Source organism: Myxine glutinosa, unplaced genomic scaffold (assembly GCF_964187855.1).
Source record: "Myxine glutinosa unplaced genomic scaffold, kmMyxGlut1.1 SCAFFOLD_555, whole genome shotgun sequence".
NCBI classification, from domain to species: Eukaryota; Metazoa; Chordata; class Myxini; order Myxiniformes; family Myxinidae; genus Myxine; species Myxine glutinosa.
The window spans coordinates 73831-145919 of NW_027616652.1; positions in this window are offsets into that span (position 1 = coordinate 73831).

A 72089-nucleotide genomic window follows, 5' to 3' on the forward strand; every position below is an offset into this window, starting at 1 on the left:
AATTACACAAGTGCGCAAAATGGTTTTGCATCACTATCACTTGTGTGGAAAGTGCTTTTGCAACACCAACACAAGTGCAGAAAGTGGTTTTTCAACACTAGTACATGTGTGGAAAGTGGTTTTGCAACACTAGTACGTGTGTGGAAAGTGGTTTTGCAACACTAGTACGTGTGTGGATAGTGGTTTTGCAACACTAGTACGTGTGTGGATAGTGGTTTTGCAACACTAGTACGTGTGTGGAAAGTGGTTTTGCAATGCCAACGCAAGTGTGAAAAGTGTTTTTCAACAAGAGCACGAGTGCAGAAAGTGGTTTTCAACACTCACAGGAGTGCAAAAGGTGGTTTTGCCACAATTACACAAGTGCGCAAAATGGTTTTGCATCACTAGTACGTGTGTGGAAAGTGGTTTTGCAATGCCAACGCAGGTGTGAAAAGTGTTTTTCAACAAGAGCACGAGTGCGGAAAGTGCTTTTCGACATTAACACGAGTGCAAAAACTGGTTTTGCAACACCAGCACATGTGCGGAAAGTGGTTTTGCAACACTAGTACGTGTGTGGAAAGTGGTTTTGCAACACTAGTACATGTGTGGAAAGTGGTTTTGCAACAAGGGTACGTGTGGGGAAAGTGGTTTCGCAACACTAGTACATGTGTGGAAAGTGGTTTTGCAACACTAGTACGTGTGTGGAAAGTGCTTTTGCAACACAAGTACGTGTGTGGAAAGTGGTTTTGCAAAACTAGTACATGTGTGGAAAGTAGTTTTGCAACACGAGTACGTCTGTGGAAAGTAGTTTTGCAACACTAGTGCATGTGTGGACAGTGGTTTTCAACGCCAGCACAAGTGCGGAAGGTGGGTTTTCAACACAAACACAAGTGTGGAACATGTTTTTTCAACATGAAGAGGTGTGTGATAAGTGGTTTTCAACGCCAGCACAAGTGCGGCAAGTGGTTTTTCAAGAGAAACACAAGTGCGGAACATGGTTTATCAACACTGGCACAAGTGAGACAAGTGCTTTTCAACACGAACACGAGTGCGAAAAGTTGTTTTTTCAACATTAACACAAGTGTGAAAAGTGTTTTTCAACGCTAGCACGAGTGCGAAAAGTGGTTTTTCAACAAGAAGAGGAGTGTGAAAAGGGGGTTTCAACAATAGCACAAGTGCGAAAAGTGATTGTTCAACACCAGTGCATGTGTGGAAAGTGGTTTTGCAACACTAGTGCATCTGTGGAAAGAGGTTTTCAATGCCAGCACAAGTGCGGAAAGTGGTTTTTCAACACAAACACAAGTGCGGCACATGGTTTTTCAACACTGGCACAAGTGAGACAAGTGCTTTTCGACACGAACACGAGTGCGAAAAGTTGTTTTTTCAACATTAACACAAGTGTGAAAAGTGTTTTTCAACGCTAGCACGAGTGCGAAAAGTGGTTTTTCAATGCTAGCACGAGTGCGAAAAGTGGTTTTTCAACACGAAGTGGGGTGTGACAAGTGGTTTTCAATGCCAGCACAAGTGCGAAAAGTGATATTCAACACTGTCCCGAGTGCGGAAAGTGATATTTCAAACAATGACAGGAGTGCGAAAAGTGCCTTTGCAACACTAGTGCACGTGTGGAAAGTGGTTTTGCAACACTAATGCATGTGTGGAAAGTGGTTTCAACGCCAGCGCAAGTGTGGAAAGTGCTTTTGCAACACCAATACAATTGGGAAAGTGGTTTTCAACACGAACACAAGTGTGAAAAGTGATTGTTCAACTTGAAGGGGATTGCGAAAAGTGATTGCAACACTAGAATGTGTGTGGAAAGTGGTTTTGCAACACTAGTACGTGTGTGGAAAGTGGTTTTGCAACACCAGTGCGTGTGTGGAAAGTGGTTTTGCAACCCCAGTACATGTGTGGAAAGTAGTTTTGCAACACTCGTACGTGTGTGGAAAGTGGTCTTGCAACAATAGTACGTGTGTGGAAAGTGGTTTTGCAACACCAGTACATGTGTGGAAAGTGGTTTTGCAACACAAACACAAGTGCGGAACATGGTTTTCAACACTGGCAAAAGTGAGACAAGAGTTTTTTGACACTAACGCGAGTGCGAAAAGTTGGTTTTTCAACACTAACACAAGTGTTGAAAGTGATTGTTCAACTTGAAGGGGATTGCGAAAAGTGATTATTCAACACTGCCCCGGGGGCAGAATGTGGTTTCAACACTGACACGAGAGCGAAAAGTGGTTTTGCAACACTAGTGCGTGTGGGGAAAGTGGTTTTGCAACACTAGTACGTGTGTGGAAAGTGGTGTTGCAACACTAGTATGTGTGAGGAAAGTGGTTTTGCAACACTAGTACGTGTGTGGAAAGTGGTTTTGCCACACCAGTTTGTGTGTGGAAAGTGGTTTTGCAACACCAGTACGTGTGAGGAAAGTAGTTTTGCAACACTCGTACGTGTGTGGAAAGTGGTCTTGCAACACTAGTAAGTGTGTGGAAAGTGGTTTTGCAAAACCAGTACATGTGTGGAAAGTGGTTTTTCAACACTCGTACGTGTGTGGAAAGTGGTCTTGCAACAATAGTACGTGTGAGGAAAGTAGTTTTGCAACACTCGTACGTGTGGAAAGTGGTGTTGCAACAATAGTACGTGTGTGGAAAGTGGTTTTGCAAAACCAGTACATGTGTGGAAAGTGGTTTTCAACGTGCAGGTGTGGAAAGTGCTTTTGCAACATCAGCACAAATGGGAAAGTGGTTTTCAACACGAACACAAGTGTGAAAAGTGATTATTCAACTTGAAGGGGAGTGCGAAAAGTGTTTTTCAACACTAGCACGAGTGCGGAAAGTAGTTTTCTACACTAACAGGAGCACAAAAGGTGGTTTTGCCACAATTACACAAGTCCGCAAAATGGTTTTGCATCACTTTCACAAGTTTGGAAAGTGATGTTGCAACACTAACACAAGTGGGGAAAGTTGTTTTACAATACCAACACATGTGCGAAAAGCGTTTTTCAATGCTGGCACAAGTGCGAAAAGTGGTTTTTCAACACTGACACAAGTGCGAAAAGTGGTTTTTCAACACTATCACAAGTGCGAAAAGTGTTTTTTCCACACTAATACAAGTGCAAAAGTGGTTTCCTGCACCAACACAAGTGCGAAAAGTGGTTTTTCAACACTAACACAAGTGCGAAAAGTGTTTTTTCCACACTAATACAAGTGCAAAAGAGGTTTCCTGCACCAACACAAGTGCGAAAAGTGGTTTTTCACATACTAACACAAGTGTGAAAAGTGGTTTTTCAACACTAACACAAGTGCGAAAAGTGTTTTTTCCACACTAATACAAGTGCAAAAGTGGTTTCCTGCACCAACACAAGTGCGAAAAGTGGTTTTTCAACACTAACACAAGTGCGAAAAGTGGTTTTTCAACACTATCACAAGTGTGAAAAGTGGTTTTTCAACACTAACACAAGTGCGAAAAGTGGTTTTTCCACACTAACACAAGTGCAAAAAGTGGTTTTTCAACATTAACACAAGTGCGAAAAGTGGTTTTTCAACACTAATACAAGTGCAAAAGTGGTTTCCTGCACCAACACAAGTGCGAAAAGTGGTTTTTCAACACTAACACAAGTGCGAAAAGTGGTTTTTCAACACTAACACAAGTGCGAAAAGTGGTTTTTCCACACTAATACAAGTGCAAAGGTGGTTTCCTGCACCAACACAAGTGCAAAAAGTGGTTTTTCAACACTAACATAAGTGCGAAAAGTGGTTTTTCAACACTATCACAAGTGCAAAAAGTGTTTTTTCCACACTAATACAAGTGCAAAAGTGGTTTCCTGCACCAACACAAGTGCAAAAAGTGGTTTTTCAACACTAACACAAGTGCAAAAAGTGGTTTTCAACACTAACACAAGTGCGAAAAGTGTTTTTTCCACACTAATACAAGTGCAAAAGTGGTTTCCTGCACCAACACAAGTGCGAAAAGTGGTTTTTCAACACTAACACAAGTGCGAAAAGTGGTTTTTCAACACTAACACAACTGCGAAAATTGGTTTTTCAACACCAACACAAGTGCGAAAAGTGGTTTTTCCACACTAATACAAGTGCAAAAGTGGTTTCCTGCACCAACACAAGTGCGAAAAGTGGTTTTTCAACACTAACACAAGTGCGAAAAGTGGTTTTTCAACACTATCACAAGTGCAAAAAGTGTTTTTTCCACACTAATACAAGTGCAAAAGTGGTTTCCTGCACCAACACAAGTGCGAAAAGTGGTTTTTCAACACTAACGCAAGTGCGAAAAGTGGTTTTTCAACACTAACACAAGTGCTAAAAGTGGTTTTTCCACACTAATACAAGTGCAAAAAGTGGTTTTCAAGCGGCAGCCGAGTGGGAAAAGTGGTTTATCAACACGAAGAGGAGTGTGAAAAGGGGTTTTTAACAATAGCACAAGTGCGAAAAGTGATTGTTCAACACTAACACAAGTGCGAAAAGTGGTTTTTTCCACACTAATACAAGTGCAAAAGTGGTTTCCTGCACCAACACAAGTGCGAAAAGTGGTTTTTCAACACTAACACAAGTGCGAAAAGTGGTTTTTTCCACACCAATACAAGTGCAAAAGTGGTTTCCTGCACCAACACAAGTGCGAAAAGTGGTTTTTCAACACTAACACAAGTGCGAAAAGTGTTTTTCAACACTAACACAAGTGCGAAAAGTGGTTTTTCCACACTAATACAAGTGCAAAAGTGGTTTCCTGCACCAACACAAGTGCGAAAAGTGGTTTTTCAACACTAACACCAGTTCGAAAAGTGGTTTTTCAACACTAACACAAGTGTGAAAAGTGGTTTTTCAACACTAACACAAGTGCGAAAAGTGGTTTTTCCACACTAATACAAGTGCAAAAGTGGTTTCCTGCACCAACACAAGTGCGAAAATTGGTTTTTCAACACTATCACAAGTGCGAAAAGTGGTTTTTCCACACTAATACAAGTGCAAAAGTGGTTTTTCAACACTAACACAAGTGCGAAAAGTGGTTTTTCAACACTAACACAAGTGCGAAAAGTGGTTTTTCCACACTAATACAAGTGCAAAAGTGGTTTCCTGCAACAACACAAATGCGAAATGTGGTTTTTCAACACTAACACAAGTGCGAAAAGTGGTTTTTCAACACTAACACAAGTGCGAAAAGTGGTTTTTCAACACTAACACAAGTGCGAAAAGTGGTTTTTCCACACTAATACAAGTGCAAAAGTGGTTTCCTGCACCAACACAAGTGCGAAAAGTGGTTTTTCAACACTAACACAAGTGCGAAAAGTGGTTTTTCAACACTAACACAAGTGCGAAAAGTGGTTTTTCCACACTAATACAAGTGCAAAAGTGGTTTCCTGCACCAATACAAGTGCGAAAAGTGGTTTTTCAACACTAACACAAGTGCGAAAAGTGGTTTTTCAACACTAACACAAGTGCGAAAAGTGGTTTTTCCACACTAATACAAGTGCAAAAGTGGTTTCCTGCACAAACACAAGTGCGAAAAGTGGTTTTTCAACACTAACACAAGTGCGAAAAGTGGTTTTTCAACACTATCACAAGTGCAAAAAGTGTTTTTTCCACACTAATAGAAGTGCAAAAGTGGTTTCCTGCACTAATACAAGTGCGAAAAGTGGTTTTTCAACACTAACACAAGTGCGAAAAGTGGTTTTTCAACACTAACACAAGTGCGAAAAGTGGTTTTTCAACACTAACACAAGTGCGATAAGTGGTTTTTCCACACTAATACAAGTGCAAAAGTGGTTTCCTGCACCAACACAAGTGTGAAAAGTGGTTTTCCAACACTAACACAAGTGCGAAAAGTGGTTTTTCCAGACTAACACAAGTGCGAAAAGTGGTTTTTCAACACTATCATAAGTGCAAAAAGTGTTTTTTCCACACTAATACAAGTGCAAAAGTGGTTTCCTGCAATAACACAAATGCGAAATGTGGTTTTTCAACACTAACACAAGTGCAAAAAGTGGTTTTTCAACACTATCACAAGTGCAAAAAGTGTTTTTTCCACATTAATACAAGTGCAAAAGTGGTTTCCTGCACCAACACAAGTGCGAAAAGTGGTTTTTCAACACTAACACAAGTGCGAAAAGTGGTTTTTCAACACTAACACATGTGCGAAAAGTGGTTTTTCCACACTAATACAAGTGCAAAGGTGGTTTCCTGCACCAACACAAGTGCGAAAAGTGGTTTTTCAACACTAACACAAGTGCGAAAAGTGGTTTTTCAACACTATCACAAGTGCAAAAAGTGTTTTTTCCACACTAATACAAGTGCAAAAGTGGTTTCCTGCACAAACACAAGTGCGAAAAGTGGTTTTTCAACACTAACACAAGTGCGAAAAGTGGTTTTTCAACACTAACACAAGTTCGAAAAGTGTTTTTTCCACACTAATACAAGTGCAAAAGTGGTTTCCTGCACCAACACAAGTGCGAAAAGTGGTTTTTCAAAACAGGCACAACTGCGGAAACCCCTTTGCAACCAAGTGCAGTTTTCAACGCTAGCACGAGTTGGAAAAGTGTTTTTTCAACACAAACACAAGTGCGGAACATGGTTTTTCAACACTGGCACAAGTGAGACAAGTGCTTTTCGACACTAACACGAGTGCGAAAAGTTGTTTTTACAACATTAACACAAGTGTGAAAAGTGATTGTTCAACTTGAAAGGGAGTGCGAAAAGTGATGATTCAACACTGGCCCGAGTGCGAAAAGTCGTTTTTCAACATCAATAGGAGTGCGAAAAGTGGTTTTTCAACATTACTTGGAGTGCGAAAAGTGGTTTTTCAAAAATGGCACAAGTGAGACAAGTGGTTTTGCAACACTGACCCAAGTGCGAAAGGTGTTTTTCAACACAAGCACAAGTGGGGAAAGTGGTTTTACAACACTAACGCAAGTGCGAAAAGTGATTGTTCAACTTGAAGGGGAGTGCGAAAAGTGATTGTTCAACACTGTGCCGAGTGCGGAAAGTAGTATTTCAACATTGCCACGAGTGCAAAAACTGGTCTTGCAACACCAGTACGTGTGTGGAATGTGGTTTTTCAATGCCAACGCAAGTGTGAAAAGTGTTTTTCAACACCAGCACGAGTGCGGAAAGTGGATTTCAACAATAACAGGAGCGCAAAATGTGGTTTTGCCACAATTACACAAGTGCGCAAAATGGTTTTGCATCACTATCACTTGTGTGGAAAGTGCTTTTGCAACACCAACACAAGTGCAGAAAGTGGTTTTTCAACACTAGTACATGTGTGGAAAGTGGTTTTGCAACACTAGTACGTGTGTGGAAAGTGGTTTTGCAACACTAGTACGTGTGTGGATAGTGGTTTTGCAACACTAGTACGTGTGTGGATAGTGGTTTTGCAACACTAGTACGTGTGTGGAAAGTGGTTTTGCAATGCCAACGCAAGTGTGAAAAGTGTTTTTCAACAAGAGCACGAGTGCGGAAAGTGGTTTTCAACACTCACAGGAGTGCAAAAGGTGGTTTTGCCACAATTACACAAGTGCGCAAAATGGTTTTGCATCACTAGTACGTGTGTGGAAAGTGGTTTTGCAATGCCAACGCAGGTGTGAAAAGTGTTTTTCAACAAGAGCACGAGTGCGGAAAGTGCTTTTCGACATTAACACGAGTGCAAAAACTGGTTTTGCAACACCAGCACATGTGCGGAAAGTGGTTTTGCAACACTAGTACGTGTGTGGAAAGTGGTTTTGCAACACTAGTACATGTGTGGAAAGTGGTTTTGCAACAAGGGTACGTGTGGGGAAAGTGGTTTCGCAACACTAGTACATGTGTGGAAAGTGGTTTTGCAACACTAGTACGTGTGTGGAAAGTGCTTTTGCAACACAAGTACGTGTGTGGAAAGTGGTTTTGCAAAACTAGTACATGTGTGGAAAGTAGTTTTGCAACACTAGTACGTCTGTGGAAAGTAGTTTTGCAACACTAGTGCATGTGTGGACAGTGGTTTTCAACGCCAGCACAAGTGCGGCAAGTGGTTTTTCAAGAGAAACACAAGTGCGGAACATGGTTTATCAACACTGGCACAAGTGAGACAAGTGCTTTTCGACACGAACACGAGTGCGAAAAGTTGTTTTTTCAACATTAACACAAGTGTGAAAAGTGTTTTTCAACGCTAGCACGAGTGCGAAAAGTGGTTTTTCAACAAGAAGAGGAGTGTGAAAAGGGGGTTTCAACAATAGCACAAGTGCGAAAAGTGATTGTTCAACACCAGTGCATGTGTGGAAAGTGGTTTTGCAACACTAGTGCATCTGTGGAAAGAGGTTTTCAATGCCAGCACAAGTGCAGAAAGTGGTTTTTCAACACAAACACAAGTGCGGCACATGGTTTTTCAACACTGGCACAAGTGAGACAAGTGCTTTTCGACACGAACACGAGTGCGAAAAGTTGTTTTTTCAACATTAACACAAGTGTGAAAAGTGTTTTTCAACGCTAGCACGAGTGCGAAAAGTGGTTTTTCAATGCTAGCACGAGTGCGAAAAGTGGTTTTTCAACACGAAGTGGGGTGTGACAAGTGGTTTTCAACGCCAGAACAAGTGCGAAAAGTGATATTCAACACTGTCCCGAGTGCGGAAAGTGATATTTCAAACAATGACAGGAGTGCAAAAAGTGCCTTTGCAACACTAGTGCACGTGTGGAAAGTGGTTTTGCAACACTAATGCATGTGTGGAAAGTGGTTTCAACGCCAGCGCAAGTGTGGAAAGTGCTTTTGCAACACCAATACAATTGGGAAAGTGGTTTTCAACACGAACACAAGTGTGAAAAGTGATTGTTCAACTTGAAGGGGATTGCGAAAAGTGATTGCAACACTAGAATGTGTGTGGAAAGTGGTTTTGCAACACTAGTACGTGTGTGGAAAGTGGTTTTGCAACACCAGTGCGTGTGTGGAAAGTGGTTTTGCAACCCCAGTACATGTGTGGAAAGTAGTTTTGCAACACTCGTACGTGTGTGGAAAGTGGTCTTGCAACAATAGTACGTGTGTGGAAAGTGGTTTTGCAACACCAGTACATGTGTGGAAAGTGGTTTTGCAACACAAACACAAGTGCGGAACATGGTTTTCAACACTGGCAAAAGTGAGACAAGAGTTTTTTGACACTAACGCGAGTGCGAAAAGTTGGTTTTTCAACACTAACACAAGTGTTGAAAGTGATTGTTCAACTTGAAGGGGATTGCGAAAAGTGATTATTCAACACTGCCCCGGGGGCAGAATGTGGTTTCAACACTGACACGAGAGCGAAAAGTGGTTTTGCAACACTAGTGCGTGTGGGGAAAGTGGTTTTGCAACACTAGTACGTGTGTGGAAAGTGGTGTTGCAACACTAGTATGTGTGAGGAAAGTGGTTTTGCAACACTAGTACGTGTGTGGAAAGTGGTTTTGCCACACCAGTTTGTGTGTGGAAAGTGGTTTTGCAACACCAGTACGTGTGAGGAAAGTAGTTTTGCAACACTCGTACGTGTGTGGAAAGTGGTCTTGCAACACTAGTAAGTGTGTGGAAAGTGGTTTTGCAAAACCAGTACATGTGTGGAAAGTGGTTTTTCAACACTCGTACGTGTGTGGAAAGTGGTCTTGCAACAATAGTACGTGTGAGGAAAGTAGTTTTGCAACACTCGTACGTGTGGAAAGTGGTGTTGCAACAATAGTACGTGTGTGGAAAGTGGTTTTGCAAAACCAGTACATGTGTGGAAAGTGGTTTTCAACGTGCAGGTGTGGAAAGTGCTTTTGCAACATCAGCACAAATGGGAAAGTGGTTTTCAACACGAACACAAGTGTGAAAAGTGATTATTCAACTTGAAGGGGAGTGCGAAAAGTGTTTTTCAACACTAGCACGAGTGCGGAAAGTAGTTTTCTACACTAACAGGAGCACAAAAGGTGGTTTTGCCACAATTACACAAGTCCGCAAAATGGTTTTGCATCACTTTCACAAGTTTGGAAAGTGATGTTGCAACACTAACACAAGTGGGGAAAGTTGTTTTACAATACCAACACATGTGCGAAAAGCGTTTTTCAATGCTGGCACAAGTGCGAAAAGTGGTTTTTCAACACTGACACAAGTGCGAAAAGTGGTTTTTCAACACTATCACAAGTGCGAAAAGTGTTTTTTCCACACTAATACAAGTGCAAAAGTGGTTGCCTGCACCAACACAAGTGCGAAAAGTGGTTTTTCAACACTAACACAAGTGCGAAAAGTGTTTTTTCCACACTAATACAAGTGCAAAAGAGGTTTCCTGCACCAACACAAGTGCGAAAAGTGGTTTTTCACATACTAACACAAGTGTGAAAAGTGGTTTTTCAACACTAACACAAGTGCGAAAAGTGTTTTTTCCACACTAATACAAGTGCAAAAGTGGTTTCCTGCACCAACACAAGTGCGAAAAGTGGTTTTTCAACACTAACACAAGTGCGAAAAGTGGTTTTTCAACACTATCACAAGTGTGAAAAGTGGTTTTTCAACACTAACACAAGTGCGAAAAGTGGTTTTTCCACACTAACACAAGTGCAAAAAGTGGTTTTTCAACACTAACACAAGTGCGAAAAGTGGTTTTTCAACACTAATACAAGTGCAAAAGTGGTTTCCTGCACCAACACAAGTGCGAAAAGTGGTTTTTCAACACTAACACAAGTGCGAAAAGTGGTTTTTCAACACTAACACAAGTGCGAAAAGTGGTTTTTCCACACTAATACAAGTGCAAAGGTGGTTTCCTGCACCAACACAAGTGCAAAAAGTGGTTTTTCAACACTAACATAAGTGCGAAAAGTGGTTTTTCAACACTATCACAAGTGCAAAAAGTGTTTTTTCCACACTAATACAAGTGCAAAAGTGGTTTCCTGCACCAACACAAGTGCAAAAAGTGGTTTTTCAACACTAACACAAGTGCGAAAAGTGGTTTTCAACACTAACACAAGTGCGAAAAGTGTTTTTTCCACACTAATACAAGTGCAAAAGTGGTTTCCTGCACCAACACAAGTGCGAAAAGTGGTTTTTCAACACTAACACAAGTGCGAAAAGTGGTTTTTCAACACTAACACAACTGCGAAAATTGGTTTTTCAACACCAACACAAGTGCGAAAAGTGGTTTTTCCACACTAATACAAGTGCAAAAGTGGTTTCCTGCACCAACACAAGTGCTAAAAGTGGTTTTTCAACACTAACACAAGTGCGAAAAGTGGTTTTTCAACACTATCACAAGTGCAAAAAGTGTTTTTTCCACACTAATACAAGTGCAAAAGTGGTTTCCTGCACCAACACAAGTGCGAAAAGTGGTTTTTCAACACTAACACAAGTGCGAAAAGTGGTTTTTCAACACTAACACAAGTGCGAAAAGTGGTTTTTCAACACCAACACAAGTGCGAAAAGTGTTTTTTCAACACTAACACAAGTGCGAAAAGTGGTTTTTCAACACTATCATAAGTGCAAAAAGTGTTTTTTCCACACTAATACAAGTGCAAAAGTGGTTTCCTGCAACAACACAAATGCAAAATGTGGTTTTTCAACACTAACACAAGTGCGAAAAGTGGTTTTTCAACACTATCACAAGTGCAAAAAGTGTTTTTTCCACATTAATACAAGTGCAAAAGTGGTTTCCTGCACCAACACAAGTGCGAAAAGTGGTTTTTCAACACTAACACAAGTGCGAAAAGTGGTTTTTCAACACTAACACATGTGCGAAAAGTGGTTTTTCCACACTAATACAAGTGCAAAGGTGGTTTCCTGCACCAACACAAGTGCGAAAAGTGGTTTTTCAACACTAACACAAGTGCGAAAAGTGGTTTTTCAACACTATCACAAGTGCAAAAAGTGTTTTTTCCACACTAATACAAGTGCAAAAGTGGTTTCCTGCACCAACACAAGTGCGAAAAGTGGTTTTTCAACACTAACACAAGTGCGAAAAGTGGTTTTTCAACACTAACACAAGTTCGAAAAGTGTTTTTTCCACACTAATACAAGTGCAAAAGTGGTTTCCTGCACCAACACAAGTGCGAAAAGTGGTTTTTCAAAACAGGCACAACTGCGGAAACCCCTTTGCAACCAAGTGCAGTTTTCAACGCTAGCACGAGTTGGAAAAGTGTTTTTTCAACACAAACACAAGTGCGGAACATGGTTTTTCAACACTGGCACAAGTGAGACAAGTGCTTTTCGACACTAACACGAGTGCGAAAAGTTGTTTTTACAACATTAACACAAGTGTGAAAAGTGATTGTTCAACTTGAAAGGGAGTGCGAAAAGTGATGATTCAACACTGGCCCGAGTGCGAAAAGTCGTTTTTCAACATCAATAGGAGTGCGAAAAGTGGTTTTTCAACATTACTTGGAGTGCGAAAAGTGGTTTTTCAAAAATGGCACAAGTGAGACAAGTGGTTTTGCAACACTGACCCAAGTGCGAAAGGTGTTTTTCAACACAAGCACAAGTGGGGAAAGTGGTTTTACAACACTAACGCAAGTGCGAAAAGTGATTGTTCAACTTGAAGGGGAGTGCGAAAAGTGATTGTTCAACACTGTGCCGAGTGCGGAAAGTAGTATTTCAACATTGCCACGAGTGCAAAAACTGGTCTTGCAACACCAGTACGTGTGTGGAAAGTGGTTTTTCAATGCCAACGCAAGTGTGAAAAGTGTTTTTCAACACCAGCACGAGTGCGGAAAGTGGATTTCAACAATAACAGGAGCGCAAAATGTGGTTTTGCCACAATTACACAAGTGCGCAAAATGGTTTTGCATCACTATCACTTGTGTGGAAAGTGCTTTTGCAACACCAACACAAGTGCAGAAAGTGGTTTTTCAACACTAGTACATGTGTGGAAAGTGGTTTTGCAACACTAGTACGTGTGTGGAAAGTGGTTTTGCAACACTAGTACGTGTGTGGATAGTGGTTTTGCAACACTAGTACGTGTGTGGATAGTGGTTTTGCAACACTAGTACGTGTGTGGAAAGTGGTTTTGCAATGCCAACGCAAGTGTGAAAAGTGTTTTTCAACAAGAGCACGAGTGCAGAAAGTGGTTTTCAACACTCACAGGAGTGCAAAAGGTGGTTTTGCCACAATTACACAAGTGCGCAAAATGGTTTTGCATCACTAGTACGTGTGTGGAAAGTGGTTTTGCAATGCCAACGCAGGTGTGAAAAGTGTTTTTCAACAAGAGCACGAGTGCGGAAAGTGCTTTTCGACATTAACACGAGTGCAAAAACTGGTTTTGCAACACCAGCACATGTGCGGAAAGTGGTTTTGCAACACTAGTACGTGTGTGGAAAGTGGTTTTGCAACACTAGTACATGTGTGGAAAGTGGTTTTGCAACAAGGGTACGTGTGGGGAAAGTGGTTTCGCAACACTAGTACATGTGTGGAAAGTGGTTTTGCAACACTAGTACGTGTGTGGAAAGTGCTTTTGCAACACAAGTACGTGTGTGGAAAGTGGTTTTGCAAAACTAGTACATGTGTGGAAAGTAGTTTTGCAACACGAGTACGTCTGTGGAAAGTAGTTTTGCAACACTAGTGCATGTGTGGACAGTGGTTTTCAACGCCAGCACAAGTGCGGAAGGTGGGTTTTCAACACAAACACAAGTGTGGAACATGTTTTTTCAACATGAAGAGGTGTGTGATAAGTGGTTTTCAACGCCAGCACAAGTGCGGCAAGTGGTTTTTCAAGAGAAACACAAGTGCGGAACATGGTTTATCAACACTGGCACAAGTGAGACAAGTGCTTTTCAACACGAACACGAGTGCGAAAAGTTGTTTTTTCAACATTAACACAAGTGTGAAAAGTGTTTTTCAACGCTAGCACGAGTGCGAAAAGTGGTTTTTCAACAAGAAGAGGAGTGTGAAAAGGGGGTTTCAACAATAGCACAAGTGCGAAAAGTGATTGTTCAACACCAGTGCATGTGTGGAAAGTGGTTTTGCAACACTAGTGCATCTGTGGAAAGAGGTTTTCAATGCCAGCACAAGTGCGGAAAGTGGTTTTTCAACACAAACACAAGTGCGGCACATGGTTTTTCAACACTGGCACAAGTGAGACAAGTGCTTTTCGACACGAACACGAGTGCGAAAAGTTGTTTTTTCAACATTAACACAAGTGTGAAAAGTGTTTTTCAACGCTAGCACGAGTGCGAAAAGTGGTTTTTCAATGCTAGCACGAGTGCGAAAAGTGGTTTTTCAACACGAAGTGGGGTGTGACAAGTGGTTTTCAACGCCAGCACAAGTGCGAAAAGTGATATTCAACACTGTCCCGAGTGCGGAAAGTGATATTTCAAACAATGACAGGAGTGCGAAAAGTGCCTTTGCAACACTAGTGCACGTGTGGAAAGTGGTTTTGCAACACTAATGCATGTGTGGAAAGTGGTTTCAACGCCAGCGCAAGTGTGGAAAGTGCTTTTGCAACACCAATACAATTGGGAAAGTGGTTTTCAACACGAACACAAGTGTGAAAAGTGATTGTTCAACTTGAAGGGGATTGCGAAAAGTGATTGCAACACTAGAATGTGTGTGGAAAGTGGTTTTGCAACACTAGTACGTGTGTGGAAAGTGGTTTTGCAACACCAGTGCGTGTGTGGAAAGTGGTTTTGCAACCCCAGTACATGTGTGGAAAGTAGTTTTGCAACACTCGTACGTGTGTGGAAAGTGGTCTTGCAACAATAGTACGTGTGTGGAAAGTGGTTTTGCAACACCAGTACATGTGTGGAAAGTGGTTTTGCAACACAAACACAAGTGCGGAACATGGTTTTCAACACTGGCAAAAGTGAGACAAGAGTTTTTTGACACTAACGCGAGTGCGAAAAGTTGGTTTTTCAACACTAACACAAGTGTTGAAAGTGATTGTTCAACTTGAAGGGGATTGCGAAAAGTGATTATTCAACACTGCCCCGGGGGCAGAATGTGGTTTCAACACTGACACGAGAGCGAAAAGTGGTTTTGCAACACTAGTGCGTGTGGGGAAAGTGGTTTTGCAACACTAGTACGTGTGTGGAAAGTGGTGTTGCAACACTAGTATGTGTGAGGAAAGTGGTTTTGCAACACTAGTACGTGTGTGGAAAGTGGTTTTGCCACACCAGTTTGTGTGTGGAAAGTGGTTTTGCAACACCAGTACGTGTGAGGAAAGTAGTTTTGCAACACTCGTACGTGTGTGGAAAGTGGTCTTGCAACACTAGTAAGTGTGTGGAAAGTGGTTTTGCAAAACCAGTACATGTGTGGAAAGTGGTTTTTCAACACTCGTACGTGTGTGGAAAGTGGTCTTGCAACAATAGTACGTGTGAGGAAAGTAGTTTTGCAACACTCGTACGTGTGGAAAGTGGTGTTGCAACAATAGTACGTGTGTGGAAAGTGGTTTTGCAAAACCAGTACATGTGTGGAAAGTGGTTTTCAACGTGCAGGTGTGGAAAGTGCTTTTGCAACATCAGCACAAATGGGAAAGTGGTTTTCAACACGAACACAAGTGTGAAAAGTGATTACTCAACTTGAAGGGGAGTGCGAAAAGTGTTTTTCAACACTAGCACGAGTGCGGAAAGTAGTTTTCTACACTAACAGGAGCACAAAAGGTGGTTTTGCCACAATTACACAAGTCTGCAAAATGGTTTTGCATCACTTTCACAAGTTTGGAAAGTGATGTTGCAACACTAACACAAGTGGGGAAAGTTGTTTTACAATACCAACACATGTGCGAAAAGCGTTTTTCAATGCTGGCACAAGTGCGAAAAGTGGTTTTTCAACACTGACACAAGTGCGAAAAGTGGTTTTTCAACACTATCACAAGTGCGAAAAGTGTTTTTTCCACACTAATACAAGTGCAAAAGTGGTTTCCTGCACCAACACAAGTGCGAAAAGTGGTTTTTCAACACTAACACAAGTGCGAAAAGTGTTTTTTCCACACTAATACAAGTGCAAAAGAGGTTTCCTGCACCAACACAAGTGCGAAAAGTGGTTTTTCACATACTAACACAAGTGTGAAAAGTGGTTTTTCAACACTAACACAAGTGCGAAAAGTGTTTTTTCCACACTAATACAAGTGCAAAAGTGGTTTCCTGCACCAACACAAGTGCGAAAAGTGGTTTTTCAACACTAACACAAGTGCGAAAAGTGGTTTTTCAACACTATCACAAGTGTGAAAAGTGGTTTTTCAACACTAACACAAGTGCGAAAAGTGGTTTTTCCACACTAACACAAGTGCAAAAAGTGGTTTTTCAACATTAACACAAGTGCGAAAAGTGGTTTTTCAACACTAATACAAGTGCAAAAGTGATTTCCTGCACCAACACAAGTGCGAAAAGTGGTTTTTCAACACTAACACAAGTGCGAAAAGTGGTTTTTCAACACTAACACAAGTGCGAAAAGTGGTTTTTCCACACTAATACAAGTGCAAAGGTGGTTTCCTGCACCAACACAAGTGCAAAAAGTGGTTTTTCAACACTAACATAAGTGCGAAAAGTGGTTTTTCAACACTATCACAAGTGCAAAAAGTGTTTTTTCCACACTAATACAAGTGCAAAAGTGGTTTCCTGCACCAACACAAGTGCAAAAAGTGGTTTTTCAACACTAACACAAGTGCGAAAAGTGGTTTTCAACACTAACACAAGTGCGAAAAGTGTTTTTTCCACACTAATACAAGTGCAAAAGTGGTTTCCTGCACCAACACAAGTGCGAAAAGTGGTTTTTCAACACTAACACAAGTGCGAAAAGTGGTTTTTCAACACTAACACAACTGCGAAAATTGGTTTTTCAACACCAACACAAGTGCGAAAAGTGGTTTTTCCACACTAATACAAGTGCAAAAGTGGTTTCCTGCACCAACACAAGTGCGAAAAGTGGTTTTTCAACACTAACACAAGTGCGAAAAGTGGTTTTTCAACACTATCACAAGTGCAAAAAGTGTTTTTTCCACACTAATACAAGTGCAAAAGTGGTTTCCTGCACCAACACAAGTGCGAAAAGTGGTTTTTCAACACTAACACAAGTGCGAAAAGTGGTTTTTCAACACTAACACAAGTGCTAAAAGTGGTTTTTCCACACTAATACAAGTGCAAAAAGTGGTTTTCAAGCGGCAGCCGAGTGGGAAAAGTGATTTATCAACACGAAGAGGAGTGTGAAAAGGGGTTTTTAACAATAGCACAAGTGCGAAAAGTGATTGTTCAACACTAACACAAGTGCGAAAAGTGGTTTTTTCCACACTAATACAAGTGCAAAAGTGGTTTCCTGCACCAACACAAGTGCGAAAAGTGGTTTTTCAACACTAACACAAGTGCGAAAAGTGGTTTTTTCCACACCAATACAAGTGCAAAAGTGGTTTCCTGCACCAACACAAGTGCGAAAAGTGGTTTTTCAACACTAACACAAGTGCGAAAAGTGTTTTTCAACACTAACACAAGTGCGAAAAGTGGTTTTTCCACACTAATACAAGTGCAAAAGTGGTTTCCTGCACCAACACAAGTGCGAAAAGTGGTTTTTCAACACTAACACCAGTTCGAAAAGTGGTTTTTCAACACTAACACAAGTGTGAAAAGTGGTTTTTCAACACTAACACAAGTGCGAAAAGTGGTTTTTCCACACTAATACAAGTGCAAAAGTGGTTTCCTGCACCAACACAAGTGCGAAAATTGGTTTTTCAACACTATCACAAGTGCGAAAAGTGGTTTTTCCACACTAATACAAGTGCAAAAGTGGTTTCCTGCAACAACACAAATGCGAAATGTGGTTTTTCAACACTAACACAAGTGCGAAAAGTGGTTTTTCAACACTAACACAAGTGCGAAAAGTGGTTTTTCAACACTAACACAAGTGCGAAAAGTGGTTTTTCCACACTAATACAAGTGCAAAAGTGGTTTCCTGCACCAACACAAGTGCGAAAAGTGGTTTTTCAACACTAACACAAGTGCGAAAAGTGGTTTTTCAACACTATCACAAATGCAAAAAGTGTTTTTTCCACACTAATACAAGTGCAAAAGTGGTTTCCTGCACCAACACAAATGCGAAATGTGGTTTTTCAACACTAACACAAGTGCGAAAAGTGGTTTTTCAACACTATCACAAGTGCAAAAAGTGTTTTTCCACACTAATACAAGTGCAAAAGTGGTTTCCTGCACCAACACAAGTGCGAAAAGTGGTTTTTCAACACTAACACAAGTGCGAAAAGTGGTTTTTCAACACTATCACAAGTGCAAAAAGTGTTTTTTACACACTAATACAAGTGCAAAAGTGGTTTCCTGCACCAACACAAGTGCGAAAAGTGGTTTTTCAACACTAACACAAGTGCGAAAAGTGGTTTTTCAACACTAACACAAGTGCGAAAAGTGGTTTTTCAACACTAACACAAGTGCGAAAAGTGGTTTTCCACACTAATACAAGTGCAAAAGTGGTTTCCTGCACCAACACAAGTGCGAAAAGTGGTTTTTCAACACTAACACAAGTGCGAAAAATGGTTTTTCAACACTAACACAAGTGCGAAAAGTGGTTTTTCAACACTAACACAAGTGCGAAAAGTGGTTTTTCCACACTAACACAAGTGCAAAAGTGGTTTCCTGCACCAACACAAGTGCGTAAAGTGGTTTTTCAACACTAACACAAGTGTGAAAAGTGGTTTTCAACACTAACACAAGTGCGATAAGTGGTTTTTCAACACTAACACAAGTGCCAAAAGTGGTTTTTCCACACTAATACAAGTGCAAAAGTGGTTTCCTGCACCAACACAAGTGCGAAAAGTGGTTTTTCAACACTAACACAAGTGCGAAAAGTGGTTTTTCAACACTAACACAAGTGCGAAAAGTGGTTTTTCAACACTAACACAAGTGCGAAAAGTGGTTTTTCCACACTAACACAAGTGTGAAAAGTGGTTTTCAACACTAACACAAGTGCGAAAAGTGGTTTCCTGCACCAACACAAGTGCGAAAAGTGGTTTTTCCACACTAATACAAGTGCAAAAGTGGTTTCCTGCACCAACACAAGTGCAAAAAGTGGTTTTTCAACACTAACACAAGTGCGAAAAGTGGTTTTTCAACACTAACACAAGTGCGAAAAGTTGTTTTTCCACACTAATACAAGTGCAAAAGTGGTTTCCTGCACCAACACAAGTGCGAAAAGTGGTTTTTCAACACTAACACAAGTGCGAAAAGTGGTTTTTCAACACTATCACAAGTGCAAAAAGTGTTTTTTCCACACTAATACAAGTGCAAAAGTGGTTTCCTGCACCAACACAAGTGCGAAAAGTGGTTTTTCAACACTAACACAAGTACGAAAAGTGGTTTTCCAACACTAACACAAGTGCGAAAAGTGGTTTTTCAACACTAACACAAGTGCGAAAAGTGTTTTTTCCACACTAATACAAGTGCAAAAGTGGTTTCCTGCACCAACACAAGTGCGAAAAGTGGTTTTTCAACACTAACACAAGTGCGAAAAGTGGTTTTTCAACACTAACACAAGTGCGAAAAGTGGTTTTTTCCACACTAATACAAGTGCAAAAGTGGTTTCCTGCACCAACACAAGTGCGAAAAGTGGTTTTTCAACACTAACACAAGTGCGAAAAGTGTTTTTCAACACTAACACAAGTGCGAAAAGTGGTTTTTCCACACTAATACAAGTGCAAAAGTGGTTTCCTCCACCAACACAAGTGCGAAAAGTGGTTTTTCAACACTAACACCAGTTCGAAAAGTGGTTTTTCAACACTAACACAAGTGTGAAAAGTGGTTTTTCAACACTAACACAAGTGCGAAAAGTGGTTTTTCCACACTAATACAAGTGCAAAAGTGGTTTCCTGCACCAACACAAGTGCGAAAATTGGTTTTTCAACACTACCACAAGTGCGAAAAGTGGTTTTTCCACACTAATACAAGTGCAAAAGTGGTTTTTCAACACTAACACAAGTGCAAAAAGTGGTTTTTCAACACTAACACAAGTGCGAAAAGTGGTTTTTCCACACTAATACAAGTGCAAAAGTGGTTTCCTGCACCAACACAAGTGCGAAAAGTGGTTTTTCAACACTAACACAAGTGCGAAAAGTGGTTTTTCAACACTATCACAAATGCAAAAAGTGTTTTTTCCACACTAATACAAGTGCAAAAGTGGTTTCCTGCACCAACACAAATGCGAAATGTGGTTTTTCAACACTAACACAAGTGCGAAAAGTGGTTTTTCAACACTATCACAAGTGCAAAATGTGTTTTTCCACAATAATACAAGTGCAAAAGTGGTTTCCTGCACTAATACAAGTGCGAAAAGTGGTTTTTCAACACTAACACAAGTGCAAAAAGTGTTTTTTCCACACTAATACAAGTGCAAAAGTGGTTTCCTGCACCAACACAAGTGCGAAAAGTGGTTTTTCAACACTAACACAAGTGCGAAAAGTGGTTTTTCAACACTAACACAAGTGCGAAAAGTGGTTTTTCCACACTAATACAAGTGCAAACGTGGTTTCCTGCACCAACACAAGTGCGAAAAGTGGTTTTTCAACACCAACACAAGTGCGAAAAGTGTTTTTTCAACACTAACACAAGTGCGAAAAGTGGTTTTTCAACACTATCATAAGTGCAAAAAGTGTTTTTTCCACACTAATACAAGTGCAAAAGTGGTTTCCTGCAACAACACAAATGCGAAATGTGGTTTTTCAACACTAACACAAGTGCGAAAAGTGGTTTTTTAACACTATCACAAGTGCAAAAAGTGTTTTTTCCACATTAATACAAGTGCAAAAGTGGTTTCCTGCACCAACACAAGTGCGAAAAGTGGTTTTTCAACACTAACACAAGTGTGAAAAGTGGTTTTTCAACACTAACACATGTGCGAAAAGTGGTTTTTCCACACTAATACAAGTGCAAAGGTGGTTTCCTGCACCAACACAAGTGCAAAAAGTGGTTTTTCAACACTAACACAAGTGCGAAAAGTGGTTTTTCAACACTATCACAAGTGCAAAAAGTGTTTTTTCCACACTAATACAAGTGCAAAAGTGGTTTCCTGCACCAACACAAGTGCGAAAAGTGGTTTTTCAACACTAACACAAGTGCGAAAAGTGGTTTTTCAACACTAACACAAGTTCGAAAAGTGTTTTTTCCACACTAATACAAGTGCAAAAGTGGTTTCCTCCACCAACACAAGTGCGAAAAGTGGTTTTTCAACACCAGCACAACTGCGGAAACCCCTTTGCAACCAAGTGCAGTTTTCAACGCTAGCACGAGTTGGAAAAGTGTTTTTTCAACACAAACACAAGTGCGGAACATGGTTTTTCAACACTGGCACAAGTGAGACAAGTGCTTTTCGACACTAACACGAGTGCGAAAAGTTGTTTTTACAACATTAACACAAGTGTGAAAAGTGATTGTTCAACTTGAAAGGGAGTGCGAAAAGTGATGATTCAACACTGGCCCGAGTGCGAAAAGTCGTTTTTCAACATCAATAGGAGTGCGAAAAGTGGTTTTTCAACATTACTTGGAGTGCGAAAAGTGGTTTTTCAAAAATGGCACAAGTGAGACAAGTGGTTTTGCAACACTGACCCAAGTGCGAAAGGTGTTTTTCAACACAAGCACAAGTGGGGAAAGTGGTTTTACAACACTAACGCAAGTGCGAAAAGTGATTGTTCAACTTGAAGGGGAGTGCGAAAAGTGATTGTTCAACACTGTGCCGAGTGCGGAAAGTAGTATTTCAACATTGCCACGAGTGCAAAAACTGGTTTTGCAACACCAGTACGTGTGTGGAAAGTGGTTTTTCAATGCCAACGCATGTGTGAAAAGTGTTTTTCAACACCAGCACGAGTGCGGAAAGTGGATTTCAACAATAACAGGAGCGCAAAATGTGGTTTTGCCACAATTACACAAGTGCGCAAAATGGTTTTGCATCACTATCACTTGTGTGGAAAGTGCTTTTGCAACACCAACACAAGTGCAGAAAGTGGTTTTTCAACACTAGTACATGTGTGGAAAGTGATTTTGCAACACTAGTACGTGTGTGGAAAGTGGTTTTGCAACACTAGTACGTGTGTGGATAGTGGTTTTGCAACACTAGTACGTGTGTGGATAGTGGTTTTGCAACACTAGTACGTGTGTGGAAAGTGGTTTTGCAATGCCAACGCAAGTGTGAAAAGTGTTTTTCAACAAGAGCACGAGTGCAGAAAGTGGTTTTCAACACTCACAGGAGTGCAAAAGGTGGTTTTGCCACAATTACACAAGTGCGCAAAATGGTTTTGCATCACTAGTACGTGTGTGGAAAGTGGTTTTGCAATGCCAACGCAGGTGTGAAAAGTGTTTTTCAACAAGAGCACGAGTGCGGAAAGTGCTTTTCGACATTAACACGAGTGCAAAAACTGGTTTTGCAACACCGGCACATGTGCGGAAAGTGGTTTTGCAACACTAGTACGTGTGTGGAAAGTGGTTTTGCAACACTAGTACATGTGTGGAAAGTGCTTTTGCAACACAAGTACGTGTGTGGAAAGTGGTTTTGCAAAACTAGTACATGTGTGGAAAGTAGTTTTGCAACACTAGTACGTCTGTGGAAAGTAGTTTTGCAACACTAGTGCATGTGTGGACAGTGGTTTTCAACGCCAGCACAAGTGCGGAAGGTGGGTTTTCAACACAAACACAAGTGTGGAACATGTTTTTTCAACATGAAGAGGTGTGTGATAAGTGGTTTTCAACGCCAGCACAAGTGCGGCAAGTGGTTTTTCAAGAGAAACACAAGTGCGGACATGGTTTATCAACACTGTGTTACATATTTATGTGAATGTATGTGAAGTACCATGCAGGTCTTTGCTTCCGTGTGTAGTATATTAAGTTGTTGTGTAGTTGTTGTGGTTGGAGGGTCAGGAGCCCTTCTGAAAGAGTGGCAGGAAACGGAAGTGGCCGGAAGCGGAAGTGACGGGAGAGGGAGGAAAAAGACACGAGGGAAAGGAAGGCTTCTTCTTCCTCGCCCCGCGACGACGAGAAGGTGGAATCGACCTTACGCTGCGCGGAAAACGCGCCGTTGCGAAACGTCTGGCGAGAGGAGTTACCTGGGCGGTAAATACCTTTTGACACGTCCAGTCACCGTGAGTTCGTGCACGAAACCAAGCGTCCGGGACAGTTTGCCCCGTCTACAAAGACGCGTACGGGTCCGCACGTTGGGCCTCGCTCGCGTCGGAAGCCGCGCTGAGTTTTGCCCCGTCTACAAAGACGCGTACGGGTCCGCACGTTGGGCCTCGCTCGCGTCGGAAGCCGCGCTGGGTTTTTGCCCATCTACAAGGACGCGTAAGGGTCGCACTTGGGGCCTCGCGCACGTTGGACGCCGCGCTGGGTTTGCCCCGTGGCTTGGCAAGGAGGTGCGCTGCAGCCGCGGCCCCAGTCCGAGACGGCACGTTTAGAGCACGTCCGCCCGGGGCTCGTTCAACCGCCCGTGTGCGGAGAGGAGAGACATTGACCACGGAGGGAGTCAGGAGTGGGGCTCACGTGAGGAATGTATAAGATTAAGATGGCCATCTTAGAGTTTGTGTAGATGAGTTCACATGGTTGTAATATTGATTGTGCATTGTTGATGGTTGTTGATTGCTCAGTGAATATATTATTGATTATTCCGGATCCTTGGTGTGGGGTTTCTTCTTGACCGGAATTCATATTGATTGCGTTACGAAAGCGTATAAACCATATATCTTTCTGGCGGGGTCCCTCCCACGGTCCGGGGGTCACCAAGACCAGGTAGTTACCGGGATGACCACGTAACAGAATTGGGGGCTCGTCCGGGATTACGATTTGCGGTTTCGCAATTGGGTCTACGTCCGGGATCTAAAAGTGTATAAAATAATAAAATAATAATATTTTTGGTAATTAAAATTTATTAATTAATTATTAATTGGTAATATTTTTTTTTGAGAAATTGGGGAAAGTCTTGGGGTGAAGGTTAACAGGTGTTAACGATAGGCACCATGGCGTTTGTGGCACAGAACTTTGGGGTAACCCCGAGTGAGGCACAGTTCCGAGCGTTGCTAAAGTCGGATCTCTTGAAATTGGCCAAACATTTTAACTTGGAGGTCCGAACTAATTTGAGGAAGGCAGAGTTGCAGGCCACGGTGATACAATCTATGGTGGGATTAGGAACATGGGACGAGTTAGCCTGGGAGTGGCTACCCGAAGAACCAGAAGACGTGGAGCTCCGGAAACTGGAGTTGCAATTACGGAGCCAGGAACGGATCAAAGAAGAAGAAAGGAAAGCAGAAAAGGAAAGAGCAGAAGAAGAAAGGAAAGCAGAAAAGGAAAGAGCAGAAGAAGAAAGGAAAGCAGAAAAGGAAAGAGCAGAAGAAGAAAGGAAAGCAGAAAAGGAAAGAGCAGAAGAAGAAAGGAAAGCAGAGGAGAGGAGAGAAGAGAAACAAGCAGAGGAAAGGAGAGTGGAAAGAGAACTCCAGGAAAGAAGAGAAAAGGAACAAGCAGAGGAAAGGAGAGCTGCAAGGGACCTCGAAGCAGAGGAGAGAAAAGCGGAAAGGGAATTAAAGGAACGTGACATGGAGCTTCAGCGGGAAATCAAGTTCAAGGAGCTGGAGTTAATGAGAGAACGGGGAGAGGCACCACCCTTGCTGACGGGGTCGACACCTAACCAGAAAACCTGGGATGTGGGCAGACATGTGAGGCTGGTTCCACCGTTCAGTGAAAAGGAAGTCGCGAAATTCTTCCCACACTTTGAGAAAGTGGCTCGACAATTAAACTGGCCGGAGGAGGCCTGGACCATACTCGTACAAAGTGTGCTGGTGGGGAAAGCTCAGGAAATTTATTCGGCGCTACCAATGGACCAATGTGCAGATTATGAGGTACTGAAGAAGCACATCCTCAAGGCCTATGAGTTGGTTCCGGAAGCTTACAGGCAAAAATTCAGGAATGCCAGGAAGAGGGAGAGTGAGACCCATGTGGAGTTTGCCAGAGTGAAAGAAAACATGTTTGATCGGTGGTGTGAGTCAAAAGGAGTCGGGAAAGACTTCGAGACATTGCGGGACTTGATCCTGGTGGAGGAATTCCAGCAGTGTGTCCACGAGGACATCAAAGTGTACCTGCAGGAAAAGAAGGTACCAAAGTTGTGGGACGCAGCCACCATGGCAGATGATTATGCCTTAACCCACCGAATAGGGGTCCACGAACCTAACTCCTCGCCTAGATCTCCGCAGGGGAGGTGGGGAACAGCAGGTGCGGAGAACGACCATACATGGCGGCGGCCTCGAGATGATTATGGGGACAACTATGATACCCCACCGGTTCGAAATCAGAGGGATGCGGGCCCAAGACAAACTTATAGTTCGGGGGGCCCGAGGCAGACCCCGAGTTTTTCCTCCGGGCCTACTTGCGCGTTTTGCAAAAAACCTGGACACTTGATGTCCAGTTGTTACCTCATGAAAAGGGACAACCCAGAGCGGAGTCCGACTATTACAACTCCGAATGCGATGGCTAGCGTAAGAAATCGCCATCAAGAGGGTTACCAACCATTTATTTCCGAGGGGTTTGTGTCACTGGATGGAGCCTCGACTAACCGGAGACCGGTTAGGATATTGAGAGACACAGGGGCCCATCAATCTTTAATGCTTGAAGGCATTTTGCCATGGTCCGAGGAGACGGCAACGGGGGATAGTGTTCGTTTACAGGGGATCGGGGGCGGTGTTAGTGCTCCCCTTCAGGTCATCCAGTTGGAGTCCGATTTGGTGTCAGGACCGGTCACCGTCGGTTTACAAGCCACGTTTCCTGTAGAGGGTGTATCTGTGGTTCTCGGGAATGATTTGGCCGGGGGTCAAGTTTATGGTAACCTGAGGGTTGATAAAGAGCCCAGCAGGGAAAATAACACCACACCAGCTCGGGATGGTGACAAAAGTGCCAAGTTATTTGTAGGGGGACTGAACTTCAAAACAGAGGAAGAAGTTCTGACCTCTGTCTTCAACAGATATGGGCCGCTGGTGGAAGTGCGGTTGGTAAGAGACTGGGAAACGCAACAGTCAAGAGGGTTCGGCTTTGTCACGTTTGCCAGCACAAAAGACGCCAGAGAGGCAGAGAAGAATTGGAATGGCAAGGATTTGGAGGGTCGGACCATAACAGTAGGGAAGGCATTTCGTAGGCGTCGAGAGGTCTACAGGAGAGGACAACTGGGCGGTAGTTTTGGTGGTGGCCGCAGTCAATATTATTATGGAGGCTCCCTGAGTTGCGGCCGCTCCCGAAGGAAGAATGGGCAAAGTAGTGGCCGAGAAGAAGACCGGTATTCAGGGGACTACAGGGACCAGTGGTCCCACCCTAATTATTAGGGACGTTCTGAGAAGTTGAAGCACTGAAGGCGGCGGAGCCGCCGAGCCAAGATTCCTACACGAATTAACCGTGAACGCCGTTCCTAAAGGCGTCCATGTAGTGAACTTTCCTGCACGGACTAACCGTGAACTCCACGTTCCTCAAGGCGCCCATGTAGAGAACTTTCCTGCACGGACTAACCGTGAACTCCACGTTCCTCAAGGCGCCCATGTAGAGAACTTTCCTGCACGGACTAACCGTGAACTCCGCGTTCCTAAAGGCATCCATGTAGTGAATACTCGGCTTGGCCTCCCGGAAAAGTGCTATCGAGTGGCTTAACTGGCTTTATTTTTAAGTGATAACTGTGCCCGGGGGGAACTGATAATGTGGGGGGGTTGAGTTATCTGGTTTGTTTCTCCAAATTGGCCGGCAACGAAAGTTTTCGCTGGGTTCAAACTTTCTTTCTTGAAGGGGGGGAGTGTTACATATTTATGTGAATGTATGTGAAGTACCATGCAGGTCTTTGCTTCCGTGTGTAGTATATTAAGTTGTTGTGTAGTTGTTGTGGTTGGAGGGTCAGGAGCCCTTCTGAAAGAGTGGCAGGAAACGGAAGTGGCCGGAAGCGGAAGTGACGGGAGAGGGAGGAAAAAGACACGAGGGAAAGGAAGGCTTCTTCTTCCTCGCCCCGCGACGACGAGAAGGTGGAATCGACCTTACGCTGCGCGGAAAACGCGCCGTTGCGAAACGTCTGGCGAGAGGAGTTACCTGGGCGGTAAATACCTTTTGACACGTCCAGTCACCGTGAGTTCGTGCACGAAACCAAGCGTCCGGGACAGTTTGCCCCGTCTACAAAGACGCGTACGGGTCCGCACGTTGGGCCTCGCTCGCGTCGGAAGCCGCGCTGGGTTTTGCCCCGTCTACAAAGACGCGTACGGGTCCGCACGTTGGGCCTCGCTCGCGTCGGAAGCCGCGCTGGGTTTTTGCCCATCTACAAGGACGCGTAAGGGTCGCACTTGGGGCCTCGCGCACGTTGGACGCCGCGCTGGGTTTGCCCCGTGGCTTGGCAAGGAGGTGCGCTGCAGCCGCGGCCCCAGTCCGAGACGGCACGTTTAGAGCACGTCCGCCCGGGGCTCGTTCAACCGCCCGTGTGCGGAGAGGAGAGACATTGACCACGGAGGGAGTCAGGAGTGGGGCTCACGTGAGGAATGTATAAGATTAAGATGGCCATCTTAGAGTTTGTGTAGATGAGTTCACATGGTTGTAATATTGATTGTGCATTGTTGATGGTTGTTGATTGCTCAGTGAATATATTATTGATTATTCCGGATCCTTGGTGTGGGGTTTCTTCTTGACCGGAATTCATATTGATTGCGTTACGAAAGCGTATAAACCATATATCTTTCTGGCGGGGTCCCTCCCACGGTCCGGGGGTCACCAAGACCAGGTAGTTACCGGGAGGACCACGTAACAACTGGCACAAGTGAGACAAGTGCTTTTCGACACGAACACGAGTGCGAAAAGTTGTTTTTTCAACATTAACACAAGTGTGAAAAGTGTTTTTCAACGCTAGCACGAGTGCGAAAAGTGGTTTTTCAACAAGAAGAGGAGTGTGAAAAGGGGGTTTCAACAATAGCACAAGTGCGAAAAGTGATTGTTCAACACCAGTGCATGTGTGGAAAGTGGTTTTGCAACACTAGTGCATCTGTGGAAAGAGGTTTTCAATGCCAGCACAAGTGCGGAAAGTGGTTTTTCAACACAAACACAAGTGCGGCACATGGTTTTTCAACACTGGCACAAGTGAGACAAGTGCTTTTCGACACGAACACGAGTGCGAAAAGTTGTTTTTTCAACATTAACACAAGTGTGAAAAGTGTTTTTCAACGCTAGCACGAGTGCGAAAAGTGGTTTTTCAATGCTAGCACGAGTGCGAAAAGTGGTTTTTCAACACGAAGTGGGGTGTGACAAGTGGTTTTCAACGCCAGCACAAGTGCGAAAAGTGATATTCAACACTGTCCCGAGTGCGGAAAGTGATATTTCAAACAATGACAGGAGTGCGAAAAGTGCCTTTGCAACACTAGTGCACGTGTGGAAAGTGGTTTTGCAACACTAATGCATGTGTGGAAAGTGGTTTCAACGCCAGCGCAAGTGTGGAAAGTGCTTTTGCAACACCAATACAATTGGGAAAGTGGTTTTCAACACGAACACACGTGTGAAAAGTGATTGTTCAACTTGAAGGGGATTGCGAAAAGTGATTGCAACACTAGAATGTGTGTGGAAAGTGGTTTTGCAACACTAGTACGTGTGTGGAAAGTGGTTTTGCAACACCAGTGCGTGTGTGGAAAGTGGTTTTGCAACCCCAGTACATGTGTGGAAAGTAGTTTTGCAACACTCGTACGTGTGTGGAAAGTGGTCTTGCAACAATAGTACGTGTGTGGAAAGTGGTTTTGCAACACCAGTACATGTGTGGAAAGTGGTTTTGCAACACAAACACAAGTGCGGAACATGGTTTTCAACACTGGCAAAAGTGAGACAAGAGTTTTTTGACACTAACGCGAATGCGAAAAGTTGGTTTTTCAACACTAACACAAGTGTTGAAAGTGATTGTTCAACTTGAAGGGGATTGCGAAAAGTGATTATTCAACACTGCCCCGGGGGCAGAATGTGGTTTCAACACTGACACGAGAGCGAAAAGTGGTTTTGCAACACTAGTGCGTGTGGGGAAAGTGGTTTTGCAACACTAGTACGTGTGTGGAAAGTGGTGTTGCAACACTAGTATGTGTGAGGAAAGTGGTTTTGCAACACTAGTACGTGTGTGGAAAGTGGTTTTGCCACACCAGTTTGTGTGTGGAAAGTGGTTTTGCAACACCAGTACGTGTGAGGAAAGTAGTTTTGCAACACTCGTACGTGTGTGGAAAGTGGTCTTGCAACACTAGTAAGTGTGTGGAAAGTGGTTTTGCAAAACCAGTACATGTGTGGAAAGTGGTTTTTCAACACTCGTACGTGTGTGGAAAGTGGTCTTGCAACAATAGTACGTGTGAGGAAAGTAGTTTTGCAACACTCGTACGTGTGGAAAGTGGTGTTGCAACAATAGTACGTGTGTGGAAAGTGGTTTTGCAAAACCAGTACATGTGTGGAAAGTGGTTTTCAACGTGCAGGTGTGGAAAGTGCTTTTGCAACATCAGCACAAATGGGAAAGTGGTTTTCAACACGAACACAAGTGTGAAAAGTGATTATTCAACTTGAAGGGGAGTGCGAAAAGTGTTTTTCAACACTAGCACGAGTGCGGAAAGTAGTTTTCTACACTAACAGGAGCACAAAAGGTGGTTTTGCCACAATTACACAAGTCCGCAAAATGGTTTTGCATCACTTTCACAAGTTTGGAAAGTGATGTTGCAACACTAACACAAGTGGGGAAAGTTGTTTTACAATACCAACACATGTGCGAAAAGCGTTTTTCAATGCTGGCACGAGTGCGAAAGTGGTTTTCAACACTAGCACAAGTGCGAAAAGTGATTGTTCAACTTGAAGGCGAGTGCGAAAAGTGATTATTCAACACTGGCCTGAGTGCGGAAAGTGGTATTTCAACACTGACACAAGTGCGAAAAGTGGTTTTTCAACATCACTTGGAATGCAAAAAGTGGTTTTTCAACATTACTTGGAGTGCGAAAAGTGGTTTTTCAAAAATGGCACAAGTGAGACAAGTGGTTTTTCAAAAATGGCACAAGTGAGACAAGTGGTTTTGCAACACCAACACAAACAAGTGCAGGAAGTGGTTTTTCAACACTGACAAGTGCAAAAAGTGGTTTTCAACACTAAAAGAATCGCGAAAGGTGGTTTTCAACACAAGCACAAGTGGGGAAAGTGGTTTTACAACACTAACACAAGTGCGAAAAGTGATTGTTCAACTTGAAGGGGAGTGCGAAAAGTGATTTTTCAACACTGTCCCAAGTGCAGAAAGTGGTATTTCAACATTGACACGAGTGCAAAAACTGGTTTTGCAACACCAGTACATGTGTGGAAAGTGGTTTTGCAACACTAGTGCATGTGTGGAAAGTGGTTTTGCAAAACTAGTACGTGTGTGAAAAGTGGTTTTCAACAATAACAGCAGCGCAAAAGGTTCATTTGCCACAATTACACAAGTGCGCAAAATGGTTTTGCATCACTATCACTTGTGTGGAAGTGCTTTTGCAACACCAACACAAGTGCGAAAAGTGGTTTTTCAACACTAACACAAGTGCGAAAAGTGGCTTTTCAACACTAACACAAGTGCGAAAAGTGGTTTTTCCACACTAATACGAATGCAAAAGTGGTTTCCTGCACCAACACAAGTGCGAAAAGTGGTTTTTCAACACTGACACAAGTGCGAAAAGTGGTTTTTCAACACTATCACAAGTGCGAAAAGTGTTTTTTCCACACTAATACAAGTGCAAAAGTGGTTTCCTGCACCAACACAAGTGCGAAAAGTGGTTTTTCAACACTAACACAAGTGCGAAAAGTGGTTTTTCAACACTAACACAAGTGCGAAAAGTGGTTTTTCCACACTAATACAAGTGCAAAAGTGGTTTCCTGCACCAACACAAGTGCGAAAAGTGGTTTTTCAACACGAACACAAGTGCAAAAAGTGGTTTTTCATCACTATCACAAGTGCGAAAAGTGTTTTTTCCACACTAATACAAGTGCAAAAGTGGTTTCCTGCACCAACATGTGCGAAAAGTGGTTTTTCAACACTATCACAAGTGCAAAAAGTGTTTTTTCCACACTAATACAAGTGCAAAAGTGGTTTCCTGCAACAACACAAATGCGAAATGTGGTTTTTCAACACTAACATAAGTGCGAAAAGTGGTTTTTCAACACTATCACAAGTGCAAAAGGTGTTTTTTCCACATTAATACAAGTGCAAAAGTGGTTTTTCAACACTAACACAAGTGCGAAAAGTGGTTTTTCTACACTAATACAAGTGCAAAAGTGGTTTCCTGCACCAACACAAGTGCGAAAAGTGGTTTTTCAACACTAACACAAGTGCGAGAAGTGGTTTTTCAACACTATCACAAGTGAAAAAAGTGTTTTTTCCACACTAATACAAGTGCAAAAGTGGTTTCCTGCACCAACACAAGTGCGAAAGTGGTTTTTCAACACTAACACAAGTGCGAAAACTGGTTTTTCAACACTATCAAAAGTGCAAAAAGTGTTTCTTTCCACACTAATACAAGTGCAAAATTGGTTTCCTGCACCAACACAAGTGCGAAAAGTGGTTTTTCAACACTAACACAAGTGCGAAAATTGGTTTTTCAACACTAACACAAGTGCGAAAAGTGTTTTTTCCACACTAATACAAGTGCAAAAGTGGTTTCCTGCACCAACACAAGTGCGAAAAGTGGTTTTTCAACACTAACACAAGTGCGAAAAGTGGTTTTTCAACACTAACACAAGTGCGAAAAAGTGGTTTTTCAACACTAACACAAGTGCAAAAAGTGGTTTTTCCACACTAATACAAGTGCAAAAGTGGTTTCCTGCACCAACACAAGTGCGCAATGTGGTTTTTCAACACTAACACAAGTGCGAAAAGTGCTTTTTCATCACTATCACAAGTGCAAAAAGTGTTTTTTCCACACTAATACAAGTGCAAAAGTGGTTTCCTGCACCAACACAAGTGCGAAAAGTGGTTTTTCAACACTAACACAAGTGCAAAAAGTGGTTTTTCAACACTAACACAAGTGCGAAAAGTGTTTTTTCCACACTAATACAAGTGCAAAAATGGTTTCCCGCACCAACACAAGTGCGAAAAGTGGTTTTTCATCACTAACACAAGTGCGAAAAGTGGTTTTTCAACACTAACACAAGTGCGAAAAGTTGTTTTTCAACACTAACACAAGTGCGAAAAGTAGTTTTTCCACACTAATACAAGTGCAAAAGTGGTTTCCTGCACCAACACAAGTGCGAAAAGTGGTTTTTCAACACTAACACAAGTGCGAAAAGTGGCTTTTCAACACTAACACAAGTGCGAAAAGTGGTTTTTCCACACTAATACGAATGCAAAAGTGGTTTCCTGCACCAACACAAGTGCGAAAAGTGGTTTTTCAACACTGACACAAGTGCGAAAAGTGGTTTTTCAACACTATCACAAGTGCGAAAAGTGTTTTTTCCACACTAATACAAGTGCAAAAGTGGTTTCCTGCACCAACACAAGTGCGAAAAGTGGTTTTTCAACACTAACACAAGTGCGAAAAGTGTTTTTTCCACACTAATACAAGTGCAAAAGTGGTTTCCTGCACAAACACAAGTGCGAAAAGTGGTTTTTCAACACTAACACAAGTGCAAAAAGTGGTTTTTCAACACTATCACAAGTGCAAAAAGTGTTTTTTCCACACTAATAGAAGTGCAAAAGTGGTTTCCTGCACTAATACAAGTGCGAAAAGTGGTTTTTCAACACTAACACAAGTGCGAAAAGTGGTTTTTCAACACTAACACAAGTGCGATAAGTGGTTTTTCCACACTAATACAAGTGCAAAAGTGGTTTCTTGCACCAACACAAGTGTGAAAAGTGGTTTTCCAACACTAACACAAGTGCGAAAAGTGGTTTTTCCAGACTAACACAAGTGCGAAAAGTGGTTTTTCCACACTAATACAAGTGCAAAAGTGGTTTCCTGCACCAACACAAGTGCGAAAAGTGGTTTTTCAACACTAACACAAGTGCGAAAAGTGGTTTTTCAACACTATCACAAGTGCAAAAAGTGTTTTTTCCACACTAATACAAGTGCAAAAGTGGTTTCCTGCACCAACACAAATGCGAAATGTGGTTTTTCATCACTAACACAAGTGCGAAAAGTGGTTTTTCAACACTATCACAAGTGCAAAAAGTGTTTTTTCCACACTAATACAAGTGCAAAAGTGGTTTTCTGCACCAACACAAGTGCGAAAAGTGGTTTTTCAACACTAACACAAGTGCGAAAAGTGGTTTTTCAACACTAACACAAGTGCGAAAAGTGGTTTTTCCACACTAATACAAGTGCAAACGTGGTTTCCTGCACCAACACAAGTGCGAAAAGTGGTTTTTCAACACCAACACAAGTGCGAAAAGTGTTTTTTCAACACTAACACAAGTGCGAAAAGTGGTTTTTCAACACTATCATAAGTGCAAAAAGTATTTTTTCCACACTAATACAAGTGCAAAAGTGGTTTCCTGCAACAACACAAATGCGAAATGTGGTTTTTCAACACTAACACAAGTGCGAAAAGTGGTTTTTCAACACTATCACAAGTGCAAAAAGTGTTTTTTCCACATTAATACAAGTGCAAAAGTGGTTTCCTGCACCAACACAAGTGCGAAAAGTGATGATTCAACACTGGCCCGAGTGCGAAAAGTCGTTTTTCAACATCAATAGGAGTGCGAAAAGTGGTTTTTCAACATTACTTGGAGTGCGAAAAGTGGTTTTTCAAAAATGGCACAAGTGAGACAAGTGGTTTTGCAACACTGACCCAAGTGCGAAAGGTGTTTTTCAACACAAGCACAAGTGGGGAAAGTGGTTTTACAACACTAACGCAAGTGCGAAAAGTGATTGTTCAACTTGAAGGGGAGTGCGAAAAGTGATTGTTCAACACTGTGCCGAGTGCGGAAAGTAGTATTTCAACATTGCCACGAGTGCAAAAACTGGTCTTGCAACACCAGTACGTGTGTGGAAAGTGGTTTTTCAATGCCAACGCATGTGTGAAAAGTGTTTTTCAACACCAGCACGAGTGCGGAAAGTGGATTTCAACAATAACAGGAGCGCAAAATGTGGTTTTGCCACAATTACACAAGTGCGCAAAATGGTTTTGCATCACTATCACTTGTGTGGAAAGTGCTTTTGCAACACCAACACAAGTGCAGAAAGTGGTTTTTCAACACTAGTACATGTGTGGAAAGTGGTTTTGCAACACTAGTACGTGTGTGGAAAGTGGTTTTGCAACACTAGTACGTGTGTGGATAGTGGTTTTGCAACACTAGTACGTGTATGGATAGTGGTTTTGCAACACTAGTACGTGTGTGGAAAGTGGTTTTGCAATGCCAACGCAAGTGTGAAAAGTGTTTTTCAACAAGAGCACGAGTGCGGAAAGTGGTTTTCAACACTCACAGGAGTGCAAAAGGTGGTTTTGCCACAATTACACAAGTGTGCAAAATGGTTTTGCATCACTAGTACGTGTGTGGAAAGTGGTTTTGCAATGCCAACGCAGGTGTGAAAAGTGTTTTTCAACAAGAGCACGAGTGCGGAAAGTGCTTTTCGACATTAACACGAGTGCAAAAACTGGTTTTGCAACACCATCACATGTGCGGAAAGTGGTTTTGCAACACTAGTACGTGTGTGGAAAGTGGTTTTGCAACACTAGTACATGTGTGGAAAGTGCTTTTGCAACACAAGTACGTGTGTGGAAAGTGGTTTTGCAAAACTAGTACATGTGTGGAAAGTAGTTTTGCAACACTAGTACGTCTGTGGAAAGTAGTTTTGCAACACTAGTGCATGTGTGGACAGTGGTTTTCAACGCCAGCACAAGTGCGGAAGGTGGGTTTTCAACACAAACACAAGTGTGGAACATGTTTTTTCAACATGAAGAGGTGTGTGATAAGTGGTTTTCAACGCCAGCACAAGTGCGGCAAGTGGTTTTTCAAGAGAAACACAAGTGCGGACATGGTTTATCAACACTGGCACAAGTGAGACAAGTGCTTTTCGACACGAACACGAGTGCGAAAAGTTGTTTTTTCAACATTAACACAAGTGTGAAAAGTGTTTTTCAACGCTAGCACGAGTGCGAAAAGTGGTTTTTCAACAAGAAGAGGAGTGTGAAAAGGGGGTTTCAACAATAGCACAAGTGCGAAAAGTGATCGTTCAACACCAGTGCATGTGTGGAAAGTGGTTTTGCAACACTAGTGCATCTGTGGAAAGAGGTTTTCAATGCCATCACAAGTGCGGAAAATGGTTTTTCAACACAAACACAAGTGCGGCACATGGTTTTTCAACACTGGCACAAGTGAGACAAGTGCTTTTCGACACGAACACGAGTGCGAAAAGTTGTTTTTTCAACATTAACACAAGTGTGAAAAGTGTTTTTCAACGCTAGCACGAGTGCGAAAAGTGGTTTTTCAATGCTAGCACGAGTGCGAAAAGTGGTTTTTCAACACGAAGTGGGGTGTGACAAGTGGTTTTCAACGCCATCACAAGTGCGAAAAGTGATATTCAACACTGTCCCGAGTGCGGAAAGTGATATTTCAAACAATGACAGGAGTGCGAAAAGTGCCTTTGCAACACTAGTGCACGTGTGGAAAGTGGTTTTGCAACACTAATGCATGTGTGGAAAGTGGTTTCAACGCCAGCGCAAGTGTGGAAAGTGCTTTTGCAACACCAATACAATTGGGAAAGTGGTTTTCAACACGAACACAAGTGTGAAAAGTGATTGTTCAACTTGAAGGGGATTGCGAAAAGTGATTGCAACACTAGAATGTGTGTGGAAAGTGGTTTTGCAACACTAGTACGTGTGTGGAAAGTGGTTTTGCAACACCAGTGCGTGTGTGGAAAGTGGTTTTGCAACCCCAGTACATGTGTGGAAAGTAGTTTTGCAACACTCGTACGTGTGTGGAAAGTGGTCTTGCAACAATAGTACGTGTGTGGAAAGTGGTTTTGCAACACCAGTACATGTGTGGAAAGTGGTTTTGCAACACAAACACAAGTGCGGAACATGGTTTTCAACACTGGCAAAAGTGAGACAAGAGTTTTTTGACACTAACGCGAGTGCGAAAAGTTGGTTTTTCAACACTAACACAAGTGTTGAAAGTGATTGTTCAACTTGAAGGGGATTGCGAAAAGTGATTATTCAACACTGCCCCGGGGGCAGAATGTGGTTTCAACACTGACACGAGAGCGAAAAGTGGTTTTGCAACACTAGTGCGTGTGGGGAAAGTGGTTTTGCAACACTAGTACGTGTGTGGAAAGTGGTGTTGCAACACTAGTATGTGTGAGGAAAGTGGTTTTGCAACACTAGTACGTGTGTGGAAAGTGGTTTTGCCACACCAGTTTGTGTGTGGAAAGTGGTTTTGCAACACCAGTACGTGTGAGGAAAGTAGTTTTGCAACACTCGTACGTGTGTGGAAAGTGGTCTTGCAACACTAGTAAGTGTGTGGAAAGTGGTTTTGCAAAACCAGTACGTGTGAGGAAAGTAGTTTTGCAACACTCGTACGTGTGGAAAGTGGTGTTGCAACAATAGTACGTGTGTGGAAAGTGGTTTTGCAAAACCAGTACATGTGTGGAAAGTGGTTTTCAACGTGCAGGTGTGGAAAGTGCTTTTGCAACATCAGCACAAATGGGAAAGTGGTTTTCAACACGAACACAAGTGTGAAAAGTGATTATTCAACTTGAAGGGGAGTGCGAAAAGTGTTTTTCAACACTAGCACGAGTGCGGAAAGTAGTTTTCTACACTAACAGGAGCACAAAAGGTGGTTTTGCCACAATTACACAAGTCCGCAAAATGGTTTTGCATCACTTTCACAAGTTTGGAAAGTGATGTTGCAACACTAACACAAGTGGGGAAAGTTGTTTTACAATACCAACACATGTGCGAAAAGCGTTTTTCAATGCTGGCACGAGTGCGAAAGTGGTTTTCAACACTAGCACAAGTGCGAAAAGTGATTGTTCAACTTGAAGGCGAGTGCGAAAAGTGATTATTCAACACTGGCCTGAGTGCGGAAAGTGGTATTTCAACACTGACACAAGTGCGAAAAGTGGTTTTTCAACATCACTTGGAATGCAAAAAGTGGTTTTTCAACATTACTTGGAGTGCGAAAAGTGGTTTTTCAAAAATGGCACAAGTGAGACAAGTGGTTTTTCAAAAATGGCACAAGTGAGACAAGTGGTTTTGCAACACCAACACAAACAAGTGCAGGAAGTGGTTTTTCAACACTGACAAGTGCAAAAAGTGGTTTTCAACACTAAAAGAATCGCGAAAGGTGGTTTTCAACACAAGCACAAGTGGGGAAAGTGGTTTTACAACACTAACACAAGTGCGAAAAGTGATTGTTCAACTTGAAGGGGAGTGCGAAAAGTGATTATTCAACACTGTCCCAAGTGCAGAAAGTGGTATTTCAACATTGACACGAGTGCAAAAACTGGTTTTGCAACACCAGTACATGTGTGGAAAGTGGTTTTGCAACACTAGTGCATGTGTGGAAAGTGGTTTTGCAAAACTAGTACGTGTGTGAAAAGTGGTTTTCAACAATAACAGCAGCGCAAAAGGTTCATTTGCCACAATTACACAAGTGCGCAAAATGGTTTTGCATCACTATCACTTGAGTGGAAGTGCTTTTGCAACACCAACAAAAGTGCGAAAAGTGGTTTTTCAACACTAACACAAGTGCGAAAAGTGGCTTTTCAACACTAACACAAGTGCGAAAAGTGGTTTTTCCACACTAATCCGAATGCAAAAGTGGTTTCCTGCACCAACACAAGTGCGAAAAGTGGTTTTTCAACACTGACACAAGTGCGAAAAGTGGTTTTTCAACACTATCACAAGTGCGAAAAGTGTTTTTTCCACACTAATACAAGTGCAAAAGTGGTTTCCTGCACCAACACAAGTGCGAAAAGTGGTTTTTCAACACTAACACAAGTGCGAAAAGTGGTTTTTCAACACTAACACAAGTGCGAAAAGTGGTTTTTCCACACTAATACAAGTGCAAAAGTGGTTTCCTGCACCAACACAAATGCGAAATGTGGTTTTTCAACACTAACATAAGTGCGAAAAGTGGTTTTTCAACACTATCACAAGTACAAAAGGTGTTTTTTCCACATTAATACAAGTGCAAAAGTGGTTTTTCAACACTAACACAAGTGCGAAAAGTGGTTTTTCCACACTAATACAAGTGCAAAAGTGGTTTCCTGCACCAACACAAGTGCGAAAAGTGGTTTTTCAACACTAACACAAGTGCGAGAAGTGGTTTTTCAACACTATCACAAGTGAAAAAAGTGTTTTTTCCACACAAATACAAGTGCAAAAGTGGTTTCCTGCACCAACACAAGTGCGAAAGTGGTTTTTCAACACTAACATAAGTGCGAAAACTGGTTTTTCAACACTATCAAAAGTGCAAAAAGTGTTTTTTTCCACACTAATACAAGTGCAAAATTGGTTTCCTGCACCAACACAAGTGCGAAAAGTGGTTTTTCAACACTAACACAAGTGCGAAAATTGGTTTTTCAACACTAACACAAGTGCGAAAAGTGTTTTTTCCACACTAATACAAGTGCAAAAGTGGTTTCCTGCACCAACACAAGTGCGAAAAGTGGTTTTTCAACACTAACACAAGTGCGAAAAGTGGTTTTTCAACACTAACACAAGTGCGAAAAAGTGGTTTTTCAACACTAACACAAGTGCAAAAAGTGGTTTTTCCACACTAATACAAGTGCAAAAGTGGTTTCCTGCACCAACACAAGTGCGCAATGTGGTTTTTCAACACTAACACAAGTGCGAAAAGTGCTTTTTCATCACTATCACAAGTGCAAAAAGTGTTTTTTCCACACTAATACAAGTGCAAAAGTGGTTTCCTGCACCAACACAAGTGCGAAAAGTGGTTTTTCAACACTAACACAAGTGCAAAAAGTGGTTTTTCAACACTAACACAAGTGCGAAAAGTGTTTTTTCCACACTAATACAAGTGCAAAAGAGGTTTCCTGCACCAACACAAGTGCGAAAAGTGGTTTTTCACATACTAACACAAGTGTGAAAAGTGGTTTTTCAACACTAACACAAGTGCGAAAAGTGTTTTTTCCACACTAATACAAGTGCAAAAGTGGTTTCCTGCGCCAACACAAGTGCGAAAAGTGGTTTTTCAACACTATCACAAGTGTGAAAAGTGGTTTTTCAACACTAACACAAGTGCGAAAAGTGGTTTTTCCACACTAACACAAGTGCAAAAAGTGGTTTTTCAACACTAACACAAGTGCGAAAAGTGGTTTTTCAACACTAATACAAGTGCAAAAGTGGTTTCCTGCACCAACACAAGTGCGAAAAGTGGTTTTTCAACACTAACACAAGTGCGAAAAGTGGTTTTTCCACACTAATACAAGTGCAAAGGTGGTTTCCTGCACCAACACAAGTGTAAAAAGTGGTTTTTCAACACTAACACAAGTGCGAAAAGTGGTTTTTCAACACTATCACAAGTGCAAAAAGTGTTTTTTCCACACTAATACAAGTGCAAAAGTGGTTTCCTGCACCAACACAAGTGCGAAAAGTGGTTTTTCAACACTAACACAAGTGCGAAAAGTGGTTTTCAACACTAACACAAGTGCGAAAAGTGTTTTTTCCACACTAATACAAGTGCAAAAGTGGTTTCCTGCACCAACACAAGTGCGAAAAGTGGTTTTTCAACACTAACACAAGTGCGAAAAGTGGTTTTTCAACACCAACACAAGTGCGAAAAGTGGTTTTTCCACACTAATACAAGTGCAAAAGTGGTTTCCTGCACCAACACAAGTGCGAAAAGTGGTTTTTCAACACTAACACCAGTTCGAAAAGTGGTTTTTCAACACTAACACAAGTGTGAAAAGTGGTTTTTCAACACTAACACAAGTGCGAAAAGTGGTTTTTCCACACTAATACAAGTGCGAAAAGTGGTTTTTCAACACTATCACAAGTGCAAAAAGTGTTTTTCCACACTAATACAAGTGCAAAAGTGGTTTCCTGCACCAACACAAGTGCGAAAAGTGGTTTTTCAACACTAACACAAGTGCGAAAAGTGGTTTTTCAACACTAACACAAGTGCTAAAAGTGGTTTTTCCACACTAATACAAGTGCAAAAAGTGGTTTTCAAGCGGCAGCCGAGTGGGAAAAGTGGTTTATCAACACGAAGAGGAGTGTGAAAAGGGGTTTTTAACAATAGCACAAGTGCGAAAAGTGATTGTTCAACACTAACACAAGTGCGAAAAGTGGTTTTTTCCACACTAATACAAGTGCAAAAGTGGTTTCCTGCACCAACACAAGTGCGAAAAGTGGTTTTTCAACACTAACACAAGTGCGAAAAGTGGTTTTCCAACACTAACACAAGTGCGAAAAGTGGTTTTTTCCACACTAATACAAGTGCAAAAGTGGTTTCCTGCACCAACACAAGTGCGAAAAGTGGTTTTTCAACACTAACACAAGTGCGAAAAGTGTTTTTCAACACTAACACAAGTGCGAAAAGTGGTTTTTCCACACTAATACAAGTGCAAAAGTGGTTTCCTGCACCAACACAAGTGCGAAAATTGGTTTTTCAACACTATCACAAGTGCGAAAAGTGGTTTTTCCACACTAATACAAGTGCAAAAGTGGTTTTTAAACACTAACACAAGTGCGAAAAGTGGTTTTTCAACACTAACACAAGTGCGAAAAGTGGTTTTTCCACACTAATACAAGTGCAAAAGTGGTTTCCTGCACCAACACAAGTGTGAAAAGTGGTTTTTCAACACTAACACAAGTGCGAAAAGTGGTTTTTCAACACTATCACAAATGCAAAAAGTGTTTTTTCCACACTAATACAAGTGCAAAAGTGGTTTCCTGCACCAACACAAATGCGAAATGTGGTTTTTCAACACTAACACAAGTGCGAAAAGTGGTTTTTCAACACTATCACAAGTGCAAAAAGTGTTTTTCCACACTAATACAAGTGCAAAAGTGGTTTCCTGCACCAACACAAGTGCGAAAAGTGGTTTTTCAACACTAACACAAGTGCGAAAAGTGGTTTTTCAACACTATCACAAGTGCAAAAAGTGTTTTTTCCACACTAATACAAGTGCAAAAGTGGTTTCCTGCACCAACACAAGTGCGAAAAGTGGTTTTTTAACACTAACACAAGTGCGAAAAGTGGTTTTTCAACACTAACACAAGTGCGAAAAGTGGTTTTTCAACACTAACACAAGTGCGAAAAGTGGTTTTCCACACTAATACAAGTGCAAAAGTGGTTTCCTGCACCAACACAAGTGCGAAAAGTGGTTTTTCAACACTAACACAAGTGCGAAAAGTGGTTTTTCAACACTAACACAAGTGCGAAAAGTGGTTTTTCAACACTAACACAAGTGCGAAAAGTGGTTTTTCCACACTAACACAAGTGCAAAAGTGGTTTCCTGCACCAACACAAGTGCGTAAAGTGGTTTTTCAACACTAACACAAGTGTGAAAAGTGGTTTTCAACACTAACACAAGTGCGAAAAGTGGTTTTTCAACACTAACACAAGTGCCAAAAGTGGTTTTTCCACACTAATACAAGTGCAAAAGTGGTTTCCTGCACCAACACAAGTGCGAAAAGTGGTTTTTCAACACTAACACAAGTGCGAAAAGTGGTTTTTCAACGCTAACACAAGTGCGAAAAGTGGTTTTTCAACACTAACACAAGTGCGAAAAGTGGTTTTTCCACACTAACACAAGTGTGAAAAGTGGTTTTCAACACTAACACAAGTGCGAAAAGTGGTTTCCTACACCAACACAAGTGCGAAAAGTGGTTTTTCCACACTAATACAAGTGCAAAAGTGGTTTCCTGCACCAACACAAGTGCAAAAAGTGGTTTTTCAACACTAACACAAGTGCGAAAAGTGGTTTTTCAACACTAACACAAGTGCGAAAAGTTGTTTTTCCACACTAATACAAGTGCAAAAGTGGTTTCCTGCACCAACACAAGTGCGAAAAGTGGTTTTTCAACACTAACACAAGTGCGAAAAGTGGTTTTTCAACACTATCACAAGTGCAAAAAGTGTTTTTTCCACACTAATACAAGTGCAAAAGTGATTTCCTGCACCAACACAAGTGCGAAAAGTGGTTTTTCAACACTAACACAAGTACGAAAAGTAGTTTTCCAACACTAACACAAGTGCGAAAAGTGGTTTTTCAACACTAACACAAGTGCGAAAAGTGTTTTTTCCACACTAATACAAGTGCAAAAGTGGTTTCCTGCACCAACACAAGTGCGAAAAGTGGTTTTTCAACACTAACACAAGTGCGAAAAGTGGTTTTTCAACACTAACACAAGTGCGAAAAGTGGTTTTTTCCACACTAATACAAGTGCAAAAGTGGTTTCCTGCACCAACACAAGTGCGAAACGTGGTTTTTCAACACTAACACAAGTGCGAAAAGTGTTTTTCAACACTAACACAAGTGCGAAAAGTGGTTTTTCCACACTAATACAAGTGCAAAAGTGGTTTCCTGCACCAACACAAGTGCGAAAAGTGGTTTTTCAACACTAACACCAGTTCGAAAAGTGGTTTTTCAACACTAACACAAGTGTGAAAAGTGGTTTTTCAACACTAACACAAGTGCGAAAAGTGGTTTTTCCACACTAATACAAGTGCAAAAGTGGTTTCCTGCACCAACACAAGTGCGAAAATTGGTTTTTCCACACTATCACAAGTGCGAAAAGTGGTTTTTCCACACTAATACAAGTGCAAAAGTGGTTTTTCAACACTAACACAAGTGCGAAAAGTGGTTTTTCAACACTAACACAAGTGCGAAAAGTGGTTTTTCCACACTAATACAAGTGCAAAAGTGGTTTCCTGCAACAACACAAATGCGAAATGTGGTTTTTCAACACTAACACAAGTGCGAAAAGTGGTTTTTCAACACTAACACAAGTGCGAAAAGTGGTTTTTCAACACTAACACAAGTGCGAAAAGTGGTTTTTCCACACTAATACAAGTGCAAAAGTGGTTTCCTGCACCAACACAAGTGCGAAAAGTGGTTTTTCAACACTAACACAAGTGCGAAAAGTGGTTTTTCAACACTATCACAAATGCAAAAAGTGTTTTTTCCACACTAATACAAGTGCAAAAGTGGTTTCCTGCACCAACACAAATGCGAAATGTGGTTTTTCAACACTAACACAAGTGCGAAAAGTGGTTTTTCAACACTATCACAAGTGCAAAAAGTGTTTTTCCACACTAATACAAGTGCAAAAGTGGTTTCCTGCACCAACACAAGTGCGAAAAGTGGTTTTTCAACACTATCACAAGTGCAAAAAGTGTTTTTTCCACACTAATACAAGTGCAAAAGTGGTTTCCTGCACCAACACAAGTGCGAAAAGTGGTTTTTCAACACTAACACCAGTTCGAAAAGTGGTTTTTCAACACTAACACAAGTGTGAAAAGTGGTTTTTCAACACTAACACAAGTGCGAAAAGTGGTTTTTCCACACTAATACAAGTGCAAAAGTGGTTTTTCAACACTAACACAAGTGCGAAAAGTGGTTTTTCAACACTAACACAAGTGCGAAAAGTGTTTTTTCCACACTAATACAAGTGCAAAAGTGGTTTCCTGCAACAACACAAATGCGAAATGTGGTTTTTCAACACTAACATAAGTGCGAAAAGTGGTTTTTCAACACTATCACAAGTGCAAAAGGTGTTTTTTCCACATTAATACAAGTGCAAAAGTGGTTTTTCAACACTAACACAAGTGCGAAAAGTGGTTTTTCCACACTAATACAAGTGCAAAAGTGGTTTCCTGCACCAACACAAGTGCGAAAAGTGGTTTTTCAACACTAACACAAGTGCGAGAAGTGGTTTTTCAACACTATCACAAGTGAAAAAAGTGTTTTTTCCACACTAATACAAGTGCAAAAGTGGTTTCCTGCACCAACACAAGTGCGAAAGTGGTTTTTCAACACTAACACAAGTGCGAAAACTGGTTTTTCAACACTATCAAAAGTGCAAAAAGTGTTTTTTTCCACACTAATACAAGTGCAAAATTGGTTTCCTGCACCAACACAAGTGCGAAAAGTGGTTTTTCAACACTAACACAAGTGCGAAAATTGGTTTTTCAACACTAACACAAGTGCGAAAAGTGTTTTTTCCACACTAATACAAGTGCAAAAGTGGTTTCCTGCACCAACACAAGTGCGAAAAGTGGTTTTTCAACACTAACACAAGTGCGAAAAGTGGTTTTTCAACACTAACACAAGTGCGAAAAAGTGGTTTTTCAACACTAACACAAGTGCAAAAAGTGGTTTTTCCACACTAATACAAGTGCAAAAGTGGTTTCCTGCACCAACACAAGTGCGCAATGTGGTTTTTCAACACTAACACAAGTGCGAAAAGTGCTTTTTCATCACTATCACAAGTGCAAAAAGTGTTTTTTCCACACTAATACAAGTGCAAAAGTGGTTTCCTGCACCAACACAAGTGCGAAAAGTGGTTTTTCAACACTAACACAAGTGCAAAAAGTGGTTTTTCAACACTAACACAAGTGCGAAAAGTGTTTTTTCCACACTAATACAAGTGCAAAAGTGGTTTCCCGCACCAACACAAGTGCGAAAAGTGGTTTTTCATCACTAACACAAGTGCGAAAAGTGGTTTTTCAACACTAACACAAGTGCGAAAAGTTGTTTTTCAACACTAACACAAGTGCGAAAAGTGGTTTTTCCACACTAATACAAGTGCAAAAGTGGTTTCCTGCACCAACACAAGTGCGAAAAGTGGTTTTTCAACACTAACACAAGTGCGAAAAGTGGCTTTTCAACACTAACACAAGTGCGAAAAGTGGTTTTTCCACACTAATACGAATGCAAAAGTGGTTTCCTGCGCCAACACAAGTGCGAAAAGTGGTTTTTCAACACTAACACAAGTGCGAAAAGTGGTTTTTCAACACTAACACAAGTGCGAAAAGTGGTTTTTCCACACTAATACAAGTGCAAAAGTGGTTTCCTGCACCAACACAAGTGCGAAAAGTGGTTTTTCAACACTAACACAAGTGCGAAAAGTGGTTTTTCAACACTATCACAAATGCAAAAAGTGTTTTTTCCACACTAATACAAGTGCAAAAGTGGTTTCCTGCACCAACACAAATGCGAAATGTGGTTTTTCAACACTAACACAAGTGCGAAAAGTGGTTTTTCAACACTATCACAAGTGCAAAAAGTGTTTTTCCACACTAATACAAGTGCAAAAGTGGTTTCCTGCACCAACACAAGTGCGAAAAGTGGTTTTTCAACACTAACACAAGTGCGAAAAGTGGTTTTTCAACACTATCACAAGTGCAAAAAGTGTTTTTTCCACACTAATACAAGTGCAAAAGTGGTTTCCTGCACCAACACAAGTGCGAAAAGTGGTTTTTCAACACTAACACCAGTTCGAAAAGTGGTTTTTCAACACTAACACAAGTGTGAAAAGTGGTTTTTCAACACTAACACAAGTGCGAAAAGTGGTTTTTCCACACTAATACAAGTGCAAAAGTGGTTTTTCAACACTAACACAAGTGCGAAAAGTGGTTTTTCAACACTAACACAAGTGCGAAAAGTGTTTTTTCCACACTAATACAAGTGCAAAAGTGGTTTCCTGCAACAACACAAATGCGAAATGTGGTTTTTCAACACTAACATAAGTGCGAAAAGTGGTTTTTCAACACTATCACAAGTGCAAAAGGTGTTTTTTCCACATTAATACAAGTGCAAAAGTGGTTTTTCAACACTAACACAAGTGCGAAAAGTGGTTTTTTCCACACTAATACAAGTGCAAAAGTGGTTTCCTGCACCAACACAAGTGCGAAAAGTGGTTTTTCAACACTAACACAAGTGCGAAAAGTGGTTTTTCCACACTAACACAAGTGCAAAAAGTGGTTTTTCAACACTAACACAAGTGCGAAAAGTGGTTTTTCAACACTAATACAAGTGCAAAAGTTGTTTCCTGCACCAACACAAGTGCGAAAAGTGGTTTTTCAACACTAACACAAGTGCGAAAAGTGGTTTTTCCACACTAATGCAAGTGCAAAGGTGGTTTCCTGCACCAACACAAGTGCAAAAAGTGGTTTTTCAACACTAACACAAGTGCGAAAAGTGGTTTTTCAACACTATCACAAGTGCAAAAAGTGTTTTTTCCACACTAATACAAGTGCAAAAGTGGTTTCCTGCACCAACACAAGTGCGAAAAGTGGTTTTTCAACACTAACACAAGTGCGAAAAGTGGTTTTCAATACTAACACAAGTGCGAAAAGTGTTTTTTCCACACTAATACAAGTGCAAAAGTGGTTTCCTGCACCAACACAAGTGCGAAAAGTGGTTTTTCAACACTAACACAAGTGCGAAAAGTGGTTTTTCAACACCAACACAAGTGCGAAAAGTGGTTTTTCCACACTAATACAAGTGCAAAAGTGGTTTCCTGCACCAACACAAGTGCGAAAAGTGGTTTTTCAACACTAACACCAGTTCGAAAAGTGGTTTTTCAACACTAACACAAGTGTGAAAAGTGGTTTTTCAACACTAACACAAGTGCGAAAAGTGGTTTTTCCACACTAATACAAGTGCGAAAAGTGGTTTTTCAACACTATCACAAGTGCAAAAAGTGTTTTTCCACACTAATACAAGTGCAAAAGTGGTTTCCTGCACCAACACAAGTGCGAAAAGTGGTTTTTCAACACTAACACAAGTGCGAAAAGTGGTTTTTCAACACTAACACAAGTGCTAAAAGTGGTTTTTCCACACCAACACAAGTGCGAAAAGTGGTTTTTCAACACTAACACCAGTTCGAAAAGTGGTTTTTCAACACTAACACAAGTGTGAAAAGTGGTTTTTCAACACTAACACAAGTGCGAAAAGTGGTTTTTCCACACTAATACAAGTGCAAAAGTGGTTTTTCAACACTAACACAAGTGCGAAAAGTGGTTTTTCAACACTAACACAAGTGCGAAAAGTGTTTTTTCCACACTAATACAAGTGCAAAAGTGGTTTCCTGCAACAACACAAATGCGAAATGTGGTTTTTCAACACTAACATAAGTGCGAAAAGTGGTTTTTCAACACTATCACAAGTGCAAAAGGTGTTTTTTCCACATTAATACAAGTGCAAAAGTGGTTTTTCAACACTAACACAAGTGCGAAAAGTGGTTTTTCCACACTAATACAAGTGCAAAAGTGGTTTCCTGCACCAACACAAGTGCGAAAAGTGGTTTTTCAACACTAACACAAGTGCGAGAAGTGGTTTTTCAACACTATCACAAGTGAAAAAAGTGTTTTTTCCACACTAATACAAGTGCAAAAGTGGTTTCCTGCACCAACACAAGTGCGAAAGTGGTTTTTCAACACTAACACAAGTGCGAAAACTGGTTTTTCAACACTATCAAAAGTGCAAAAAGTGTTTTTTTCCACACTAATACAAGTGCAAAATTGGTTTCCTGCACCAACACAAGTGCGAAAAGTGGTTTTTCAACACTAACACAAGTGCGAAAATTGGTTTTTCAACACTAACACAAGTGCGAAAAGTGTTTTTTCCACACTAATACAAGTGCAAAAGTGGTTTCCTGCACCAACACAAGTGCGAAAAGTGGTTTTTCAACACTAACACAAGTGCGAAAAGTGGTTTTTCAACACTAACACAAGTGCGAAAAAGTGGTTTTTCAACACTAACACAAGTGCAAAAAGTGGTTTTTCCACACTAATACAAGTGCAAAAGTGGTTTCCTGCACCAACACAAGTGCGCAATGTGGTTTTTCAACACTAACACAAGTGCGAAAAGTGCTTTTTCATCACTATCACAAGTGCAAAAAGTGTTTTTTCCACACTAATACAAGTGCAAAAGTGGTTTCCTGCACCAACACAAGTGCGAAAAGTGGTTTTTCAACACTAACACAAGTGCAAAAAGTGGTTTTTCAACACTAACACAAGTGCGAAAAGTGTTTTTTCCACACTAATACAAGTGCAAAAGTGGTTTCCCGCACCAACACAAGTGCGAAAAGTGGTTTTTCATCACTAACACAAGTGCGAAAAGTGGTTTTTCAACACTAACACAAGTGCGAAAAGTTGTTTTTCAACACTAACACAAGTGCGAAAAGTGGTTTTTCCACACTAATACAAGTGCAAAAGTGGTTTCCTGCACCAACACAAGTGCGAAAAGTGGTTTTTCAACACTAACACAAGTGCGAAAAGTGGCTTTTCAACACTAACACAAGTGCGAAAAGTGGTTTTTCCACACTAATACGAATGCAAAAGTGGTTTCCTGCGCCAACACAAGTGCGAAAAGTGGTTTTTCAACACTAACACAAGTGCGAAAAGTGGTTTTTCAACACTAACACAAGTGCGAAAAGTGGTTTTTCCACACTAATACAAGTGCAAAAGTGGTTTCCTGCACCAACACAAGTGCGAAAAGTGGTTTTTCAACACTAACACAAGTGCGAAAAGTGGTTTTTCAACACTATCACAAATGCAAAAAGTGTTTTTTCCACACTAATACAAGTGCAAAAGTGGTTTCCTGCACCAACACAAATGCGAAATGTGGTTTTTCAACACTAACACAAGTGCGAAAAGTGGTTTTTCAACACTATCACAAGTGCAAAAAGTGTTTTTCCACACTAATACAAGTGCAAAAGTGGTTTCCTGCACCAACACAAGTGCGAAAAGTGGTTTTTCAACACTAACACAAGTGCGAAAAGTGGTTTTTCAACACTATCACAAGTGCAAAAAGTGTTTTTTCCACACTAATACAAGTGCAAAAGTGGTTTCCTGCACCAACACAAGTGCGAAAAGTGGTTTTTCAACACTAACACCAGTTCGAAAAGTGGTTTTTCAACACTAACACAAGTGTGAAAAGTGGTTTTTCAACACTAACACAAGTGCGAAAAGTGGTTTTTCCACACTAATACAAGTGCAAAAGTGGTTTTTCAACACTAACACAAGTGCGAAAAGTGGTTTTTCAACACTAACACAAGTGCGAAAAGTGTTTTTTCCACACTAATACAAGTGCAAAAGTGGTTTCCTGCAACAACACAAATGCGAAATGTGGTTTTTCAACACTAACATAAGTGCGAAAAGTGGTTTTTCAACACTATCACAAGTGCAAAAGGTGTTTTTTCCACATTAATACAAGTGCAAAAGTGGTTTTTCAACACTAACACAAGTGCGAAAAGTGGTTTTTTCCACACTAATACAAGTGCAAAAGTGGTTTCCTGCACCAACACAAGTGCGAAAAGTGGTTTTTCAACACTAACACAAGTGCGAAAAGTGGTTTTTCCACACTAACACAAGTGCAAAAAGTGGTTTTTCAACACTAACACAAGTGCGAAAAGTGGTTTTTCAACACTAATACAAGTGCAAAAGTTGTTTCCTGCACCAACACAAGTGCGAAAAGTGGTTTTTCAACACTAACACAAGTGCGAAAAGTGGTTTTTCCACACTAATGCAAGTGCAAAGGTGGTTTCCTGCACCAACACAAGTGCAAAAAGTGGTTTTTCAACACTAACACAAGTGCGAAAAGTGGTTTTTCAACACTATCACAAGTGCAAAAAGTGTTTTTTCCACACTAATACAAGTGCAAAAGTGGTTTCCTGCACCAACACAAGTGCGAAAAGTGGTTTTTCAACACTAACACAAGTGCGAAAAGTGGTTTTCAATACTAACACAAGTGCGAAAAGTGTTTTTTCCACACTAATACAAGTGCAAAAGTGGTTTCCTGCACCAACACAAGTGCGAAAAGTGGTTTTTCAACACTAACACAAGTGCGAAAAGTGGTTTTTCAACACCAACACAAGTGCGAAAAGTGGTTTTTCCACACTAATACAAGTGCAAAAGTGGTTTCCTGCACCAACACAAGTGCGAAAAGTGGTTTTTCAACACTAACACCAGTTCGAAAAGTGGTTTTTCAACACTAACACAAGTGTGAAAAGTGGTTTTTCAACACTAACACAAGTGCGAAAAGTGGTTTTTCCACACTAATACAAGTGCGAAAAGTGGTTTTTCAACACTATCACAAGTGCAAAAAGTGTTTTTCCACACTAATACAAGTGCAAAAGTGGTTTCCTGCACCAACACAAGTGCGAAAAGTGGTTTTTCAACACTAACACAAGTGCGAAAAGTGGTTTTTCAACACTAACACAAGTGCTAAAAGTGGTTTTTCCACACTAATACAAGTGCAAAAAGTGGTTTTCAAGCGGCAGCCGAGTGGGAAAAGTGGTTTATCAACACGAAGAGGAGTGTGAAAAGGGGTTTTTAACAATAGCACAAGTGCGAAAAGTGATTGTTCAACACTAACACAAGTGCGAAAAGTGGTTTTTTCCACACTAATACAAGTGCAAAAGTGGTTTCCTGCACCAACACAAGTGCGAAAAGTGGTTTTTCAACACTAACACAAGTGCGAAAAGTGGTTTTCCAACACTAACACAAGTGCGAAAAGTGGTTTTTTCCACACTAATACAAGTGCAAAAGTGGTTTCCTGCACCAACACAAGTGCGAAAAGTGGTTTTTCAACACTAACACAAGTGCGAAAAGTGTTTTTCAACACTAACACAAGTGTGAAAAGTGGTTTTTCCACACTAATACAAGTGCAAAAGTGGTTTCCTGCACCAACACAAGTGCGAAAAGTGGTTTTTCAACACTAACACCAGTTCGAAAAGTGGTTTTTCAACACTAACACAAGTGTGAAAAGTGGTTTTTCAACACTAACACAAGTGCGAAAAGTGGTTTTTCCACACTAATACAAGTGCAAAAGTGGTTTCCTGCACCAACACAAGTGCGAAAATTGGTTTTTCAACACTATCACAAGTGCGAAAAGTGGTTTTTCCACACTAATACAAGTGCAAAAGTGGTTTTTCAACACTAACACAAGTGCGAAAAGTGGTTTTTCAACACTAACACAAGTGCGAAAAGTGGTTTTTCCACACTAATACAAGTGCAAAAGTGGTTTCCTGCAACAACACAAATGCGAAATGTGGTTTTTCAACACTAACACGAGTGCGAAAAGTGGTTTTTCAACACTAACACAAGTGCGAAAAGTGGTTTTTCAACACTAACACAAGTGCGAAAAGTGGTTTTTCCACACTAATACAAGTGCAAAAGTGGTTTCCTGCACCAACACAAGTGCGAAATGTGGTTTTTCAACACTAACACAAGTGCGAAAAGTGGTTTTTCAACACTATCACAAATGCAAAAAGTGTTTTTTCCACACTAATACAAGTGCAAAAGTGGTTTCCTGCACCAACACAAATGCGAAATGTGGTTTTTCAACACTAACACAAGTGCGAAAAGTGGTTTTTCAACACTATCACAAGTGCAAAAAGTGTTTTTCCACACTAATACAAGTGCAAAAGTGGTTTCCTGCACCAACACAAGTGCGAAAAGTGGTTTTTCAACACTAACACAAGTGCGAAAAGTGGTTTTTCAACACTATCACAAGTGCAAAAAGTGTTTTTTCCACACTAATACAAGTGCAAAAGTGGTTTCCTGCACCAACACAAGTGCGAAAAGTGGTTTTTTAACACTAACACAAGTGCGAAAAGTGGTTTTTCAACACTAACACAAGTGCGAAAAGTGGTTTTTCAACACTAACACAAGTGCGAAAAGTGGTTTTCCACACTAATACAAGTGCAAAAGTGGTTTCCTGCACCAACACAAGTGCGAAAAGTAGTTTTTCAACACTAACACAAGTGCGAAAAGTGGTTTTTCAACACTAACACAAGTGCGAAAAGTGGTTTTTCAACACTAACACAAGTGCGAAAAGTGGTTTTTCCACACTAACACAAGTGCAAAAGTGGTTTCCTGCACCAACACAAGTGCGTAAAGTGGTTTTTCAACACTAACACAAGTGTGAAAAGTGGTTTTCAACACTAACACAAGTGCGAAAAGTGGTTTTTCAACACTAACACAAGTGCCAAAAGTGGTTTTTCCACACTAATACAAGTGCAAAAGTGGTTTCCTGCACCAACACAAGTGCGAAAAGTGGTTTTTCAACACTAACACAAGTGCGAAAAGTGGTTTTTCAACACTAACACAAGTGCGAAAAGTGGTTTTTCAACACTAACACAAGTGCGAAAAGTGGTTTTTCCACACTAACACAAGTGTGAAAAGTGGTTTTCAACACTAACACAAGTGCGAAAAGTGGTTTCCTGCACCAACACAAGTGCGAAAAGTGGTTTTTCCACACTAATACAAGTGCAAAAGTGGTTTCCTGCACCAACACAAGTGCAAAAAGTGGTTTTTCAACACTAACACAAGTGCGAAAAGTGGTTTTTCAACACTAACACAAGTGCGAAAAGTTGTTTTTCCACACTAATACAAGTGCAAAAGTGGTTTCCTGCACCAACACAAGTGCGAAAAGTGGTTTTTCAACACTAACACAAGTGCGAAAAGTGGTTTTTCAACACTATCACAAGTGCAAAAAGTGTTTTTTCCACACTAATACAAGTGCAAAAGTGATTTCCTGCACCAACACAAGTGCGAAAAGTGGTTTTTCAACACTAACACAAGTACGAAAAGTAGTTTTCCAACACTAACACAAGTGCGAAAAGTGGTTTTTCAACACTAACACAAGTGCGAAAAGTGTTTTTTCCACACTAATACAAGTGCAAAAGTGGTTTCCTGCACCAACACAAGTGCGAAAAGTGGTTTTTCAACACTAACACAAGTGCGAAAAGTGGTTTTTCAACACTAACACAAGTGCGAAAAGTGGTTTTTTCCACACTAATACAAGTGCAAAAGTGGTTTCCTGCACCAACACAAGTGCGAAAAGTGGTTTTTCAACACTAACACAAGTGCGAAAAGTGTTTTTCAACACTAACACAAGTGCGAAAAGTGGTTTTTCCACACTAATACAAGTGCAAAAGTGGTTTCCTGCACCAACACAAGTGCGAAAAGTGGTTTTTCAACACTAACACCAGTTCGAAAAGTGGTTTTTCAACACTAACACAAGTGTGAAAAGTGGTTTTTCAACACTAACACAAGTGCGAAAAGTGGTTTTTCCACACTAACACAAGTGCAAAAGTGGTTTCCTGCACCAACACAAGTGCGAAAATTGGTTTTTCCACACTATCACAAGTGCGAAAAGTGGTTTTGCCACACTAATACAAGTGCAAAAGTGGTTTTTCAACACTAACACAAGTGCGAAAAGTGGTTTTTCAACACTAACACAAGTGCGAAAAGTGGTTTTTCCACACTAATACAAGTGCAAAAGTGGTTTCCTGCAACAACACAAATGCGAAATGTGGTTTTTCAACACTAACACAAGTGCGAAAAGTGGTTTTTCAACACTAACACAAGTGTGAAAAGTGGTTTTTCCACACTAATACAAGTGCAAAAGTGGTTTCCTGCACCAACACAAGTGCGAAAAGTGGTTTTTCAACACTAACACCAGTTCGAAAAGTGGTTTTTCAACACTAACACAAGTGTGAAAAGTGGTTTTTCAACACTAACACAAGTGCGAAAAGTGGTTTTTCCACACTAATACAAGTGCAAAAGTGGTTTCCTGCACCAACACAAGTGCGAAAATTGGTTTTTCAACACTATCACAAGTGCGAAAAGTGGTTTTTCCACACTAATACAAGTGCAAAAGTGGTTTTTCAACACTAACACAAGTGCGAAAAGTGGTTTTTCAACACTAACACAAGTGCGAAAAGTGGTTTTTCCACACTAATACAAGTGCAAAAGTGGTTTCCTGCAACAACACAAATGCGAAATGTGGTTTTTCAACACTAACACGAGTGCGAAAAGTGGTTTTTCAACACTAACACAAGTGCGAAAAGTGGTTTTTCAACACTAACACAAGTGCGAAAAGTGGTTTTTCCACACTAATACAAGTGCAAAAGTGGTTTCCTGCACCAACACAAGTGCGAAATGTGGTTTTTCAACACTAACACAAGTGCGAAAAGTGGTTTTTCAACACTATCACAAATGCAAAAAGTGTTTTTTCCACACTAATACAAGTGCAAAAGTGGTTTCCTGCACCAACACAAATGCGAAATGTGGTTTTTCAACACTAACACAAGTGCGAAAAGTGGTTTTTCAACACTATCACAAGTGCAAAAAGTGTTTTTCCACACTAATACAAGTGCAAAAGTGGTTTCCTGCACCAACACAAGTGCGAAAAGTGGTTTTTCAACACTAACACAAGTGCGAAAAGTGGTTTTTCAACACTATCACAAGTGCAAAAAGTGTTTTTTCCACACTAATACAAGTGCAAAAGTGGTTTCCTGCACCAACACAAGTGCGAAAAGTGGTTTTTTAACACTAACACAAGTGCGAAAAGTGGTTTTTCAACACTAACACAAGTGCGAAAAGTGGTTTTTCAACACTAACACAAGTGCGAAAAGTGGTTTTCCACACTAATACAAGTGCAAAAGTGGTTTCCTGCACCAACACAAGTGCGAAAAGTAGTTTTTCAACACTAACACAAGTGCGAAAAGTGGTTTTTCAACACTAACACAAGTGCGAAAAGTGGTTTTTCAACACTAACACAAGTGCGAAAAGTGGTTTTTCCACACTAACACAAGTGCAAAAGTGGTTTCCTGCACCAACACAAGTGCGTAAAGTGGTTTTTCAACACTAACACAAGTGTGAAAAGTGGTTTTCAACACTAACACAAGTGCGAAAAGTGGTTTTTCAACACTAACACAAGTGCCAAAAGTGGTTTTTCCACACTAATACAAGTGCAAAAGTGGTTTCCTGCACCAACACAAGTGCGAAAAGTGGTTTTTCAACACTAACACAAGTGCGAAAAGTGGTTTTTCAACACTAACACAAGTGCGAAAAGTGGTTTTTCAACACTAACACAAGTGCGAAAAGTGGTTTTTCCACACTAACACAAGTGTGAAAAGTGGTTTTCAACACTAACACAAGTGCGAAAAGTGGTTTCCTGCACCAACACAAGTGCGAAAAGTGGTTTTTCCACACTAATACAAGTGCAAAAGTGGTTTCCTGCACCAACACAAGTGCAAAAAGTGGTTTTTCAACACTAACACAAGTGCGAAAAGTGGTTTTTCAACACTAACACAAGTGCGAAAAGTTGTTTTTCCACACTAATACAAGTGCAAAAGTGGTTTCCTGCACCAACACAAGTGCGAAAAGTGGTTTTTCAACACTAACACAAGTGCGAAAAGTGGTTTTTCAACACTATCACAAGTGCAAAAAGTGTTTTTTCCACACTAATACAAGTGCAAAAGTGATTTCCTGCACCAACACAAGTGCGAAAAGTGGTTTTTCAACACTAACACAAGTACGAAAAGTAGTTTTCCAACACTAACACAAGTGCGAAAAGTGGTTTTTCAACACTAACACAAGTGCGAAAAGTGTTTTTTCCACACTAATACAAGTGCAAAAGTGGTTTCCTGCACCAACACAAGTGCGAAAAGTGGTTTTTCAACACTAACACAAGTGCGAAAAGTGGTTTTTCAACACTAACACAAGTGCGAAAAGTGGTTTTTTCCACACTAATACAAGTGCAAAAGTGGTTTCCTGCACCAACACAAGTGCGAAAAGTGGTTTTTCAACACTAACACAAGTGCGAAAAGTGTTTTTCAACACTAACACAAGTGCGAAAAGTGGTTTTTCCACACTAATACAAGTGCAAAAGTGGTTTCCTGCACCAACACAAGTGCGAAAAGTGGTTTTTCAACACTAACACCAGTTCGAAAAGTGGTTTTTCAACACTAACACAAGTGTGAAAAGTGGTTTTTCAACACTAACACAAGTGCGAAAAGTGGTTTTTCCACACTAACACAAGTGCAAAAGTGGTTTCCTGCACCAACACAAGTGCGAAAATTGGTTTTTCCACACTATCACAAGTGCGAAAAGTGGTTTTGCCACACTAATACAAGTGCAAAAGTGGTTTTTCAACACTAACACAAGTGCGAAAAGTGGTTTTTCAACACTAACACAAGTGCGAAAAGTGGTTTTTCCACACTAATACAAGTGCAAAAGTGGTTTCCTGCAACAACACAAATGCGAAATGTGGTTTTTCAACACTAACACAAGTGCGAAAAGTGGTTTTTCAACACTAACACAAGTGCGAAAAGTGGTTTTTCAACACTAACACAAGTGCGAAAAGTGGTTTTTCCACACTAATACAAGTGCAAAAGTGGTTTCCTGCACCAACACAAGTGCGAAAAGTGGTTTTTCAACACTAACACAAGTGCGAAAAGTGGTTTTTCAACACTATCACAAATGCAAAAAGTGTTTTTTCCACACTAATACAAGTGCAAAAGTGGTTTCCTGCACCAACACAAATGCGAAATGTGGTTTTTCAACACTAACACAAGTGCGAAAAGTGGTTTTTCAACACTATCACAAGTGCAAAAAGTGTTTTTCCACACTAATACAAGTGCAAAAGTGGTTTCCTGCACCAACACAAGTGCGAAAAGTGGTTTTTCAACACTAACACAAGTGCGAAAAGTGGTTTTTCAACACTATCACAAGTGCAAAAAGTGTTTTTTCCACACTAATACAAGTGCAAAAGTGGTTTCCTGCACCAACACAAGTGCGAAAAGTGGTTTTTCAACACTAACACCAGTTCGAAAAGTGGTTTTTCAACACTAACACAAGTGTGAAAAGTGGTTTTTCAACACTAACACAAGTGCGAAAAGTGGTTTTTCCACACTAATACAAGTGCGAAAAGTGGTTTTTCAACACTATCACAAGTGCAAAAAGTGTTTTTCCACACTAATACAAGTGCAAAAGTGGTTTCCTGCACCAACACAAGTGCGAAAAGTGGTTTTTCAACACTAACACAAGTGCGAAAAGTGGTTTTTCAACACTAACACAAGTGCTAAAAGTGGTTTTTCCACACTAATACAAGTGCAAAAAGTGGTTTTCAAGCGGCAGCCGAGTGGGAAAAGTGGTTTATCAACACGAATAGGAGTGTGAAAAGGGGTTTTTAACAATAGCACAAGTGCGAAAAGTGATTGTTCAACACTAACACAAGTGCGAAAAGTGGTTTTTTCCACACTAATACAAGTGCAAAAGTGGTTTCCTGCACCAACACAAGTGCGAAAAGTGGTTTTTCAACACTAACACAAGTGCGAAAAGTGGTTTTCCAACACTAACACAAGTGCGAAAAGTGGTTTTTTCCACACTAATACAAGTGCAAAAGTGGTTTCCTGCACCAACACAAGTGCGAAAAGTGGTTTTTCAACACTAACACAAGTGCGAAAAGTGTTTTTCAACACTAACACAAGTGCGAAAAGTGGTTTTTCCACACTAATACAAGTGCAAAAGTGGTTTCCTGCACCAACACAAGTGCGAAAAGTGGTTTTTCAACACTAACACCAGTTCGAAAAGTGGTTTTTCAACACTAACACAAGTGTGAAAAGTGGTTTTTCAACACTAACACAAGTGCGAAAAGTGGTTTTTCCACACTAATACAAGTGCAAAAGTGGTTTCCTGCACCAACACAAGTGCGAAAATTGGTTTTTCAACACTATCACAAGTGCGAAAAGTGGTTTTTCCACACTAATACAAGTGCAAAAGTGGTTTTTCAACACTAACACAAGTGCGAAAAGTGGTTTTTCAACACTAACACAAGTGCGAAAAGTGGTTTTTCCACACTAATACAAGTGCAAAAGTGGTTTCCTGCAACAACACAAATGCGAAATGTGGTTTTTCAACACTAACACGAGTGCGAAAAGTGGTTTTTCAACACTAACACAAGTGCGAAAAGTGGTTTTTCAACACTAACACAAGTGCGAAAAGTGGTTTTTCCACACTAATACAAGTGCAAAAGTGGTTTCCTGCACCAACACAAGTGCGAAAAGTGGTTTTTCAACACTAACACAAGTGCGAAAAGTGGTTTTTCAACACTAACACAAGTGCGAAAAGTGGTTTTTCAACACTAACACAAGTGCGAAAAGTGGTTTTTCCACACTAACACAAGTGCAAAAGTGGTTTCCTGCACCAACACAAGTGCGTAAAGTGGTTTTTCAACACTAACACAAGTGTGAAAAGTGGTTTTCAACACTAACACAAGTGCGAAAAGTGGTTTTTCAACACTAATACAAGTGCCAAAAGTGGTTTTTCCACACTAATACAAGTGCGAAAAGTGGTTTTTCAACACTAACACAAGTGCGAAAAGTGGTTTTTCAACACTAACACAAGTGCGAAAAGTGGTTTTTCAACACTAACACAAGTGCGAAAAGTGGTTTTTCAACACTAACACAAGTGCGAAAAGTGGTTTTTCCACACTAACACAAGTGTGAAAAGTGGTTTTCAACACTAACACAAGTGCGAAAAGTGGTTTCCTGCACCAACACAAGTGCGAAATGTGGTTTTTCAACACTAACACAAGTGCGAAAAGTGGTTTTTCAACACTATCACAAGTGCAAAAAGTGTTTTTCCACACTAATACAAGTGCAAAAGTGGTTTCCTGCACCAACACAAGTGCGAAAAGTGGTTTTTTAACACGAACACAAGTGCGAAAAGTGGTTTTTCAACACTAACACAAGTGCGAAAAGTGGTTTTTCAACACTAACACAAGTGCGAAAAGTGGTTTTCCACACTAATACAAGTGCAAAAGTGGTTTCCTGCACCAACACAAGTGCGAAAAGTGGTTTTTCAACACTAACACAAGTGCGAAAAGTGTTTTTCAACACTAACACAAGTGCGAAAAGTGGTTTTTCCACACTAATACAAGTGCAAAAGTGGTTTCCTGCACCAACACAAGTGCGAAAAGTGATTTTTCAACACTAACACCAGTTCGAAATGTGGTTTTTCAACACTAACACAAGTGTGAAAAGTGGTTTTTCAACACTAACACAAGTGCGAAAAGTGGTTTTTCCACACTAATACAAGTGCAAAAGTGGTTTCCTGCACCAACACAAGTGCGAAAATTGGTTTTTCCACACTATCACAAGTGCGAAAAGTGGTTTTTCCACACTAATACAAGTGCAAAAGTGGTTTTTCAACACTAACACAAGTGCGAAAAGTGGTTTTTCAACACTAACACAAGTGCGAAAAGTGGTTTTTCCACACTAATACAAGTGCAAAAGTGGTTTCCTGCAACAACACAAATGCGAAATGTGGTTTTTCAACACTAACACAAGTGCGAAAAGTGGTTTTTCAACACTAACACAAGTGCGAAAATTGGTTTTTCAACACTAACACAAGTGCGAAAAGTGGTTTTTCCACACTAATACAAGTGCAAAAGTGGTTTCCTGCACCAACACAAGTGCGAAAAGTGGTTTTTCAACACTAACACAAGTGCGAAAAGTGGTTTTTCAACACTATCACAAATGCAAAAAGTGTTTTTTCCACACTAATACAAGTGCAAAAGTGGTTTCCTGCACCAACACAAATGCGAAATGTGGTTTTTCAACACTAACACAAGTGCGAAAAGTGGTTTTTCAACACTATCACAAGTGCAAAAAGTGTTTTTCCACACTAATACAAGTGCAAAAGTGGTTTCCTGCACCAACACAAGTGCGAAAAGTGGATTTTCAACACTAACACAAGTGCGAAAAGTGGTTTTTCAACACTATCACAAGTGCAAAAAGTGTTTTTTCCACACTAATACAAGTGCAAAAGTGGTTTCCTGCACCAACACAAGTGCGAAAAGTGGTTTTTCAACACTAACACAAGTGCGAAAAGTGGTTTTTCAACACTAACACAAGTGCGAAAAGTGGTTTTTCAACACTAACACAAGTGCGAAAAGTGGTTTTCCACACTAATACAAGTGCAAAAGTGGTTTCCTGCACCAACACAAGTGCGAAAAGTGGTTTTTCAACACTAACACAAGTGCGAAAAGTGGTTTTTCAACACTAACACAAGTGCGAAAAGTGGTTTTTCAACACTAACACAAGTGCGAAAAGTGGTTTTTCCACACTAACACAAGTGCAAAAGTGGTTTCCTGCACCAACACAAGTGCGTAAAGTGGTTTTTCAACACTAACACAAGTGTGAAAAGTGGTTTTCAACACTAACACAAGTGCGAAAAGTGGTTTTTCAACACTAACACAAGTGCCAAAAGTGGTTTTTCCACACTAATACAAGTGCAAAAGTGGTTTCCTGCACCAACACAAGTGCGAAAAGTGGTTTTTCAACACTAACACAAGTGCGAAAAGTGGTTTTTCAACATTAACACAAGTGCGAAAAGTGGTTTTTCCACACTAATACAAGTGCAAAAGTGGTTTCCTGCACCAATACAAGTGCGAAAAGTGGTTTTTCAACACTAACACAAGTGCGAAAAGTGGTTTTTCAACACTAACACAAGTGCGAAAAGTGGTTTTTCCACACTAATACAAGTGCAAAAGTGGTTTCCTGCACAAACACAAGTGCGAAAAGTGGTTTTTCAACACTAACACAAGTGCGAAAAGTGGTTTTTCAACACTATCACAAGTGCAAAAAGTGTTTTTTCCACACTAATAGAAGTGCAAAAGTGGTTTCCTGCACTAATACAAGTGCGAAAAGTGGTTTTTCAACACTAACACAAGTGCGAAAAGTCGTTTTTCAACACTAACACAAGTGCGATAAGTGGTTTTTCCACACTAATACAAGTGCAAAAGTGGTTTCTTGCACCAACACAAGTGCGAAAAGTGGTTTTTCAACACTATCACAAGTGCAAAAAGTGTTTTTTCCACACTAATAGAAGTGCAAAAGTGGTTTCCTGCACTAATACAAGTGCGAAAAGTGGTTTTTCAACACTAACACAAGTGCTAAAAGTGGTTTTTCAACACTAACACAAGTGCGATAAGTGGTTTTTCCACACTAATACAAGTGCAAAAGTGGTTTCCTGCACCAACACAAGTGCGAAAAGTGGTTTTTCAACACTAACACAAGTGCGAAAAGTGGTTTTTCAACACTATCACAAGTGCAAAAAGTGTTTTTTCCACACTAATACAAGTGCAAAAGTGGTTTCCTGCACCAACACAAATGCGAAATGTGGTTTTTCAACACTAACACAAGTGCGAAAAGTGGTTTTTCAACACTAACACAAGTGCGAAAAGTGGTTTTTCCACACTAATACAAGTGCAAACGTGGTTTCCTGCACCAACACAAGTGCGAAAAGTGGTTTTTCAACACTAACACAAGTGCGAAAAGTGGTTTTTCAACACCAACACAAGTGCGAAAAGTGTTTTTTCAACACTAACACAAGTGCGAAAAGTGGTTTTTCAACACTATCATAAGTGCAAAAAGTGTTTTTTCCACACTTATACAAGTGCAAAAGTGGTTTCCTGCAACAACACAAATGCGAAATGTGGTTTTTCAACACTAACACAAGTGCGAAAAGTGGTTTTTCAACACTATCACAAGTGCAAAAAGTGTTTTTTCCACATTAATACAAGTGCAAAAGTGGTTTCCTGCACCAACACAAGTGCGAAAAGTGGTTTTTCAACACTAACACAAGTGCGAAAAGTGGTTTTTCAACACTAACACATGTGCGAAAAGTGGTTTTTCCACACTAATACAAGTGCAAAGGTGGTTTCCTGCACCAACACAAGTGCGAAAAGTGGTTTTTCAACACTAACACAAGTGCGAAAAGTGGTTTTTCAACACTATCACAAGTGCAAAAAGTGTTTTTTCCACACTAATACAAGTGCAAAAGTGGTTTCCTGCACCAACACAAGTGCGAAAAGTGGTTTTTCAACACCAACACAAGTGCGAAAAGTGGTTTTTCAACACTAACACAAGTTCGAAAAGTGTTTTTTCCACACTAATACAAGTGCAAAAGTGGTTTCCTGCACCAACACAAGTGCGAAAAGTGGTTTTTCAACACCAGCACAACTGCGGAAACCCCTTTGCAACCAAGTGCAGTTTTCAACGCTAGCACGAGTTGGAAAAGTGTTTTTTCAACACAAACACAAGTGCGGAACATGGTTTTTCAACACTGGCACAAGTGAGACAAGTGCTTTTCGACACTAACACGAGTGCGAAAAGTTGTTTTTACAACATTAACACAAGTGTGAAAAGTGATTGTTCAACTTGAAAGGGAGTGCGAAAAGTGATGATTCAACACTGGCCCGAGTGCGAAAAGTCGTTTTTCAACATCAATAGGAGTGCGAAAAGTGGTTTTTCAACATTACTTGGAGTGCGAAAAGTGGTTTTTCAAAAATGGCACAAGTGAGACAAGTGGTTTTGCAACACTAATCCAAGTGCGAAAGGTGTTTTTCAACACAAGCACAAGTGGGAAAAGTGGTTTTACAACACTAACGCAAGTGCGAAAAGTGATTGTTCAACTTGAAGGGGAGTGCGAAAAATGATTGTTCAACACTGTGCCGAGTGCGGAAAGTAGTATTTCAACATTGCCACGAGTGCAAAAACTGGTCTTGCAACACCAGTACGTGTGTGGAAAGTGGTTTTTCAATGCCAACGCATGTGTGAAAAGTGTTTTTCAACACCAGCACGAGTGCGGAAAGTGGATTTCAACAATAACAGGAGCGCAAAATGTGGTTTTGCCACAATTACACAAGTGCGCAAAATGGTTTTGCATCACTATCACTTGTGTGGAAAGTGCTTTTGCAACACCAACACAAGTGCAGAAAGTGGTTTTTCAACACTAGTACATGTGTGGAAAGTGGTTTTGCAACACTAGTACGTGTGTGGAAAGTGGTTTTGCAACACTAGTACGTGTGTGGATAGTGGTTTTGCAACACTAGTACGTGTGTGGAAAGTAGTTTTGCAATGCCAACGCAAGTGTGAAAAGTGTTTTTCAACAAGAGCACGAGTGCGGAAAGTGGTTTTCAACACTCACAGGAGTGCAAAAGGTGGTTTTGCCACAATTACACAAGTGCGCAAAATGGTTTTGCATCACTAGTACGTGTGTGGAAAGTGGTTTTGCAATGCCAACGCAGGTGTGAAAAGTGTTTTTCAACAAGAGCACGAGTGCGGAAAGTGCTTTTCGACATTAACACGAGTGCAAAAACTGGTTTTGCAACACCAGCACATGTGTGGAAAGTGGTTTTGCAACACTAGTACATGTGTGGAAAGTGCTTTCGCAACACAAGTACGTGTGTGGAAAGTGGTTTTGCAAAACTAGTACATGTGTGGAAAGTAGTTTTGCAACACTAGTACGTCTGTGGAAAGTAGTTTTGCAACACTAGTGCATGTGTGGACAGTGGTTTTCAACGCCAGCACAAGTGCGGAAGGTGGGTTTTCAACACAAACACAAGTGTGGAACATGTTTTTTCAACATGAAGAGGTGTGTGATAAGTGGTTTTCAACGCCAGCACAAGTGCGGCAAGTGGTTTTTCAAGAGAAACACAAGTGCAGACATGGTTTATCAACACTGGCACAAGTGAGACAAGTGCTTTTCGACACGAACACGAGTGCGAAAAGTTGTTTTTTCAACATTAACACAAGTGTGAAAAGTGTTTTTCAACGCTAGCACGAGTGCGAAAAGTGGTTTTTCAACAAGAGGAGGAGTGTGAAAAGGGGGTTTCAACAATAGCACAAGTGCGAAAAGTGATTGTTCAACACCAGTGCATGTGTGGAAAGTGGTTTTGCAACACTAGTGCATCTGTGGAAAGAGGTTTTCAATGCCAGCACAAGTGCGGAAAGTGGTTTTTCAACACAAACACAAGTGCGGCACATGGTTTTTCAACACTGGCACAAGTGAGACAAGTGCTTTTCGACACGAACACGAGTGCGAAAAGTTGTTTTTTCAACATTAACACAAGTGTGAAAAGTGTTTTTCAACGCTAGCACGAGTGCGAAAAGTGGTTTTTCAATGCTAGCACGAGTGCGAAAAGTGGTTTTTCAACACGAAGTGGGGTGTGACAAGTGGTTTTCAACGCCAGCACAAGTGCGAAAAGTGATATTCAACACTGTCCCGAGTGCGGAAAGTGATATTTCAAACAATGACAGGAGTGCGAAAAGTGCCTTTGCAACACTAGTGCACGTGTGGAAAGTGGTTTTGCAACACTAATGCATGTGTGGAAAGTGGTTTCAACGCCAGCGCAAGTGTGGAAAGTGCTTTTGCAACACCAATACAATTGGGAAAGTGGTTTTCAACACGAACACAAGTGTGAAAAGTGATTGTTCAACTTGAAGGGGATTGCGAAAAGTGATTGCAACACTAGAATGTGTGTGGAAAGTGGTTTTGCAACACTAGTACGTGTGTGGAAAGTGGTTTTGCAACACCAGTGCGTGTGTGGAAAGTGGTTTTGCAACCCCAGTACATGTGTGGAAAGTAGTTTTGCAACACTCGTACGTGTGTGGAAAGTGGTCTTGCAACAATAGTACGTGTGTGGAAAGTGGTTTTGCAACACCAGTACATGTGTGGAAAGTGGTTTTGCAACACAAACACAAGTGCGGAACATGGTTTTCAACACTGGCAAAAGTGAGACAAGAGTTTTTTGACACTAACGCGAGTGCGAAAAGTTGGTTTTTCAACACTAACACAAGTGTTGAAAGTGATTGTTCAACTTGAAGGGGATTGCGAAAAGTGATTATTCAACACTGCCCCGGGGGCAGAATGTGGTTTCAACACTGACACGAGAGCGAAAAGTGGTTTTGCAACACCAGTGCGTGTGGGGAAAGTGGTTTTGCAACACTAGTACGTGTGTGGAAAGTGGTGTTGCAACACTAGTATGTGTGAGGAAAGTGGTTTTGCAACACTAGTACGTGTGTGGAAAGTGGTTTTGCCACACCAGTTTGTGTGTGGAAAGTGGTTTTGCAACACCAGTACGTGTGAGGAAAGTAGTTTTGCAACACTCGTACGTGTGTGGAAAGTGGTCTTGCAACACTAGTAAGTGTGTGGAAAGTGGTTTTGCAAAACCAGTACATGTGTGGAAAGTGGTTTTTCAACACTCGTACGTGTGTGGAAAGTGGTCTTGCAACAATAGTACGTGTGAGGAAAGTAGTTTTGCAACACTCGTACGTGTGGAAAGTGGTGTTGCAACAATAGTACGTGTGTGGAAAGTGGTTTTGCAAAACCAGTACATGTGTGGAAAGTGGTTTTCAACGTGCAGGTGTGGAAAGTGCTTTTGCAACATCAGCACAAATGGGAAAGTGGTTTTCAACACGAACACAAGTGTGAAAAGTGATTATTCAACTTGAAGGGGAGTGCGAAAAGTGTTTTTCAACACTAGCACGAGTGCGGAAAGTAGTTTTCTACACTAACAGGAGCACAAAAGGTGGTTTTGCCACAATTACACAAGTCCGCAAAATGGTTTTGCATCACTTTCACAAGTTTGGAAAGTGATGTTGCAACACTAACACAAGTGGGGAAAGTTGTTTTACAATACCAACACATGTGCGAAAAGCGTTTTTCAATGCTGGCACGAGTGCGAAAGTGGTTTTCAACACTAGCACAAGTGCGAAAAGTGATTGTTCAACTTGAAGGCGAGTGCGAAAAGTGATTATTCAACACTGGCCTGAGTGCGGAAAGTGGTATTTCAACACTGACACAAGTGCGAAAAGTGGTTTTTCAACATCACTTGGAATGCAAAAAGTGGTTTTTCAACATTACTTGGAGTGCGAAAAGTGGTTTTTCAAAAATGGCACAAGTGAGACAAGTGGTTTTTCAAAAATGGCACAAGTGAGACAAGTGGTTTTGCAACACCAACACAAACAAGTGCAGGAAGTGGTTTTTCAACACTGACAAGTGCAAAAAGTGGTTTTCAACACTAAAAGAATCGCGAAAGGTGGTTTTCAACACAAGCACAAGTGGGGAAAGTGGTTTTACAACACTAACACAAGTGCGAAAAGTGATTGTTCAACTTGAAGGGGAGTGCGAAAAGTGATTATTCAACACTGTCCCAAGTGCAGAAAGTGGTATTTCAACATTGACACGAGTGCAAAAACTGGTTTTGCAACACCAGTACATGTGTGGAAAGTGGTTTTGCAACACTAGTGCATGTGTGGAAAGTGGTTTTGCAAAACTAGTACGTGTGTGAAAAGTGGTTTTCAACAATAACAGCAGCGCAAAAGGTTCATTTGCCACAATTACACAAGTGCGCAAAATGGTTTTGCATCACTATCACTTGAGTGGAAGTGCTTTTGCAACACCAACACAAGTGCGAAAAGTGGTTTTTCAACACTAACACAAGTGCGAAAAGTGGCTTTTCAACACTAACACAAGTGCGAAAAGTGGTTTTTCCACACTAATCCGAATGCAAAAGTGGTTTCCTGCACCAACACAAGTGCGAAAAGTGGTTTTTCAACACTGACACAAGTGCGAAAAGTGGTTTTTCAACACTATCACAAGTGCGAAAAGTGTTTTTTCCACACTAATACAAGTGCAAAAGTGGTTTCCTGCACCAACACAAGTGCGAAAAGTGGTTTTTCAACACTAACACAAGTGCGAAAAGTGGTTTTTCAACACTAACACAAGTGCGAAAAGTGGTTTTTCCACACTAATACAAGTGCAAAAGTGGTTTCCTGCACCAACACAAGTGCGAAAAGTGGTTTTTCAACACGAACACAAGTGCGAAAAGTGGTTTTTCATCACTATCACAAGTGCGAAAAGTGTTTTTTCCACACTAATACAAGTGCAAAAGTGGTTTCCTGCACCAACATGTGCGAAAAGTGGTTTTTCAACACTATCACAAGTGCAAAAAGTGTTTTTTCCACACTAATACAAGTGCAAAAGTGGTTTCCTGCACCAACACAAGTGCGAAAGTGGTTTTTCAACACTAACACAAGTGCGAAAACTGGTTTTTCAACACTATCAAAAGTGCAAAAAGTGTTTTTTTCCACACTAATACAAGTGCAAAATTGGTTTCCTGCACCAACACAAGTGCGAAAAGTGGTTTTTCAACACTAACACAAGTGCGAAAATTGGTTTTTCAACACTAACACAAGTGCGAAAAGTGTTTTTTCCACACTAATACAAGTGCAAAAGTGGTTTCCTGCACCAACACAAGTGCGAAAAGTGGTTTTTCAACACTAACACAAGTGCGAAAAGTGGTTTTTCAACACTAACACAAGTGCGAAAAAGTGGTTTTTCAACACTAACACAAGTGCAAAAAGTGGTTTTTCCACACTAATACAAGTGCAAAAGTGGTTTCCTGCACCAACACAAGTGCGCAATGTGGTTTTTCAACACTAACACAAGTGCGAAAAGTGCTTTTTCATCACTATCACAAGTGCAAAAAGTGTTTTTTCCACACTAATACAAGTGCAAAAGTGGTTTCCTGCACCAACACAAGTGCGAAAAGTGGTTTTTCAACACTAACACAAGTGCAAAAAGTGGTTTTTCAACACTAACACAAGTGCGAAAAGTGTTTTTTCCACACTAATACAAGTGCAAAAGTGGTTTCCCGCACCAACACAAGTGCGAAAAGTGGTTTTTCATCACCAACACAAGTGCGAAAAGTGGTTTTTCAACACTAACACAAGTGCGAAAAGTTGTTTTTCAACACTAACACAAGTGCGAAAAGTGGTTTTTCCACACTAATACAAGTGCAAAAGTGGTTTCCTGCACCAACACAAGTGCGAAAAGTGGTTTTTCAACACTAACACAAGTGCGAAAAGTGGCTTTTCAACACTAACACAAGTGCGAAAAGTGGTTTTTCCACACTAATACGAATGCAAAAGTGGTTTCCTGCGCCAACACAAGTGCGAAAAGTGGTTTTTCAACACTGACACAAGTGCGAAAAGTGGTTTTTCAACACTATCACAAGTGCGAAAAGTGTTTTTTCCACACTAATACAAGTGCAAAAGTGGTTTCCTGCACCAACACAAGTGCGAAAAGTGGTTTTTCAACAATAACACAAGTGCGAAAAGTGTTTTTTCCACACTAATACAAGTGCAAAAGAGGTTTCCTGCACCAACACAAGTGCGAAAAGTGGTTTTTCACATACTAACACAAGTGTGAAAAGTGGTTTTTCAACACTAACACAAGTGCGAAAAGTGTTTTTTCCACACTAATACAAGTGCAAAAGTGGTTTCCTGCGCCAACACAAGTGCGAAAAGTGGTTTTTCAACACTATCACAAGTGTGAAAAGTGGTTTTCCAACACTAACACAAGTGCGAAAAGTGGTTTTTCCACACTAACACAAGTGCAAAAAGTGGTTTTTCAACACTAACACAAGTGCGAAAAGTGGTTTTTCAACACTAATACAAGTGCAAAAGTGGTTTCCTGCACCAACACAAGTGCGAAAAGTGGTTTTTCAACACTAACACAAGTGCGAAAAGTGGTTTTTCCACACTAATACAAGTGCAAAGGTGGTTTCCTGCACCAACACAAGTGCAAAAAGTGGTTTTTCAACACTAACACAAGTGCGAAAAGTGGTTTTTCAACACTATCACAAGTGCAAAAAGTGTTTTTTCCACACTAATACAAGTGCAAAAGTGGTTTCCTGCACCAACACAAGTGCGAAAAGTGGTTTTTCAACACTAACACAAGTGCGAAAAGTGGTTTTCAACACTAACACAAGTGCGAAAAGTGTTTTTTCCACACTAATACAAGTGCAAAAGTGGTTTCCTGCACCAACACAAGTGCGAAAAGTGGTTTTTCAACACTAACACAAGTGCGAAAAGTGGTTTTTCAACACCAACACAAGTGCGAAAAGTGGTTTTTCCACACTAATACAAGTGCAAAAGTGGTTTCCTGCACCAACACAAGTGCGAAAAGTGGTTTTTCAACACTAACACCAGTTCGAAAAGTGGTTTTTCAACACTAACACAAGTGTGAAAAGTGGTTTTTCAACACTAACACAAGTGCGAAAAGTGGTTTTTCCACACTAATACAAGTGCGAAAAGTGGTTTTTCAACACTATCACAAGTGCAAAAAGTGTTTTTCCACACTAATACAAGTGCAAAAGTGGTTTCCTGCACCAACACAAGTGCGAAAAGTGGTTTTTCAACACTAACACAAGTGCGAAAAGTGGTTTTTCAACACTAACACAAGTGCTAAAAGTGGTTTTTCCACACTAATACAAGTGCAAAAAGTGGTTTTCAAGCGGCAGCCGAGTGGGAAAAGTGGTTTATCAACACGAAGAGGAGTGTGAAAAGGGGTTTTTAACAATAGCACAAGTGCGAAAAGTGATTGTTCAACACTAACACAAGTGCGAAAAGTGGTTTTTTCCACACTAATACAAGTGCAAAAGTGGTTTCCTGCACCAACACAAGTGCGAAAAGTGGTTTTTCAACACTAACACAAGTGCAAAAAGTGGTTTTCCAACACTAACACAAGTGCGAAAAGTGGTTTTTTCCACACTAATACAAGTGCAAAAGTGGTTTCCTGCACCAACACAAGTGCGAAAAGTGGTTTTTCAACACTAACACAAGTGCGAAAAGTGTTTTTCAACACTAACACAAGTGCGAAAAGTGGTTTTTCCACACTAATACAAGTGCAAAAGTGGTTTCCTGCACCAACACAAGTGCGAAAAGTGGTTTTTCAACACCAGCACAACTGCGGAAACCCCTTTGCAACCAAGTGCAGTTTTCAACGCTAGCACGAGTTGGAAAAGTGTTTTTTCAACACAAACACAAGTGCGGAACATGGTTTTTCAACACTGGCACAAGTGAGACAAGTGCTTTTCGACACTAACACGAGTGCGAAAAGTTGTTTTTACAACATTAACACAAGTGTGAAAAGTGATTGTTCAACTTGAAAGGGAGTGCGAAAAGTGATGATTCAACACTGGCCCGAGTGCGAAAAGTCGTTTTTCAACATCAATAGGAGTGCGAAAAGTGGTTTTTCAACATTACTTGGAGTGCGAAAAGTGGTTTTTCAAAAATGGCACAAGTGAGACAAGTGGTTTTGCAACACTAATCCAAGTGCGAAAGGTGTTTTTCAACACAAGCACAAGTGGGAAAAGTGGTTTTACAACACTAACGCAAGTGCGAAAAGTGATTGTTCAACTTGAAGGGGAGTGCGAAAAGTGATTGTTCAACACTGTGCCGAGTGCGGAAAGTAGTATTTCAACATTGCCACGAGTGCAAAAACTGGTCTTGCAACACCAGTACGTGTGTGGAAAGTGGTTTTTCAATGCCAACGCATGTGTGAAAAGTGTTTTTCAACACCAGCACGAGTGCGGAAAGTGGATTTCAACAATAACAGGAGCGCAAAATGTGGTTTTGCCACAATTACACAAGTGCGCAAAATGGTTTTGCATCACTATCACTTGTGTGGAAAGTGCTTTTGCAACACCAACACAAGTGCAGAAAGTGGTTTTTCAACACTAGTACATGTGTGGAAAGTGGTTTTGCAACACTAGTACGTGTGTGGAAAGTGGTTTTGCAACACTAGTACGTGTGTGGATAGTGGTTTTGCAACACTAGTACGTGTGTGGAAAGTGGTTTTGCAATGCCAACGCAAGTGTGAAAAGTGTTTTTCAACAAGAGCACGAGTGCGGAAAGTGGTTTTCAACACTCACAGGAGTGCAAAAGGTGGTTTTGCCACAATTACACAAGTGCGCAAAATGGTTTTGCATCACTAGTACGTGTGTGGAAAGTGGTTTTGCAATGCCAACGCAGGTGTGAAAAGTGTTTTTCAACAAGAGCACGAGTGCGGAAAGTGCTTTTCGACATTAACACGAGTGCAAAAACTGGTTTTGCAACACCAGCACATGTGCGGAAAGTGGTTTTGCAACACTAGTACGTGTGTGGAAAGTGGTTTTGCAACACTAGTACATGTGTGGAAAGTGCATTCGCAACACAAGTACGTGTGTGGAAAGTGGTTTTGCAAAACTAGTACATGTGTGGAAAGTAGTTTTGCAACACTAGTACGTCTGTGGAAAGTAGTTTTGCAACACTAGTGCATGTGTGGACAGTGGTTTTCAACGCCAGCACAAGTGCGGAAGGTGGGTTTTCAACACAAACACAAGTGTGGAACATGTTTTTTCAACATGAAGAGGTGTGTGATAAGTGGTTTTCAACGCCAGCACAAGTGCGGCAAGTGGTTTTTCAAGAGAAACACAAGTGCAGACATGGTTTATCAACACTGGCACAAGTGAGACAAGTGCTTTTCGACACGAACACGAGTGCGAAAAGTTGTTTTTTCAACATTAACACAAGTGTGAAAAGTGATTGTTCAACTTGAAAGGGAGTGCGAAAAGTGATGATTCAACACTGGCCCGAGTGCGAAAAGTCGTTTTTCAACATCAATAGGAGTGCGAAAAGTGGTTTTTCAACATTACTTGGAGTGCGAAAAGTGGTTTTTCAAAAATGGCACAAGTGAGACAAGTGGTTTTGCAACACTAATCCAAGTGCGAAAGGTGTTTTTCAACACAAGCACAAGTGGGAAAAGTGGTTTTACAACACTAACGCAAGTGCGAAAAGTGATTGTTCAACTTGAAGGGGAGTGCGAAAAGTGATTGTTCAACACTGTGCCGAGTGCGGAAAGTAGTATTTCAACATTGCCACGAGTGCAAAAACTGGTCTTGCAACACCAGTACGTGTGTGGAAAGTGGTTTTTCAATGCCAACGCATGTGTGAAAAGTGTTTTTCAACACCAGCACGAGTGCGGAAAGTGGATTTCAACAATAACAGGAGCGCAAAATGTGGTTTTGCCACAATTACACAAGTGCGCAAAATGGTTTTGCATCACTATCACTTGTGTGGAAAGTGCTTTTGCAACACCAACACAAGTGCAGAAAGTGGTTTTTCAACACTAGTACATGTGTGGAAAGTGGTTTTGCAACACTAGTACGTGTGTGGAAAGTGGTTTTGCAACACTAGTACGTGTGTGGATAGTGGTTTTGCAACACTAGTACGTGTGTGGAAAGTGGTTTTGCAATGCCAACGCAAGTGTGAAAAGTGTTTTTCAACAAGAGCACGAGTGCGGAAAGTGGTTTTCAACACTCACAGGAGTGCAAAAGGTGGTTTTGCCACAATTACACAAGTGCGCAAAATGGTTTTGCATCACTAGTACGTGTGTGGAAAGTGGTTTTGCAATGCCAACGCAGGTGTGAAAAGTGTTTTTCAACAAGAGCACGAGTGCGGAAAGTGCTTTTCGACATTAACACGAGTGCAAAAACTGGTTTTGCAACACCAGCACATGTGCGGAAAGTGGTTTTGCAACACTAGTACGTGTGTGGAAAGTGGTTTTGCAACACTAGTACATGTGTGGAAAGTGCATTCGCAACACAAGTACGTGTGTGGAAAGTGGTTTTGCAAAACTAGTACATGTGTGGAAAGTAGTTTTGCAACACTAGTACGTCTGTGGAAAGTAGTTTTGCAACACTAGTGCATGTGTGGACAGTGGTTTTCAACGCCAGCACAAGTGCGGAAGGTGGGTTTTCAACACAAACACAAGTGTGGAACATGTTTTTTCAACATGAAGAGGTGTGTGATAAGTGGTTTTCAACGCCAGCACAAGTG